Genomic DNA, 72,089 nt, shown 5'->3' with positions numbered 1-72,089 from the left:
GGCATGTGACCCATCAAGAGAGAAAATAATCAATATAACAAGACTCAAAGAGGACTTTTTATGTTAGAATTATTAGAGAAGGACTTTAATATAACTATGATAAAAATATTAAAGGGTGTACCGAAAAAGACAGGCTACATGCTTGAATAGATGGAGAGTTTCAGAAGTGAAATTGAAACTTTTATAGTGTAGATATAATATATATTATATAAGTATATATTTATATACAAGTATATATTATATGTACTATACTATATATAACATATTTTATTACTGTACTATACTCTGCATACATTTACTATACTATATTTTTATACTTTTATACTACATATATACTATATAATATCTATATGAGCCAAACGGAACTGTTAGAAATAAAAAATACATTATCGGATATAAAGAATTTTTACTATGTGTATGTATATCAAAACATCATGTCATACACCTTTAAATATATATCAAAAAGAGAACAACTAACTTTGAAACAGAAAAAAATTTTTTTCAGTGGGCTCCTCAGCAGATCAAACACAGCAGAAGAAAGAACCAACGAATTTGTAGCCATGTCAACAGAAATTATACAGACTGAAACACAAGATGGGGAAAATAATGCATTTGCTGAATGTAGGACAATAGAAAATTGTGTAACATCTAAGATTGAAATTCAAGAATGAGAAAGGAGGGAAAATGTGGCAGAAGGAATATTTGAAAAGATGACGGTTAAGACTTTTCCCAGAGATCCAAAGAGCTCATTGAAATCCAAGGAGAATAAACACAAAGAAAACCATATGTAATGCTCACTACCTGGGTGTAATGCCCATGCAATGAACCTGCACATGTATTCCCTGTATCTAAAATAAAAGTTGAAGTTAAAAAATAATAACTGGCCAGGCACAGTGGCTCATATCTGTAATCCCAGCACTTTGGGAGGCCGAGGCAGGAGGATCATCCCTTGAACTCAGGAGTTCAAGACCAGCCTAGGCAAGATAGGATACCTTGTCGTCACAAAAAAATAAAAATAATAAACAATAATAATAAAACAACAAAAATGAAAACATATGTAGGCATACCAGTAAAATGTAGTATATGTTGGCATACCAGTAAAACAAAAGGCAAGAAGATATTCTTGAAAATAGCCACAGGAAACAAGACATATCCTATGCAAGGGAAAAGGGATGAGAAGATAAAAATAATTTCTGAGTTTTCTTTGTTTGTTTGTTTGTTTGTTTTTAATTTATTTGTTATTATTATACTTTAAGTTGTAGGGTACATGTGCATAACGTGCAGGTTTCTTACATATGTATACTTGTGCCATGTTGGTGTGCTGCACCCATCAACTCGTCATTTACATCAGGTATAACTCCCAATGCAATCCCTCCCCCCTGCCCCCTCCCCATGATAGGCCCCGCTGTGTGATGTTCCCCTTCCTGAATCCAAGTGATCTCATTGTTCAGTTCCCACCTATGAGTAAGAACATGCGGTGTTTGGTTTTCTGTTCTTGTGATAGTTTGCTGAGAATGATGGTTTCCAGCTGCATCCATGTCCCTACAAAGGACACAAACTCATCCTTTTTTATGGCTGCATAGTATTCCATGGTGTATATGTGCCACATTTTCTTAATCCAATCTGTCACTGATGGACATTTGGGTTGATTCCAAGTCTTTGCTATTGTGAATAGTGCTGCAATAAACATACGTGTGCATGTGTATTTATAGCAGCATAACTTATAATCCTTTGGGTATATATCCAGTAATGGGATGGCTAGGTCATATGGTACATCTAGTTCTAGATCCTTGAGGAATCGCCATACTGTTTTCCATAATGGTTGAACTAGTTTACAATCCCACCAACAGTGTAAAAGTGTTCCTATTTCTCCACATCCTCTCCAGCACCTGTTGTTTCCTGACTTTTTAATGATCGCCATTCTAACTGGTGTGAGATGGTATCTCATTGTGGTTTTGATTTGCATTTCTCTGATGGCCAGTGATGATGAGCATTTTTTCATGTATCTGTTGGCTGTATGAATGTCTTCTTTTGAGAAATGTCTGTTCATATCCTTTGCCCACTTTTCGATGGGGTTGTTTGTTTTTTTCTTGTAAACTTGTTTGAGTTCTTTGTAAGTTCTGGATATTAGCCCTTTGTCAGATGAGTAGATTGCAAAAATTTTCTCCCATTCTGTAGGTTGCCTGTTCACTCTGATGGTAGTTTCTTTTGCTGTGCAGAAGCTCTTTCGTTTAATGAGATCCCATTTGTCAATTTTGGCTTTTGCTGCTGTTGCTTTTGGTGTTTTAGACATGAAGTCTTTGCCCATGCCTATGTCCTGAATGGTACTACCTAGGTTTTCCTCTAGGATTTTTATGGTATTAGGTCTAACATTTAAGTCTCTAATCCATCTTGAATTAATTTTCATATAAGGAGTAAGGAAAGGATCCAGTTTCAGCTTTCTACTTATGGCTAGCCAATTTTCCCAGCACCATTTGTTAAATAGGGAATCCTTTCCCCATTTCTTGTTTCTCTCAGGTTTGTCAAAGATCAGATGGCTGTAGATGTGTGGTATTATTTCTGAGGACTCTGTTCTGTTCCATTGGTCTATATCTCTGTTTTGGTACCAGTACCATGCTGTTTTGGTTACTGTAGCCTTGTAGTATAGTTTGAAGTCAGGTAGTGTGATGCCTCCAGCTTTGTTCTTTTGGCTTAGAATTGTCGTGGAGATACGGGCTCTTTTTTGGTTCCATAAGAACTTTAAAGCAGTTTTTTCCAATTCTGTGAAGAAACTCATTGGTAGCTTGATGGGGATGGCATTGAATCTATAAATTACCTTGGGCAGTATGGTCATTTTCACGATATTGATTCTTCCTATCCATGAGCATGGTATGTTCTTCCATTTGTTTGTGTCCTCTTTTATTTCACTGAGCAGTGGTTTGTAGTTCTCCTTGAAGAGGTCCTTTACATCCCTTGTAAGTTGGATTCCTAGGTATTTTATTCTCTGTGAAGCAATTGTGAATGGAAGTTCATTCATGATTTGGCTCTCTGTTTGTCTTTTACTGGTGTATAAGAATGCTTGTGATTTTTGCACATTAATTTTGTATCCTGAGACTTTGCTGAAGTTGCTTATCAACTTAAGGAGATTTTGGGCTGAGACAATGGGGTTTTCTAAATATACAATCATGTCATCTGCAAACAGGGACAATTTGACTGCTTCTTTTCCTAACTGAATACCCTTCATTTCTTTCTATTGTCTAATTTCCCTAGCCAGAACTTCCAACACTATGTTGAATAGGAGTGGTGAGAGAGGGCATCCCTGTCTTGTGCCAGTTTTCAAAGGGAATTTTTCCAGTTTTTGCCCATTCAGTATGATATTGGCTGTGGGTTTGTCATAAATAGCTCTTATTATTTTGAGGTACGTTCCATCAATACCGAATTTATTGAGCGTTTTTAGCATGAAGGGCTGTTGAATTTTGTCAAAAGCCTTTTCTGCATCTATTGAGATAATCATGTGGTTCTTGTCTTTGGTTCTGTTTATATGCTGGATTATGTTTATTGATTTGTGAATGTTGAACCAGCCTGGCATCCGAGGGATGAAGCCCACTTGATCATGGTGGATAAGCTTTTTGATGTGTTGCTGAATCCAGTTTGCCAGTATTTTATTGAGGATTTTTGCATCGATGTTCATCAGGGATATTGGTCTAAAATTCTCTTTTTATGTTGTGTCTCTGCCAGGCTTTGATATCAGGATGATGTTGGCCTCATAAAATGAGTTAGGGAGGATTCCCTCTTTTTCTATTGATTGGAATAGTTTCAGAAGGAATGGTACCAACTCCTCCTTGTACCTCTGGTAGAATTCAGCTGTGAATCCATCTGGTCCTGGACTTTTTTTGGTTGGTAGGCTATTAATTATTGCCTCAATTTCAGAGCCTGCTATTGATCTATTCAGGGATTCAACTTCTTCCTGGTTTAGTCTTGGGAGAGTGTAAGTGTCCAGGAAATTATCCATTTCTTCTAGATTTTCCAGTTTATTTGCGTAGAGGTGTTTATAGTATTCTCTGATGGTAGTTTGTATTTCTGTGGGGTCGGTGGTGATATCCCCTTTATCATTTTTAATTGCGTCAATTTGATTCTTCTCTCTTTTCTTCTTTATTAGTCTTGCTAGCAGTTTGTCAATTTTGCTGATCTTTTCAAAAAACCAACTCCTGGATTCATTGATTTTTTGGAGGGATTTTTGTGTCTCTATCTCCTTCAGTTCTGCTCTGATCTTAGTTATTTCTTGCCTTCTGCTAGCTTTCGAATGTGTTTGCTCTTGCTTCTCTAGTTCTTTTAATTGTGATGTTAGAGTGTCAATTTTAGATCTTTCCAGCTTTCTCTTGTGGGCATTTAGTGCTATAAATTTCCCTCTACACACTGCTTTAAATGTGTCCCAGAGATTCTGGTATGTTGTATCTTTGTTCTCATTGGTTTCAAAGAACATCTTTATTTCTGCCTTCATTTCGTTATGTACCCAGTAGTCATTCAGGAGCAGGTTGTTCAGTTTCCATGTAGTTGAGCGGTTTTGATTGAGTTTCTTAGTCCTGAGTTCTAGTTTGATTGCACTGTGGTCTGAGAGACAGTTTGTTATAATTTCTGTTCTTGTACATTTGCTGAGGAGTGCTTTACTTCCAATTAGGTGGTCAATTTTGGAGTAAGTACGATGTGGTGCTGAGAAGAATGTATATTCTGTTGATTTGGGGTGGAGAGTTCTATAGAGGTCTATTAGGTCTGCTTGCTGCAGAGATGAGTTCAATTCCTGGATATCCTTGTTAACTTTCTGTCTCATTGATCTGTCTAATGTTGACAGTGGAGTGTTGAAGTCTCCCATTATTATTGTATGGGAGTCTAAGTCTCTTTGTAAGTCTCTAAGGACTTGCTTGATGAATCTGGGTGCTCCTGTATTGGGTGCATATATATTTAGGATAGTTAGCTCTTCCTGTTGAATTGATCCCTTTACCATTATGTAATGGCCTTCTTTGTCTCTTTTGATCTTTGATGGTTTAAAGTCTGTTTTATCAGAGACTAGTATTGCAACCCCCGCTTTTTTTTGTTCTCCATTTGCTTGGTAAATCTTCCTCCATCCCTTTATTTTGAGCCTATGTATGTCTCTGCATGTGAGATGGGTCTCCTGAATACAGCAGACTGATGGGTCTTGACTCTTTATCCAGTTTGCCAGTCTGTGTCTTTTAATTGGACCATTTAGTCCATTTACATTTAAGGTTAAGATTGTTATGTGTGAACTTGATCCTGCCATTATGATATTAACTGGTTATTTTGCTCGTTAGTTGATGCAGTTTCTTCCTAGCCTCGATGGTCTTTACATTTTGGCATGTTTTTGCAATGGCTGGTACCGGTTGTTCCTTTCCATGTTTAGTGCTTCCTTCAGGGTCTCTTGTAAGGCAGGCCTAGTGGTGACAAAATCTCTAAGCATTTGCTTATCTGTAAAGGATTTTATTTCTCCTTCACTTATGAAATTTAGTTTGGCTGGATATGAAATTCTGGGTTTAAAATTCTTTTCTTTAAGAATGTTGAATATTGGCCCCCACTCTCTTCTGGCTTGTAGAGTTTCTGCCAAAAGATCTGCTGTTAGTCTGATGGGCTTCCCTTTGTGGGTAACCCGACCTTTCTCTCTGGCTGCCCTTAAGATTTTTTCCTTCATTTCAACTTTGGTGAATCTGGCAATTATGTGTCTTGGAGTTGCTCTTCTTGAGGAGTATCTTTGTGGCATTCTCTGTATTTCCTGTATTTGAATGTTGGCCTGCCCTACTAGGTTGGGGAAGTTCTCCTGGATGATATCCTGAAGAGTGTTTTCCAACTTGGTTCCATTTTCCCCCTCACTTTCAGGCACCCCAATCAGATGTAGATTTGGTCTTTTTACATAATCCCATACTTCTTGCAGGCTTTGTTCATTTCTTTTTCTTCTTTTTTCTTTTGGTTTATCTTCTCACTTCATTTCATTCATTTGATCCTCAATCACTAATACTCTTTCTTCCAGTTGATCGAGTCGGTTACTGAAGCTTGTGCATTTGTCACGTATTTCTCGTGTCATGGTTTTCATCTCTTTCATTTCGTTTATGACCTTCTCTGCATTAATTACTCTAGCCATCAATTCTTCCTCTTTTTTTTCAAGATTTTTAGTTTCTTTGGGCTGGGTACGTAATTCCTCCTTTAGCTCTGAGAAATTTGATGGACTGAAGCCTTCTTCTCTCATCTCATCAAAGTCATTCTCCGTCCAGCTTTGATCCGTTGCTGGCGATGAGCTGCGCTCCTTTGCCAGGGGAGATGCGCTCTTATTTTTTGAATTTCCAGCTTTCCTGCCCTGCTTTTTCCCCATCTTTGTGGTTTTATCCGCCTCTTGTCTTTGATGATGGTGATGTACTGATGGGGTTTTGGTGTAGGTGACCTTCCTGTTTGATAGTTTTCCTTCTAACAGTCAGGACCCTCAGCTGTAGGTCTGTTGGAGATTGCTTGAGGTCCACTCCAGACCCTGTTTGCCTGGATATCAGCAGCAGAGGCTGCAGAAGACAGAATATTTCTGAACAGCGAGTGTACCTGTCTGATTCTTGCTTTGGAAGCTTCCTCTCAGGGGTGTACTCCACCCTGTGAGGTGTGGGGTGTCAGACTGCCCCTAGTGGGGGATGTCTCCCAGTTAGGCTACTCAGGGGTCAGGGACCCACTTGAGCAGGGAGTCTGTCCCTTCTCAGATCTCAACCTCCGTGTTGGGAGATCCACTGCTCTCTTCAAAGCTGTCAGACAGAGTCATTTGCGTCTGCAGAGGTTTCTACTATGTTTGTTATTGTTTACTGTGCCCTGTCCCCAGAGGTGGAGTCTACAGAGACAGGCAGGTTTCCTTGAGCTGCTGTGAGCTCCACCCAGTTCGAGCTTCCTAGCAGCTTTGTTTACCTACTTAAGCCTCAGCAATGGCGGGCGCCCCTCCCCCAGCCTCGCTGCTGCCTTGCCGGTAGATCACAGACTGCTGTGCTAGCAATGAGGGAGGCTCCCTGGGTGTGGGACCCTCCCGGCCAGGTGTGGGATATGATCTCCTGGTGTGCCTGTTTGCTTAAAGCGCAGTATTGGGGTGGGAGTTACCCGATTTTCCAGGTGTTGTGTGTCTCAGTTCCTCTGGCTAGGAAAAGGGATTCCCTTCCCCCTTGCGCTTCCCAGGTGAGACAATGCCTCACCCTACTTCAGCTCTCGCTGGTCGGGCTGCAGCAGCTGACCAGCACCAATCGTCCGGCACTCCCCAGTGAGATGAACCCAGTACCGCAGTTGAAAATGCAGAAATCACCGGTCTTCTGTGTCGCTCGCGCTGGGAGTTGGAGACTGGAGCTGTTCCTATTCGGCCATCTTGCTCCGCCAATTTCTGAGTTTTTATCAGAAATACTGAAAGTCAGAAAACAATGGAGCATCAATTTCAAAGTGCTTAAAAAATAAGCCAAAAAAACCCCTATCAACCTAGAATCTTATAACCAGTAAAAATATCCTTTAAATCTGAAAGCAAATGAAAAGATGTTTAGACAAAAACCAGACCCACACTATAGGAAATGCTAAAAGAAGTGTATTAAGCTAAAGGGAAATGGCAACAGGTAAAAATATCAATCTACAGGAAGGAAAGAAAGGCACTAGAGAAAATAAAATGTAGGTTAATATAAAGGACCTTTTGTTAAAAAAAATTACATGTTTGTAATTATATAGAAATGAATTGTAAATATGTTTATAATAATGTATAACGTCTTTAAATCTCTTTAGACAACTGTTGATTATTTAAAGTAAAAATGATAACAATGGGCCGGGCGCGGTGGCTCAAGCCTGTAATCCCAGCACTTTGGGAGGCTGAGACGAGCGGATCACGAGGTCAGGAGATCGAGACCATCATGGCTAACACGGTGAAACCCCGTCTCTACTAAAAAATACAAAAAGCTAGCCAGGCGCAGTGGCGGGTGCCTGTAGTCCCAGCTACTCAGGAGGCTGAGGCAGGAGAGTGGCGTGAACCTGGGAGGAGGAGCTTGCAGTGAGCTGAGATCCGGCCACTGCACTCCAGCCTGGGTGACAGAGCAAGACTCCGTCTCAAAAAAAAAAAAGATAACAATGGATCATGTGGTTTATGACATTTGTAGAAATAAAACATGATATTAAGAGTACAAAGGCTGGGAAGAGGAATCACAAGTGTCCCATTATGAGGTGCTTACATTATTTGTAATGTAGCAGAACACCTTTTGAATAGACTGTGATAGGTGAAAGTGAAGATTATAATCTCTAGAGTAATCATAAACACAGAGGCATAACTTAAAAGGGATAAATAGAGGAGATAAAAGAGAATACTTTAAAAAATAATAATCAATCCACCTAAAGGGAGGCAAGAAAGGAAAAAAGATGAACAAAAAACATACACAACAAATAGAAAATAAATGCCAAGACTGGGCGCGGTGGCTCATGTCTACAATCCTAGCACTTTGATAGGCCAAGGCAGGCAGATCACTTGAGGTCAGGAGTTTGAGATCAGCCTGGCCAACATTGTGAAAACCTGTCTCTACTAAAAATACAAACATTAGCTGGATGTGGTGGTGCGCATCTTTAATTCCAGCTACTTGGGAGGCTGAGGCAGGAGAATCACTTGAACCCAGGAGACAGAGGCTGCAGTGAGCAGAGATTGCACCACTGCACTCCAGCCTAGGAGACAGAGTGAGAGTCCGTCTGAAAGAAAGAAGAAAGAAAGAAAGAAAGAAAGAAAGAAAGAAAGAAAGAAAGAAAGAAAGAAAGAAAGAAAGAAAGAAAGAAAGAAAGAAAGGAGACCAAAATAAAAAACTAGGTTTAAACGCAAACCTATCACCAATTACATCAAACGTAGATATTCTAACTACCTCCTTCCCAGAGGTTTAGAAAATAAAGATTATCACCATGGCTACAAAAAGTTCCATCTAAATGCTTCCTACAAGAAACAGAAATTAGCCTAAAGATAGAGAAGGGTACTGGGAGCATAACTACTCCTGCATGGTTTTTTTGTTTTTTGTTTTTTTGTTTTAGTTTACGAATGAAAACTTCATCATGGACAAACACTGATCCGCAGACTAACACTTGAAATGCATTGGTGTAGAATACACTGGAATCTGGGAGTTAATTCAAAAGTTATGTTGTCTAAGGTTAAGATTTTATTTGGGTCCTGGAACACGTTTAGTGGATGCTGTCTCAGCTCACCTGGAAGCAGATGTCTGATGGCCTTATTTCTAGGCACAAGTCCTCATTAGTCTCCTCAGCTTTATAAACATAATAATAATATCATTTATTGAGCACTTACTATACACTGGTTATTGTGTTAAATACTTTACTTGTGTAATCATACTTAATCCCAACAACAACCCCACAAGACAGACACTAATGTTATTCACATTTTATGGAAGAGAACCCTGAGACTTGGCAAAATTTTTAACTTGTTTATTACTGCACAGTTAGTTGAGTTATGGAGTTAGAATCCAAAACATCTGTCTGACTGAAAGCCCTGCACTAAATACTAGTGTGTTGTTTGATTGCCAACTCTAAATAGGATTCACCTCTCTACTTGATTGATAATAGACAACAGCCACAGCTTAGGTATCAACAAGGGACTATTGGTTGTCACTGATACTCAGTGTTTACCAGAAGTTTAACTAAAAGAAAATATATTTAGGGAAGATTGCTCAAAGGATATGCAGGTCATCCATACTTACCTGCAAGTCTAAAATCCAATATGTTGTCCACCCAAACCACTGGATATCTGAGCACCTAATAGCATTCTTTCTGCCTCTGAGCTATTGCTCACTGTGAATTTTTGCACCCCAATGTGATTGCCAAAGCCTACATTAAGACTGATTAAAAGAAACCCCATGCAATGTATTTGTTCTTAGAACAGCAGATGGTATAATTTCACCTAACCAAGAGGTTTATTTTTACTTTTGGTCCCTGTGACTGACCAGAAAGCTTGAGCCAAATCTGAGGCCCACCCATAACAACAGTCATCATAATCTGCATTTTCAGAGTCATTCCTGGCTCAATTTTATGTCTCCACCCTTGTTTATTCCCTCTTTTGTTCTTTTCTAACCTCATTTTCAATTTATCTTATCTTGTATTTTCCTTAAATTCTTCAGGAGTAAGACTTGACATAAATATAAATAAATTTGAGGAAATCCACCAAAATGTAGAAACAATGGTTACCTCTGGGTAGCAGAAGTATAGATTTTTTTTAACTCTGCATTTTCATAAAGGGTCTCACGTCCTGACCATAAACGTTCTTTCTAAGTATGAAAATATATTTCTAATTATAGATAAACTGTAAAATTCTAATTTTTGTTAGGAATGTTGTTGGTGCAATTGCTGACCTATTGGTTCAATGAAATCTCAATCAAAATTCTATTGGGCTCTTTTGTAAGTTGAAAATTTTTAAATAAAATTTATATGGAAATGGCAAAGAACCTAGAAGAACCTAAATAACTTTGGCGGCGGGAAGAAGTCTCACACCATGCAATTCAAGACTTACTAAGCTGTAATAATCAAGACAGTATACTTTTGGTTTTATAGCTCAATCAAACAAAAGAGTTCAGAAATAGATCTACAGTTATATGGTCAATTGATTTTTGACAAAAATTCCAATGCAATAGAGAAAGGACCGTGTTTCAACAACTGATACTGGAACAATTGGATATCCATATAAAAACGTTCAATCCTTAACTCACACCGCATATATAAATTAATTCAAAATGGATCATAGTCTTAAATGTACGAGCTAAAACTGTAAAACCTATAGAAGAAAATATGAAACAAAAGCTTTGTAACCTTGGATTAGGCAAATAATTTTCACATAAGAAACAAAAAGCAAAAACCATAATAGAAAAAAACTGCTAAATTCAGCATCATCAAAATGTAAAACTTCTGCTATTTGAGAGATACTGTTAAGAGAATGTAAAGACAAGCCACAGGCTGGAAGAAAATGTTTGCAAAACACATACCTAATAAAAACTTTATCTAGAAAAAAGAACTCTCACAATCAATTATAAGACAAATAGCTCAAGTAGTGGGCAAAGGATCTGAACAGACAGTTAACCAAAGAAGATATACAGATGGCAAATAAGCACACGAAAATATGCTTGACACCACTGATCATTAGGGAAATGCAAATCAAAACCATAATGAAATACCACTACACATCACTAAAACGGCTAATACCAAGCTCTGGTGAGAGAGGCACCTGGAACTTGTATCCATTGCAAAATAGAGCAGCCCTTTTTGAAAACAGTTTAGCAGTTTCTTTAAAAGTTTAACACATACCTACCATACAACCCAGCAATCCTATCCCTAGGTACTTACCCAAGAGAAAAGAAACCATATGTTTACGGAAAGAACGGTATGCCAATGTTTACAGTAGCTTTATTCACAGTAGCCAAACAGTGGAGACAGCCCACCAATGATGAATGGATAACCCAGTTGTGGCACATCCACACGTAGCAATAAAAACGAATGAATTACTTGTGTGTGCAACAACTTGGAAGAATCTCGAAAAAAGTATGCTAAATCAAAGAAACTAAACCAAAAAAAGGCTACATCTTATATCATTCAAACTGTATGACATTCAGGAAAAGGAAGGAGGAAATCAGATCAGTGTTTCCCTGGGGCTAGGAGTGGGAGAAGGATAGTGACTACCAATGGATAGGAGAGAACTTTTGTGGCAATAAGAATATTCTGTATCTTCATTGTAGCTGTTACATAACGGCATACTGTTGTCAAAACTCATCAAATGGAATACTTCTTATGACTAAATGTTATTGTTCATAAATTATGCTTTAGAAAACCTAATTTTAGAAAAAACACTTCATAGAAAATAAAAGTAATCATATTTTAGAACCTGGGCTATGGAAATATTTTCTAAATAAGATCAAAATGTAGCAAAAACAAAATATTGATAAAGTTGGCTCGCATTAAAGCCAAAGTCTTTGCAATAATCTGACTACAAGACTCTATGTGAACTGGTCCTGTGGCCATTCTGACCTGAGCACCTTCCCCTCTTTATTCATTAAGCCCAGTCCAGGCACACTGGTCTGCTACTCCTTAAATACATTAGGTGCACTACTACCTCAGTGCTTTACCAATCCCATTCTATAATGTTATGCCTCCTTCAACACAGAGGATATCTCTAAGGTTGACTATGGCCATGCAAGACCCATCTCCCCCAACTTGGTCCCTCAACTCTAGGTGTCATTGCCAACCAGACCCAGGTAGGCCCTACTTTTTGGACTGGGAAGGGGAGCAGATGAGCCTGAGAGAGAGGTTCCTGTTTCTCCAGTATTCGGAGTTGGTGACAGCCAAATGCTGTGTTTCCAATGAAGATACTGATCCATGGAGAGACTACGCTTAATTTTTAATTATTGTTCCCTTAGGAGAAGACAAACTTTTAACCACAGATGCCACTTAATTAAACCACAGAGACCTTCTCTGCGTGGCTAATTAGTATCAAAGCAGATGAGCCAGGAGATTCTCAAATGAAGTTTCTCTGGGGCCTAATTAACAAGAATGGAGCAGACCCCACAGAGGCAGCTACATGCGCACTGAAACTTTTCTGATATTTTACACTCAAAGCCTCCTAGTTTCCTCAAGAGGTTCTGATCACCAACTAACACCATTATCAAAATCATCTTCCCAGCCGGACCCTGCCTAACTCTCTAGCCTCATTTCTCTTCATGATCTATCATTCTCTCTATTGCCAGAAATAACAAATAGGTTCCATCTCTTACCCTGCCACTATTTAACTAAGAGTAGCTCCCTGGAGTGCTAAGTTGAGGATGATTCAAAGGTTCAAATCAATCCCCATGAGAAATAATGCTCTGTGATAGATTAGCAATGTCCGTCATGGACATGGAAGATTGTAGGATGAAAGCTATATATTCTCCATCTCTGCCCTATACCAAATCCTGAACCATGCTGCATTCCTAGAACACTTAACACTTCTTCACACCTCCATGTTTTTGTAGGTTATTGTGATATCACTCCTTCTCTTCACTCAGTCAATGCCTAGTTGCTATCCTTCAAGGCCTGACTTCCCTATAGCTGTCTCTGAGCATCCTTCCTTATCCTTGGGTTCAAGTGGGATAAATAATTTTCCCCATTGTACTTTTAACATCAGATTGCTGTTGCAATTACTGCACTGATCTAAGTATTTGGGGTACTGCACAAGAATAACTCCTAGAGAGAAGTTCTTGGTGAATGATATGAGAAGACAAAAGAGACTGGTAACGACTCTCTAGTGGGAAAAGGAAAACAAAAAGAATAGAGGTATTTATAGCAAGGAATAGAAAGACAAAAGATTAGAACCTCTAAGAATAGAGAAAGAATGAGAGACACGCCTCCTTAAAGTTACTGTGAGGGTTAGCTACATAATAGTCCATGATATTGAAAGCAGAGTGGGGAATTGATGAAGCAAGCATAAACCGGGTGAATCATATATCATCAGAAGTCCTGTACTAAAAAAACACTAAAGGAAGAAAGAAAATGATCGCAGGTGAAAGCACAAAATGCAAGGAGTGCAGTGCAATGGAAAGAAAAATAATGTGAATACTCTGAAAGAATATTGCTTACTAAAAGCAATAGTAAGAATGTCTTGTGAGGTTTAAAATGTGTGTTGAATTAAAATACATCAAAACTCTAACTCAAAAGGCAGGACAGGAGCAAATGGAGTTAAAGTGTTCTACAGTTCTTGCATTTACTATGAAATGGTAAAAATATAAAAATATATTGAGCTTTAATAAGTAAATGATATACATTATAATGTTTAAGGCAAGAACTTAGAGAATAAAATGTATAACTAACAAACTAATAGAAGAGCAAAATTTTAACAGTAATTTAAAAGAAAAGAAGAAAACAGAGAAAAAGGAACAAAAACAGGCAGGATAAATAGAAAATATACAGCAAGATACTAGAATTTCTATTGCAGTAATGGCAAAGCATCTTGTCTCAGTCTGAGCCTTTCATTTTAATAATTTTAAATTATTGGTAGGGAAACTCTGGGGAAAAAATTTTGTTTGAAGGCTTTTGAGCATAACCAAAAGCAGGTACAAAATGGAAGGAATTAACCTTGCAAGAAGGAAATCACCTGGGTGAGATTCATATTTACTTGGCTTTTCTTCTGAGGGCATTCTCCAGGTTATACAATGCAAGGTGGTTAACACTCAAGCAAAAAGCCAATATATCAACATCTGGATTGATGGAGGGGACATTACTACTACATGCCTTACATACATTAAAAACATAATAAAGGGGAGACTGATTTGAGTAATAATAAAACTCTGGTCTCCCACACAGGGGCTCTGTGTGAATTACTCTTTCTCTTGCAGTTCTCCTGTCTCAATAAACCAGCTCTGTCTAGGCAGCAGGCAAGGTGAACCCATTGGGTGGTTACAAATTTGGGGGCTTGCCCAGGATTGCCCTTGTGGCTACCTGCCCATAGTCCAGTAGCCCCCCTCCAGTGATGGGTCCAGAGGCCAGCCCAAGCAGCCACCTAGTTCTCTTGGACTGGAACTGATTCTGGTACTCTCTCTACTGTCAGGGTGCTGCCAGCCCAATGTGCATGGATTTAATTGCAGTGGAGGAAAAGTCCTGGGGAGATGTCCCATAACTGCAGCCCTATCACAGGGTGTCTGCCGTAGCCCTACTGCAGGGTGTCTGCATTGGTGAGTATCCAAATGCTGCCAATGCCTCCTTCCTTCTCCTGACTGGTTCTGTGGACCTATGGTAGGGTGTCTGTCTGTAGCCCCATTGTGAGGTGTCTGTTTGTAGCTCCACCACAGGGTGTCTGTCTTGGTTCAGCTCCTTCAGGGGTCACAGTTTGTCTGTAGTCCCACTGAGGGTGTCTGTCTCAGTTCGGTTCCTGAGGGGTCTCGGTTGGCTCTCCCTAACTAGTAGGAAGAGTCCTGGTTTGGGAGACTTCTCAATCAGGAAGACTTTGGAGAGATTTCTCAGATGGAGAATGGGAGGATAGTTAGAAGGGATACTCTTGGAGTTCTTGGCTAGGGATCTGATTTGGAAGGCCTTTGTCTATCTCATCTTTGTGTGTGTTTGTATATGTGGAGCAGATCTCAGAAGGAATTGCTGACAGAAGTCCAGCAGGCCTAACTCAGAGAACATCCCCCATCCTTATTTGACTGGTCACATTCAGTGAGCCCTGCAGAAAGCTCAACAGGCCTGACTTGGTGAGATTGTCCACTCTTTGTCTTGCCCAGAGACCACCCACTGAATTACTGTTCAAAGATCATGCCTCCCCACCTGGAGTAGACCAAGGACAACAGGGACCAATGGGAGAAAGTTTGAGCCTTGCCATGTTGATACAGGGTCCTGAACGAGGTGACTAGTGTCTGTTTTGTTACATGTATTTTGCTTCAGCTGGGATGGAAAATGTTAATTCAGTTTTCTATGCAGCCCATTGTGCAACATCTTGCAAAATTGAGAATCTTTTGTCTCTGGTTCCATAAAACAAAAAAGGGTGATTTTCTGTTGTAAAGGGGCTTAACCCCTACAGCTATAGTACAGCAAACAGGGTCATCAAAAGTCATTTCATTCTTCTGGCATTTCTTGGTGTGTAATTAACTAGGTAGGAAATACACTTTATGGTATAGCTATGGAGGGATACTTGGCTCTTTGTACTCCTCGAACACAGAAGCATGCTCTTGGCCACCCGGAAGATATGGCAACATCCCCACTGAGACATAAGACTCCCATGCAGGATGGGCTGATTACAAAATGGGCTGATTGGCTTCGGGTTGCCTTGCAATGAAATGCATGGTAGAAGCAGTGCACTATCTTCTCCCATAGGATTTCCCTCCTTTTTGGGGATCCAGGATCCAGTATAAAATAACACCCTATCCCAGCACTTTGGGAGGCCATGGTGGGCAGATCACTTGAAGTCAGGAGTTCAAGACCAGCCTGACCAACATGGTGAAACCATGTCTCTACCAAAAATACAAAAATTAGCTGGGCGTGGTGGCAGGTGCCTGTAATCCCATCTACTCAGGAGGCTAAGGCACGAGAATCACTTGAAGTTGTAGAAGTTGCAGTGAGCCAAGATTGTGCCACTACACTCCAACCTGGGCGACAGAGCAAGACTCTGTCTCAAAATAGAATACAATACAATACAAAACAATACAATACAATACAATACAATACAATACAATACAATACAATACAATACAATACAATACAATACAAATGGCACCCTTAATTTTGGGGAACTGTCTTTGCCTTCCAGCTGTGCCTCCTTATTAGGCCCTAGAAACTGCATGCTTTCCTGACCCTGTTCTCCCAAAGTACTCCACCCAGAAGCCAGTAATCCAATTTTAAAACCTAGCAAGTGAAAAGTCTTACAACTGTTGGATCTTCTGTCCGTCTGTCTGTCCGTCTGTGTATTTATGTCTTGTTTGTATGATGTTTATATTTTAAAAGCCCTGATTAATTGATTTAGAAAAATAAGTGCTTAAATCATATTTTGTCAGAAAAATAGACACTTTAATGCCTTTTTGTTCACACGACTTTATTAATATTTTGGGGGAAAAAGACAGTTTTAAAGTTTATTGGTAAAATAAAAATGTCTTCAAAACATAGGCATTTGTTCTAAATTTAAGGTTAGACAACAGATTTGCTAACTGCTTTAAGATCATAGACTGCTTCTTTGACTTTTGATAATTGTTCAATTTACCTACTTTGTAGCATGAGATTCTAGATAAGGCCCGAAGACATGGAGTTAGCCATGCCCCCCATCCCCACTCAACCCTCTGGCTATGCTGGGAAGAGTCAGACCTTATCTGCACTTCTGTCTGATGTCCTAGGTTCCATCCCTAGTACATAATTAAAATTGCTTATCAAGTTTTTCCACCAAAAGTAAACATTGCTAATAGTTAACGTTGTAACATGTAATTGAGACTACTTGAGAAGCAGTTTTATGTACAAGGTGTGTAGGAAAGTAGAATGTGTTTTTGGTAAAAGATTATACTTTTATAATGAGAATATGGCATGAGAATATGGCTTTTGTTAAAGGGAATGTAATTTTATCTACTTCAGAGGGTTTTAAAGATCATCTTAACCTAAAAGACTAATGGAACAAAACTTAAAGTTTAAGCAAAGTGAAAAGGGTTTGTGAAGGCTTGGTCTTGTAAAGAAAGTTCTGTGGGTATGAGCAAGTAGGCTAAGATTTGAAGGGGATTATTTAACTTTCTTCCATAGGTTGAACATTAAAATAAAATCACACTAATGCAGGGCCAGAATGTGGGCCCATGTGTCCAAATAACAGGATTTTCTTAGAAAATTGATCTACTGTTTAACAGAAAATTGTAAAGAGTTCTAAAAAGTTTATGAAAATCTTACATTAGGGTCAAACTAATTAAAACCAGATAGATTTATAAAATTTTACTTAAAAACTAGCTTTAGCATTAAAGATGCAGTAAAGCAAACATGAAATATGGTTTTCTCTTTTGAAAAATATCTTTATGTAATATTAAGAGATAATGAAAGGTTTTTGTTTGCCCCTTTGGGTAAATTACAGTGAAAAAAAAAAAAGAGAAGAGAAAAGAGAAAAATTCAGATGGCCTCTTGCTAACTTCATTGGGTCTCGTTTGGAAAGCTGTGTCTTTTCTATCAAAGTAAAGGTTTTTGCCTTTTAAAAAGCTTTTTCGAGTTACCACTTTGGATAAATGAACAACCCATGATCCTATTTTGTGATATCCAGTGTTTTAAACCTTTGATATTTGACAACCTTTCCAAAATCAAATTATAAAGTATGTCATTTTCTGATCTAACTAATCCTTTAGACTTTAGGTCCCCTGAAGTCCAAAAATAATGTGTTTGGCTTATTTGGTATAAAAATCATATAGGAAGTATTGTTGAATATAAAATGGTGTTTGGCTTTCTTTGGGCTATATTTGTGTAAATGTTTATTGGTATATGTTCCAAAATTATGTGAAACTTCTATAATTCTGATATGACTCAGTATATGTTATCAGTAATAATGATAATTTTTCTGTTAAATTAGTGTGTGCCACAGAGGCAACCAAAATTCCTAGTTAACTGTGGCTATAGTAATGGCTGTCCTAAGACTTTCTGTCATCTACAGACAATTGTTGTCTTATTACAATCCTCTTCAAAAGGTGTTTTATAATAGGCTATAGGACTTTGAGAGGTGTTCTTGAATGCAGGTTTCGAATAACTTTGGAGATTGTGACATTAGAATAGAGGAAAAACTTTTGGGACTCTCATGGAAAGCTGAAATGTTCATGAATATCAAGCAGAACAGGAGTTAACTGAATGGATCGAACTAATAAGAAACTAATCATTTTTTTGACTTTTTTGCTAAAAACATTGCTGATCCTTTTCTTTCCAGAGCCAAGAAAACTTATCTTTTGAGCTATGTATAGCTTTTAACAATTGAGTATAATATACTCCTGTGATCAAAATTTGGAGCATATTTGTTTCTCTCTACCTGATTTCTCCAGAAAATTTGGAAACTACTTGAGCATTCTCAACTTATCACAGTATAGGCATAAGTGCAATAAGAATCTGCTTTCTTTTGTAACGGGACACAATTGGAGAAACTGGTTACTTTTCCAAGACTGGAATGGCATGTTTTCCTTTAAGGAATCTAACTTGACTTACAGAGCCAATAAAAGCCCCTTGGTAAAACTAGCCTCATACCTTGTCTATACAGTCCCTGTATAGGGTTCCTGACCTTTGGTAAGTAAAGCATGTCACTTTTTAACAGGCCCAAGAGCCCCAAGTTATCCTGGGACCTCAAGAGGAGAGGAATATACCTCACTCATAGTAATTTGAGGGTACAAACCCATGGATGGGCTCAGCTTTTAAAAAATCTTATCTGAGATTCCTTATGGAATAGAGTTCCATCAAAGCCAATTTAAAAAGCCAATGTGGGAATAATTATTCTTGCTGCACTTTATGCAAATAGTCAGGCCAAATATAATAAAACTAAAGTTTATTTTGCAAACAAATCAGTTATATCATGATCTGTTTTTAATAAAAATGGGAACTGGTGAGAGAAAAATTATGCTTAAAACAAACTATAGTATACCTGTTGTTAGCTGTTCTTGACTTTTTTCTGCAGTTTGCACTAGATCCTAAAGTCTTTGTGGGCTACAAGTCTCCAAACTAATGCTTTCAAATATTTACTTTTAAAACTGGGAACTGCACTCCTTACCCTAGTACTCATGATTTACCTTATAATATGGTGTTCCCTTAAACGCAGTACAAAAGTATAGATAACAATACCTTGCCTTTTTCATGCAAGCCTTGGAACCCCAGCCAGGCCTGCATGAGTATGCTCAGACAGTTGCAAAGTGGTTCCACTCCTCTCACTTTCGGATCAACACCAACCTCCACTACATCCTGATCAGCAGAAAGAAGTTAGAGCGATCTTCACCCGTTTTCCATCTTCTTTAGCCAACACCTTAAGATTAAGGTGTTATAAAACCCAAAGGGAGAGATTGAAACCACCATTGCAAAATTGTAACTGAGACAGTGAAAGAGATCTGACCTAACCAACTCCATCTTGCTTTTAACTTCCAAGCTGTCCTTGTTCATTTCCTGGGCATAGGCACAGCTAACTTTGGGAAGAACTTAGTTTATAGTTTAAAACAAAGAATGAGAACAGGCCTTTCCCAAGGCAAATTCCTTCCTTGCCTGGGGACTAGACTGCCTTTTTAGGACTAACAAATTAGCCACAAGATTAGAAATTATGGGCCGGACACAGTGGCTCATGTCTGTAATCCCAGCACGTTAGGAGGCCAAGGTGGGTGGATCACATGAGTTCAGGAGTTGAAGACTAGCCATGGCTAAACCTCATCTCTACCAAAAATATAAAATTAGCCAGGTGTGGTGGTGAATGCCTGTAATCCCAGCTACTCAAGAGGCTGAAGCAGGAGAATTGCTTCAACCCAGGAGGCAGAGGTTGCCGTGAGCAAAGATTGTGTGATTGCAATCTAGCCTGGGTGACAGAGCGAGACTCTATCAAAAAAAAAAAAAGATTAGAAATTATGGTTTAGGAGCCATGTAGTTAAAGGCTACAATATTCTGACTCTCCCTAAACTGCTCATAAGATCAGTGCTTCAGATATTTTACAGATCCTGCACTTGATGCATCAGCTAGCACCACACAGATCGAGAAACTAGCTCATCTGATCTTGTGCCACCCTACCCAGGAACTGACTCAGAATAAGAAGACAGCTTCTACTTCCTGTGATTTCTTCTCTGACCTAACCGATCAGCACTCCTGGCTCACTGGCTTCCCCCTACCCACCAAGATGTCCTTAAAAACTTTGATCCTTGAATGCTTGGGGAGACTGATTGGAGTAATAATAAAACTCCAGTCTTCCCCTCACCAAAAAAAAAGTATAATAAAGGAGCTAGGCATGGTGGCTAAAGTCTGTAATCCCAACAGTTTGGGAGGCCAAGGTGAGAGGATTGCTTGAGCCCAGGAGTTCAAGACCAGCTTAGGTAACATGGCAAAGCTCCATCTCTACAGAAAAAACAAAAATAAGCTGGACATGGTGGTGCGCACCTGCAATCCCAGCTACTCAGGAGGCTGAGGTGAGAGTATAACCTGAGCCTGGGCAGTCGAGACTGCAGGGAGTCGTGATTGTACCACTGCACCCCAGCCTAGGTGGCAGAGCAAGATCCTGTCTCAAAGAAACAAAAATTAAAAAGTATAATAAAGGTATATTGTGAACAACTCTCTACCAATAAACTCAACGACCTAAGGACAAATTCTTTGAAAGACACAATTATGAAAAAGACTCAAGAAACACAGAAAATCTAAATAACTCTGTATCTCCTTTTAAAATCAAATTAATGACCTAAAACCTTCCCAAAACAGATTCTCCATCCTCAGATGGCCTTATTAATAATTCTTGCTTTTTGTTCAGCTTTCTGATCTACTCATTAATAAGTTCTATTAATTATTTAAAGAAGAAATAATACCAACCTTATGTAAACTCTTTCAGAAAGTAGAGGTGTGGCATTTCCCACTCCATTTCATGAGACCAGCATTACCCTGATAACATAAGCATAAATATAAAACATAAAAATAAACATAAAAACATAAATATAAACCAAAAAATCTACTTAAAATATTATCAAATTGAATCCAACAATACATAGAAAGACTAAGACCTTATGTCCAAGGATGGTTTATCCCAGATATACAAAATTGTTTCCACATTTGAAAATCAATTCATGGCCGGGCGTGTTGGCTCAAGCCTGTAATCCCAGCACTTTGGGAGGCTGAGATGGGCGGATCACGAGGTCAGGAGATCAAGATCATCCTGGCTAACACGGTGAAACTCCGTCTCTACTAAAAAATACAAAAAAACTACATGGGCGAGGTGGCGGGCGCCTGTAGTCCCAGCTACTCGAGAGGCTGAGGCAGGAGAATGGCGTGAACCTGGGAGGCGGAGCTTGCAGTGAGCTGAGATCCGGCCACCGCACTCCAGCCTGGGCGACAGAGCGAGACTCCATCTCAAAAAAAAAAAAAAAAATCAATCCATGTAATTTACCATATCAATAGAGTAAAAAAGAAAAACAACTTTAATATCTCAATAGATGCAGAAAAAGCATATAGCAAAAAAAAAAAATCAACAATAAATAGAACTCTCAGTAAGCTCAGAATAAAAAAGAACTCTCTCAAACTGATGAAAGGTCTTTCCACAAAACACAGCTAACATTACACTTAACGGCAAAAGACTAAATGCTGTCACCCTAAGATAGGGACAAGGGAAGGATGTCTTCTCTCACTGATTCTACTAAATATTGTACTAAAGATCCTAGCTATACAGCATGGCAAGAAAAAGAAGTAAAAAGGCATGCATGTTAAAAAGAAAGAAGTAAAATTGTTCTTATTCAAAGATAACACTATCATATACATAGGAAGGCCATAAAGGTTATGAAAGGAAAATATATCTACTAAAGTCAATATGTAAATTTAGCAAGTTTCCAGGATCCAAAAAGTCAAACGTATTTCTATATACTAGGCAAAAAAAAAAAAAAAAAAAAAAAAAAAGCCAAAGTTAATTAAAAAAAAAAAAAACAGTTCAGCAATTTATCCACATAACAAATCTGCACATGTACCCCTTGATCCTAAAATGAAAGTAGGAAAAAAAAAGAATTTCATCTACAATATCATCAAAAACTTTAAAATACTTCTGGCTAAATTTAACAAAATCATACAAAATCTGTACACTGAAAACTACAAAACAATGCTGAGATTAAAAACCTAAGTAAAGGAAAAAATACACCATGCTCCTAAATTGGAAGTCTCAATATTAAGATGTTAATTCTTCCCTACTTGATCTATAGATTCAACACTGTCCCTATCAAAATCCCAGCAGCTGTTTTTATAGAAATTGACAAGGTGATTATAAGATTTTTATGGAAATTCAAGGACTTAGAAAAGCTAAAATCATCTTCAAAAAAATTTTTTAAACCACAGTGGAAAACTTATACTGAACATTTTCAAGACTTACTAAATAGCTACTTATCTGCTCACTATAAAGCTACAAACCTGTGTGATGTTGTCATAAGCATAAATAAATTAGTGAAACATAATGGAGAGTCCAGAAATAGACACACATATATCCAGTCACTTAGCTGTTTATAAAGGTGCTAGTGCAATTAAAGGGGGAAGGAGTAGTCTATTCAACAAACGATGCCAGAGCAACTAAATGTCTAAATGGAAAGAAATAAACCTTGGCGCTATCTGTATCATGGCCTTATCATATGTTATGCAAAAAATAAGTTAAAATGGAGTGGAGACCTAAGCGTAAAACTACAAACTTTCTAGAGAAAAAAACAGGAGAATATCTTTGTGACATTGCAGTAAATATAATTTTTTATACAGGATAAAAAACAAAAACACTAACCATAAGGGAAAAATGGGTAAGTTGGGCTTTATTAAAATGTTTTAAATTATATTCTTCAAAGTTATGTTAAGAAAATAAAAGGGCAAACCACAGACTAGGAGAAACTAATTGTAATTCCTATAACTTATAATAGTGATAAAACAAACAACCCAATAAAAGGGCAAAAGGTTCAAACAGACACATCATAAAAGAAGATATGCAAATGACCAATGATATATGAAAAGATACTCAATGTCATCAGTTGTCAGGGAAATGAAAATTAAAATTACAGTGAGATACCACTTAATAGCCACTAGGAAAATGGTTCAATTAAAAACATATGAGAGCCGCCGGGCGCGGTGGCTCAAGCCTGTAATCCCAGCACTTTGGGAGGCTGAGACGGGCGGATCACGAGGTCGGGAGATCGAGACCATCCTGGCTAACACGGTGAAACCCCGTCTCTACTAAAAAAAATACAAAAAACTAGCCGGGCGAGGTGGTGGGCGCCTGTAGTCCCAGCTACTCGGGAGGCTGAGGCAGGAGAATGGCGTAAACCCGGGAGGCGGAGCTTGCAGTGAGCTGAGATCCGGCCACTGCACTCCAGCCTGGGCGACAGAGCGAGACTCCGTCTCAAAAAAAAAAAAAAAAAAAAAAAACATATGAGAACCAAGTGTTGCCAAAGATGTGGCACCACTAGGACTCTCATACGTTGTTGAGGGAGTGCAGCACATTACAACCCCTTTGGAAAACTATTTGGCAGTTTCTTAAAAGTAAATACCTATCTACCATATGATCTAGAAATTCTACTCCAAATATTTATTTAGAGAAAACTATTACATTATTTGTTTGCATATCTTCTTTTATGATGTGTCTGCTGAAATCTTTTGCCTTCTTGTTGGGTTGTTTGTCTTATCCTTATTAGAAGTTATAAGTATTACAAATATTTGTGATATTTAGTTAAGAGAAAGGAAGACTTACATTCACAAATGACTTGTATCAAATACTCACAATAGTTGTTTTCACAGTAGCCCAAACTGTGAATCTAAATGTCCATCAGCAAGGATAAGCAAGGATAAACAAGCAAATTGCTGTATGTTTACACAACAGAATGCCACCCAGGACTGAAAAAGAACAAAATAACAAACTGCTGATAAACACAGCAACATGGATAATTTCACAAGACATTACATTCAGCACAAGAAGTAAGAAACAAAAGAATATATATAGGCCAGGTGTGGTGGTTCATGCCTGTAGTCTCAGCACTTTGGGAGACTGAGTCAGTAGGATCACTTGAGCCTAAGGGTTCAAGACCAGCGAGACTCCATCCATATCAAAAAATAATAATAATAATTAAAAATTAGCCAGGCGTGGTGTGTGTCTGTAGTCCCAGCTACTCAGGAGGCTGAGGCAGGAGGATCCCTTGAGCTCAGGAGTTCAAGGCTGCAGCAAGTTATGATGGCACCACTGCACTCCAGTCTGGGCATCAAAATGAGACCCTGTTTCTTTAAAAAATTAATTAAATTAAAAATAAAGAATATATATAGTATGATGCCATTCGTATGAAGTTCAAGAACAGGCTAAACTATCTACAGTGCTGGAAGTCAGGCTAGTAGTTACCTCTTTAGGTTAAAAAAAAAAGCTCAGGTAGGCCAGGTGCTGTGGCTCACACCTGTAATTGTGGCACTTTGGGAAACTGAGGCAGGAGGATTTCTTGAGCTCAGGAGTTCAAGACCAGCCTAGGCAACATAGGGAGGCCCCATCTCTACAAAAAATTAAAAATAAAAATAGGCCAGGTACAGTAACTCACGCCTGTAATCCCAGCACTTTGGGAGGCCAAGGCGGGCGGATCATAAGGTCAGGAGATCAAGACCACCCTGGCCAACATGGTGAAACCCCATCTCTACTAAAAATACCAAAAATTAGCCGGACATGGTGACGGGTGCCTGTAGTCCCAGCTACTTGGGAGCCTGAGGCAGGAGAATCGCTTGAACCTGGGAGGCAGAGGTTGCAGTGAGCCAAGATTGTGCCACTGCACTCCAGCCTGGCGACAGAGCAAGACACGTCTCAAAAAAATAAATTAGTTAAATTAATAAAAAATAAATTAGCCAGGTGTGGTTTTGCATACCTGTGGTCCCAGCTACTTGGGAGGCTGAGGAGAAGGATTACTTGAGGCTCAGAGATCAAGGCTGTAGAGAGTTGTGATCACGCACCTCTGCACTCCATCCTGAATGACAAAGCAAGACCCTGTCTCAAAAAAAAAAAAAAAAAAAAACAAGTTTAAGCTGTACACTTGAGATGTGTGCATTTTAATGTAAGTAAAATATGCCTCAATTTGCATTGTAAATTTATTTTTAAGACACCTCACTATTAAGACTTTGATGATTTTTCGGTCACTACTCTTCTGCTAGCAAGCTTATGCCCACAGGTACCCCTATACTTTACCAAGTTTTACATTGCTCAAAGTCCATTCAATGGTGAGATTCCCTGCTCCCTCCCTAAATTGCTAACAATTAGGGTCCAGACCAGCTGTCATTTTGAATGGCAGCTACAAGTTCAGCTATATTTATGAAGCACTATATGTAAAAATAATCTACTGGAACACTTAGTTGGGGAACTTATGTTCCCTATTTTTCCAAATCAGCAGAGACTCCACCTCTGAGCTCTTGTCTAGCTGAATGATAAAGGCAATCAGATTCAGACCAATGACCAGAATGCTACTTAACCACAGCGATCATGCAGAGAGGCTCACAAAGCAAGGCTGTTCAAGAAACCCACACAATGCACAATGCCTGATGGTCACTGACCTTTTCAAAGGCTTATGGAATTATTTGAGACTTGGAAGAAATAATATAGTGTCCCAAAAACTTACAAAATGAAAATTATAAATATTTAATTAAATGTCTACAAAATGTATTATGTTAGTCAACTAAAACTTACCTCAACATATATATGTAAATTATACTAAATGTGCTATAAGGCTACATTTTAACATGTTTGGTATGAGGTAGGAAGAGGCATCCAATACAGATTTGTCTTAACTGCATGAAGGTCAGGAAAATGCGGCCTTGCTTACATGTCATATGGTAGCTTCTCTGTCAAGTCTAATAAGCTCCTCCTTTTTTTGTGGACATGGAGATTGCAATTGCTTCCTTCATTTCTGGAACCATAATGGAAGTCAGCCTACATGGTCCTAGCAACCAAAAGCCCAAGCTCTTGAAGAAAGAATCCTAGACGACAAGGCATGAGAAACAGCCATCTGGTAGATGTTAGAACCTTTCCTTTTGTGAGACCCCCTCAGCCTGTGATGCATTTGGAGTAACTTTATTTCTTACTCTGCTTGCCCTGTGTGCCATCCCAAGATCTGAGAAGTCAACTGACAGTTTCTGGGGTCACAGATCCCAGAAAACTCCTGGAGCGTAAGTCATTTGAATGTGTGTTCACTGCGTTGTTGTTTTTTTTTTTGGTTTTTTTTTGTTTTTTTTTTTTTTTTTTGGTTTTTGTTACCACTGACCTTCAGGATGGAATGGAAAGAATATTCTTTTGGAATGGAAAATATATGTGCTTAGGAGTTACCCACACCTGCATCACTCATGTTTATCACAGGAAAGACTCTTAGGTTTTGGTCATCATTTAGCAGTCATTGGAAACAGCGCTGGGCTGGAGTGGGGGGGTGGTTTCATCCAGGATCTACCACTTACAGGCTTTATGACCTCACATAAATGTTTTCTCTCTGAGCCTCAAATATCTCATCTGTGAAATGGAAGGAAGAACCCCTATTTCACAGAGCTGCTTGCATGAGAATTAATAAGGTGTGTGTATCATGATATTAGCACAATGCCTGGCATGTAGTGAGTGCTCTCAACATTGTCAGACAGAAAGAAGGTTAATAGTTGCCAGGGGCTGGAAATGGAGAGTTACTGCTGAAAATGGTTAGGGGATTTCCTTTGGAATGATGAAAATGTTCTAGAACTAGGTATTGGTGATGGTTGCACCACATTGTGAATATACTAAATGTCATTCAATTGCACACTGTAAGGTGTTTAAAATGATCAACTTTACATTACATGTATTTTACCACAATGAAAGCAAAATAACTGCTAGACCATCTTTTCCATCCCATAGGGTGAGTGGGGAGGAGGAGGAAATTAGATCTGTCCTGAATCCCTCCCGTAAGGGCAGGAACTGAGAATCAAGACAAGAGCAGGTCCTTGAGCATCAGCCTGGTGAAGGAGGCAGAGCTTGGGTTGGGGCCTCACTGAGTGTGGCTCACTTGGTGAGGGAAGGGGTAAGATCAAGTGGGCAGCAGGCGGAAGAGAGACGGCACTGCTTTGAGATTTCAGATAACCAGTTATGTGCAGTGAACGTCACTGAGGAGGCAGAGTGTGAGTCATAAATCAGAAAGGAGACAGCAAGCCTGGAAAAAGTGAGTCATGGGGAGAGGAAAGAAAACGTCATTCATCTAAAGAGAAAAAGAATGATCAAAGGCAGTATGATACAGTGCAGAGGGCTCTCTCTGAGGCCTATGGATAGAATCATCTGGAAGTGCATCAATATCAACAATGCCCACCACCCTCCACTCCCCCATCCCTACTGTGGTTCTGGTTCTAGATGATTTGGACAGGGCGCATGGTGGAAAAAGGGCATGCTTTGGAATTTCATGTGACCTTCTACCACTTTGTAGCTGTATGACTCCAGAAAAGTCACCTAATTTTTCTGTGTCTCAATTTCATCCTTTGTGAAACAGGAAAACCTACCTACAAAGTTGTTAGGAAGAGTTAATAAAATAGGCAGGTAAAATACATGCCCCAGAGTAGATGTCTAGTAAATATATGCTCCCTTTCTCCTGTAATGGTACATGTACACTCATGAATCTATTTTCTTTCCATCAGTCCATGAAGCAAGATAAGACACAAAAAGAAATTTTGAATAAAGAAGTGGAAACATTTCCCGTAATAAGTGTGTTTAAAGATGATGTTTTAATTACAGCCCTCATTATAAGAGTTAAAACCGGCCCGGCACAGTGACTCACGCCTGTAATCCCAGCACTCTGGGAGGCCGAGGCGGGCGGATCAGAAGGTCAGGAGATCGAGACCATCCTGGCTAACACAGGGAAACCCCGTCTCTACTAAAAATACAAAAAATTAGCCGGGCGCGGTGGCCGGCGCCTGTAGTCCCAGCAACTTGGGAGGCTGAGGCAGGAGAATGGCGTGAACTCGGAAGGCGGAGCTTGCAGTGAGCCAAGATCACGCCACTGCACTCCAGCCTGGGCGACAGAGCGAGACTCCGTTTCAAAAGAAAAAAAAAAGAGTTAAAATCTACCATAGAGGGCATGATATTTATTCATAATAGTCAAAAAATGGGAACAACCCAAATGTCCATCAACAGAAGACTAGATAAATCAACTGTGATATACACGAGTTACACAGCAATAAAAAGATCAAGCTGCTGATATACACAGCAACATGGATGTCAACAAATGTTATGTTGAGCAAAAGAAGTCAAACACACAAAAAAAGTACATACTTTATGACGCTATTCAAACGAAGTTCGTGAGTAGACAAAACTAATCAAAAGCGATAAAAGCGAAAATAGTGGTTACCTTTCGGTGGTTTTTGACTGGGAAGGAGCACAAAAGAGCCTTCTAGAGTGCTGGGAATGTTCTATATCTTGATTTCTTTGGCGGTTTATACTTGTGTAAAAATGTGTCGAATTATGCACATAAGATTAGTGCTCTTTGCTGTATGTTATACTCCAGTTGAAGGCAGGAGGGAGACTGAACTGCCACAGAAATCTGCAAGGGTGTACTGCCGCATTGTTCTGAAACCCTAGCTACAGTTGTACAAATGGCCCAAAATCCCTTTTGGCTAAAGGATAAAGATTGAAAGCAAGACCATCCTGGCTAACACGGTGAAACCCCATCTCTACCAAAAAATACAAAAAACTAGCCGGGCGAGGTGGTAGCACCTGTAGTCCCAGCTACTCGGGAGGCTGAGGCAGGAGAATGGCGTAAACCCGGCAGGCGGAGCTTGCAGTGGGCTGAGATCCAGCCACTGCACTCCAGCCTGGGCGACAGAGCGAGACTCCGCCTCAAAAAAAAAAAAAAAGATTGAAAGCAAAAGACGTATCTTGACCAAATGTGGAGGGAAACCAACTTTGAATGAAACACGAATAACAGGTAAGATAGTGAAGAAAGTGCTTCATTGTGATTACTCTTAATAGTACTCAATAAAAGTATCTTTTAAGTTTTAGTATTTCTTTTTGTCATTCACGCATAGCTGTTTTAAGTTAGAGTTCATTTTTATAGGAAAAGTACGATAAAGTTGAAAAGTGGGTTGTAGGCATGTCTAACGTATTTTTGTGTGTGACGTATTTTGTGTGTGGATACATAGTAGGTGTGTATATTTATGAGTTACATGAGATGTTTTGATTCCGACATGCAATGCATAATGATCACATCACAGTAAATGGGGCATCCATCACCTCAAGCATTTATACTTTATGTTACAAACAATCCAATTCTACTCTTTCACTTATTTTTAATATACAATTAATTTATTATTGACTATAATAATCCTGTTGTGCTATCAAATATAAGATCTTATTCATTCTTTCTATTTTTTGTACCCCTTAAACATCCCTCTTTCCCCCAAATCCCCTACTACCCATCCCAGCCTCTGGTAACCATCCTTCTACTCTCTACCTCCATGAGTTCAATTGTTTTAATTTTTAGCTTTCCAAATAAGTGAGAACATGCAAAGCTTGTCTTTCCGCACCTGGCTTGTTTCACTTAACATAATGACCTCTCGTTCTATCCAAGTTGCTGCAAATGAGAGGACCTCATTCTTTTTTATGGCTGAATAGTACTCCATTGTGTATATGTCCCACATTTTCTTTAACTATTCATCTGTTGATGGACACTTAGGTTGCTTCCAAATGTTGGCTATTGTGAATAGTACTGCAATAAACATGAGAGTGCAGGTATTTCTTCAATATACTGATTCCCTCTCTGTAAGTACATACCCACCAGTGAAACTGCTGTATTGTACAGTAGCTCTTACTTTTTATTCTTATTTTTGAGGAAACTGCAAACTGTTCTCCAAAGTGGTTGTACTGATTTACATTCCCACTAAGAGTATACAAGGGTTCCCTTTTCTCTACATCCTCTCCAGCATTTGTTATTGTCCTTCTTTCGTCTCTCTCCATTTTAACTGGAGTGAGATGATATCTCATTGTAGTTTTGATATGCATTTTTCTGATGATCGATGATGTTCAACACCTTTTCATATACCTGTTTGCCATTTGTACCTTTTTTTTTTTTTTTAAGATTGATTTCCACTCTCATTGCCCAGGCCGGTGTGCAATGGCACGATCTCGGCTCACTGCAACCTCTGCCTCTGGGGTTCAAGCGATCCTCCTACCCCAGCCTCCTGAGTAACTGGGATTACAGGTGCCCGGCTAATTTTTGGTATTTTTAGTAGAAACGGGGTTTCACCATGTTGGCCAGGCTGGTCTCGAACTCCTAACCTCAGATGACTCACCTGCCTTGGCCTCCCAAAGTGCTGGGATTATAGGTGTGAGCCACTGCGCCCAACCTTGTATGTCTTCTTTTGAGAGAAGTCTATTCAGATCTTTTGCCCAATTTAAACTGGATTAGTAGGTTTTTTTCCTGTAGAGTTGTTTAAGCTTCTTATATATTCTCATTATTAATCCCTTGTCAGATGGATAGTTAGCAAATATTTTCTCCCATTCTGTGGGTTCTCTCTTTGTTGATCATTTCCTTTGCTGTGCAGAAGATTTTTAACTTGATGTGATCCCATTTATCCATTTTTGCTTTGGTTGCCTGTGCTTGTGAGGTATTACTCAAGAAATCTTTGCCTACTTCAATGTCCTGGAGAGCTTCCACAGAGCTTTTGCATAGTAGTTTTATAGTTTGACGTCTTAGATTTAAGTTTTAATTCACTTTGATTTGATTTTTGTATATGGCAAGAGATAGGGGTCTAGTTTCATTCTTCTGCACATGGATTTGCAGTTTTCCCAGTATCATTTATTGAAGATTAACTGTCCTTTTCCCAATGTATGTTCTTAACAACTTTATCAAAAATGAGTTCCTGTAGATGTATAGATCTATTTCTGGGTTCTCTAGTCTGTTTCATTGGTCTACGTGTCTGTTTTTATGCCAGTATAATGCTATTTTGGTTACTGTAGCTCTGTAGTATAATTTGAAGTCAGGTAATGCGATTCCTCCAGTTTTGTTCTTTTTGCTTAGGACAGCTTTGGCTATTCTGGGTCTTTTGTGGTTCTGTATAAATTCTAGGATTGTTTTTTCTGTTTATATGAAGAATGTCATTGGTATTTTGATAAGGATTGTCTTGAATCTATAGACTGCTTTGGGTAGTATGGACATTTTAACAATATTGATTCTTCCAATCTATGAATATGGAATATTTTTCTGTTTTTCGTGTGTCCTCTCCAATTTCTTTCATAGTGTTTTATTTTCCATTGTCAAGATCTTTCACTTCTTTGATTAATTTCTAGGTACTTAATTTTATTCGTAGCTATTGTAAATGGGATTACTATTTTCAGAATGTTCACTGTTTTCATATAGATATGTTACTAATTTTTGTATGTTGATTTTGTGTCTTGCAACTTTACTGAATTTGTCCACCAGTTCTAACAGTTTTCTGGGCTTTTCTTTGCTAGGAGACTTTTTATTATGGCTTTGATCTCATTACTTGTTATTGGTCTGTTCAGTTTTGGATTTCCTCATGATTCAGTGTTAGCAGGTTGTATGTGCCTAGGAATTTATCCATTTCTTCTGGGTTTTTCAATTTATTGGCATATAATTGCTCATAGGAGCCTCTAATGACCCTTTGAATCTCTGTGGTATCAGTTGTAATGCCTCCTTTTTCATCTCTGATTTTATTTATTTGGGCCTTCTACTTTTTTTTCATAGTCTGGCTAAAAGTTTCTCAATTGTATTTATTTATCTTTTCAAAAAACAACTTTTCATTTTGTTGATCTTTTGTATTGTTTTCTTCATTTCAATTCCATTTATTTCTACTCTGATCTTTTTTTAAAAAATTTTGGGTTTGCTCTTGATTTTCTAGTTCTTTAGGATGTATCCTTGGATACATTTGAAGTCTTTATGTCAGCACTTACAGCCATAAAATTCCCTCTAAGTACTACTTTTGCTGTATCTCATACATTTTGGTATGTTGTGTTTCCGTTTTCATTTGTTTCAAGAAAAATTTAAATTTTCTTCTTAATTTATTCATTGACCCACAGGCCATTCAGGAATGTATTGTTTAACTTCCATGTGTTTGTACAGCTTACAAAATTCGTCTTGTTATTGATTTCTAATTTTATTCCACGGTGGTCAGAGAAGATATTTGACATTATTTCCATTTTTTTTTAATGTTTTAAGACTTGTTTTGTGGCCTATCATATGGTCTGTCCTTAAGAATGATTTATGTGCTGAGAAAAACAATGTGTATTCTGCAGCCACTGGATGAAATGTTCTGTAAATATCTCTTAGGTCCACTTGGTCTATAGTACAGACTAAGCCCAATGTTTCTTTGTTGATTTTCTGTCTGGAAGATGTGTCCAATGCTGAAAGTGGGGTATTGAAGTCCCCATCTGTCCAATGCTAAGAGTGGGGTGTGTTGAAAGCAGGATGTTGAAGTGGGGTGTTGAAGAATCCAGTAGGATTGAATACCCCAATTTTTGTATTGTGGTCTCTCTCTTTAGCTCTAATAATATCTGCTTTATGTATATGGGTGCTCCAGTGTTGGGTGCATGCATATTTACAATTGTTACATCTGCTTGTTTATTGGAATCTTTTATCATTATATAATAATCTTCTTTTTCTCTCCTTATAGTTTTTGTCTTGACATCTATTTTGTCTCATTTAAGTATAGATATTCCTGCTCTTTTTTGGTTTCCATTTCCTGGAATACCTTTTCATCCCGTTGTTTTCAGTCTATGTGTCTTTATAGGTAAAGTGTATTTCCTGTAGACAACAGATCTTTGGATCTTGTCTTTTTATTCATTCAGCCACTCTATGTCTTTTGATTGTAGAGTTTAATCCATGTGTATTCAACGTCGTTATTGATAAGGACTTATCCTGCCATTTTCTTATTTGTTTTCTGATTGTTTTGTTGTCTTCTCCTCCTTCTTTCCTTCCTTCTTGTCTTCCTGTTAGTGAAGGTGATTTTCTTTGGTGGTATGTTTTAATTTCTTGCTTTTTATTTTTTATGTATCCATTGTATTTTTTTATTTGAGGTTACCATGAGGCTTGTAAATAATATTTATAACCCATTGTTTTAAATTTATGACAATTTAACACTGATTACTTTAAAAAACTAACAAATAAGCAAAGAGAAAGCTAATAAAAACTCTACACTTCAGCTTGTTCCCCTCACTTTTCAACTTTTTGTTGTTTCTATTTCTATCTTATTGTACTGTCTAGGTCTTAAAAAGTTGTTGTAGGTATTATTTTTAACAGTTCATCTTTTAGTCTTTCTACCTAAGATACAAGTAGTATATTTTAAGTATACTTAACATATATCTTAGTTGTACACCACTTATATATATCTTAAGTATAACAAAATTACAGTGTTCTGTGTTTTTCTGTGTACCCACTATTACTAATGAGTTTTGTACTTTCAGTTGATTTCTTCTTGCTCATTAACATTCTTTTCTTTCAGGTTGAACTCCATTTAGCATTTCTTGTAGGACAGGTCTGGTGTTGATGAAATCCCTCAGTTTTTGTCTGTGAAAGTCTTTACTTCTCCTTAATGCTGGAAGGATAATTTTTCTGGATATATTATTCTAGGGTAAAAGTTTTTTTCCATCAGCACCTTAAATATGTCATGCCACTCTCCTCTGGCCTGTAAGATTTCCACCAAAAAGTCTGCTGCCAGACATATTGGAGTTCTGTTGTACATTATTTGTTTCCTTTCTCTTGCTGCTTTTAGGTTCCTTTCTTATCCTTGCTCTTTGGGAGTTTGATTGTTAAATGCCTTGAGGTAGTCTTTGGGTTCAATCTGCTTGATGTCCTATAACCTTCTTCTACTTGAATATTGACATCTTTCTCTAGGTTTGAGAAGCTCTCTGCTATTATCCTTTTGAATAAACTTTCTACCCCTCTCTCTCTCTCTCTACCACTTCTTGAAGCCAATGACTCTTATATTTGCCCTTTTGAGGCTGTTTTCTAGATCTTGTTTGTGTGCTTCATTGTTTTCTATTCTTTTTGTCCCCTCTGGCCATGTATTTTCAAATAGCTTATATTCAAGCTCACTAATTCTTTCTTCTCCTTGATCAATTCTGCTATTAAGAGACTCTGATGCATTCCTTAGTAGTCAGTTGCATTTTCAACTTCAGAATTTCAGCTTGATTCTTTTTAATTATTTCAGTCTCTTGGATAAGTTGATCTGATAGGATTCTGAATTCCTTCTCTGTATTATCTTGAACTTCATTGAGTTTCCTCAAAATAACTATATCGAATTCTCTATCTGAAAGGTCTAGAGGTGTAGGTATATGACGTTTCTCTGAGAGATAGAGAAAGATCACATATTTTATCTCTCTAGAATCAATCCCTGGTGACTTACTTTGTTTCATGAAGTCATATTTTCTTGAATGATGTTGATGCTTGTGGATGTTCATTGGTGTCTGGGCATTGAAAAGGTAGATATTTATGGTAGTCTTTGCATTCTGGGCTTGTTTGTACCCATCCTTCTTGGGAAGGCTTTCCAGGTATTCGAAGAGACCTGGGTGTTGTGATCTAAGTTTTTGGTCACTGTAGTCATATCTACATTAGGAGGCACCCCAAGCCCAGAAATGCTGTGGCTCTTGCAGACTTACAGAGGTACCACTTGGTGGTCTTGGATAAGATCTTGGATAAGGTCTGGATTACCAGGCAGATATTCTTTTTCTCTTCCCTTACTTTCTCCCAACAGACAGAGTCCCAACAGACAGAGTCTCTGTCTCTGTGCTGAGCCGCCTGCAGCTGGGGGAGGGGTGGCACAAGCACCCCTGTGGCCACCACCATTGGGACTGCACTAGGTCAGACCTGAAGCCAGCACAGCACTGTGTCTTACCCAAGGCCCATTATAACCACTACCTGGCTACCACCTTTGTTCACTCAAGGCTTTAGGGCTTTACAGTTAGCAGGTGGTGAAGTCAGCCAAAGCTTGTGTCCTTTCCTTCAGGGCAGCAAGTTCCCCCAAGCAGGTCCATAGATGCTGTTTGGGAACCAGGGCCTTGAGTTGAAAATCTTAAGAATCTGCCTTTTGTTCTATTCTACTGCAGCTGAGCTGCAGACAAAGCCATAAGACAAGTCTTTCCCACTCATCCCTCCCCTTCCCACAGGCAGAGGAGTCTCTCCCCATGGCCACCACCACCACAGGCCCATGGGGAGTACTGCCTGGGCTGCCACCAATGTTCACGCAAGGCCAAGGGTTCTTCAATAAGCTTGTGGTGAATGCTGCCAGGCCTGGGACTCACCTCTCAGGGCAGTGGTCTCCCCTCTGGCCCAGGTCAGATCCAGAAATACTGTGCAAGAGCCAAGGCCTAGAATCAGGGACCCTGAGAGCCCACTTGGTGCTCTGCCCCACTGTGGCCGAGCTAGTACCTAAGCTGCAAGACGAAATCCCCTTTACTTTTCCTCCTGCTTTTCTTAAGTAGAAGGAGTCTCTCCCCATAGCCACCACAGCTGGGAAAGTGCTAGGTCACATCTGAAGTCAGCACATCTCAGAATCTCACTCAAGGGCCATAGTGTGTACTACCTGGCTACGGGTGCTGATTATTCAGGGCCCAATGGCACTTTAGTCAGCAGGTGGTGAATACTATCAGGACTAGATCCTTTCATTCAAAACAGCAGGTTCCCTTCTGCCTTATATGGCCCATATAAGCCCAGGGTATGTCTAGAAATGTCATCTGGAAGTTAGGTCCTGGAATGGGTGCCTCAGGACTCTGCCCAGTGCCCTAGTCTGCTGTGGCTGAGCTGGTATCCAAGTTGCAAGACAAGTCCTCTTTACTCTTCTCTCCTCAAGCTGAAGGAAGGAGTCTCTTTCAGAGCTGTGAGTTGCACTGCCGAGGGTTGGGAGAGGGGTGGCGCAAGCACTCTCTTGGCTATCTCAACAGGTCACATGCCCCTCAAGTCCACTGGCTCCAAGCGCAGATCAGACTTTCCTAGGAGTTGTAATCCTTGTGGCCTATACTGCCTTTCAAGTTTATTTAGAACCCCAGAGCCCTTTAGCCCATTCAGCAACTGGGATGGATGGTTCCCCTCTGGCTAGGGCTGGTCTAAATTCTCCCTCATGGGTACTAGCTGAGTGTGACCTCATGTTGCTTTCCGCTGTAACAAGGCAACACTGAGTTCTAACACAAAATCCCACAACCACTACACTCTCCCTACACAGATTCTCTGTGCCATATGGCTCCTGCCGGGGATCGGGGGAGGGATGGCTCTGGCAATTCAAGACCATCTTTCCTACCCTCTTCAGTGCCTCTTTCAGTAATACAAAGTTAAAACCAGGTACTGCAATAATTTACCTGAACTTTGGTTCTAATGAAGGTGTGCATTTGTGTAGATAGTTGTTAAATTTGGTGTTCCTGTGGAGAAGACAATTGGTAGAAGCTTCTATTCTGCCTTCTTGCTCTGCCTCCTGCGTTTTTTTAACTCAAAAATTACTAAAAGAGTGGACTGTGTGTACTCAACAGTCTTTGTGTCTCTGTTGTTCTGTAATTACATAACTTCACTTCTTAAGCTCTTTGCTTGCAACCATATTGAGCTGCTACTAGGTCAACAGTAAGGCCATTGTGATGGTCTTTGTAGCATTCTAGGGATAGGGACTACAGAGGCAGAACAGAAGTAAGAAAATTCAGATTCACTGAAGTAGACTTTCCATGTTTCCCAGCCCCTTTGAATACCTTTCCTATGTATGAGGAATTTTCCTCATTATGGGTTCCTCCTTTTCAAAGCACAAACCAGAAAACTCACTTTCCCATTCTTTCTTGTAGCTGCAGTACAGACACATGAGCTGGGCTCCACTGATCAGACACAACATAAAGATAATTTTAATTCTAAGTAGAAAAAAGAGAGGAAGCAAGTATTGCACAGAATCCATTTTCCAGCAAGACTGGCTGTAGAAGCAGCCTGTTTTGGGGGGCAGCAGTAGTAGGGTTTGGGCAGCAAAGGTGTCATTTGAGATGGCTGTGTCCATGGCAGTAGCAGAGGCATCTCCACTGGACAGTGGCCACCATTCCTAGGTGCAAAGCCTCCAAGCCTAATTCCCTGGTCCTCCCAGTGGCTCCATGAGCTATGTATAAATTCCTTCCTGTTTATACAGTCTAGAGAAGGCTCTGTTGTTTGCATTGAGAGTCCTGAATGAATCACCCATTGTATTAGTCAGGGTTCTCCAGAGAAGTAGAACCAATAGAATATATGTATATTATTATTATAATTTAATTTCCAATAATCATATAATACAGGGGTTTGTGTATTATTTGATTATTGGAACTCAAATAATAATATACATCTATTGGTTACATGTGTAGGATGTGCAGGTTTGTTACACAGGTAAATGTGTGTCATGGTAGTTTGCTACACCGATCATCCCATCACCTAGGTATTAAGCTCAGCATCCTTTAGCTATTATTCCTGATGGCCCGCCTCCCACCCTCCAACAAGCCCCAGTGTGCGTTATTCCCCACCACGTATTCATGTATTCTCATCATTCAGCTCCCACGATTAAGTAAGAACATGCAGTATTTGGTTTTCTGTTCTTGCATCATTACTGAGAGAGGTAGAAATATATATATATATATATATTTCTATATATATATATATATTCTCTCTCTCTCTCTATATATATATATTCTCTATATATATATATATATATATATAGAGAGAGAGAGAGAGAGAGAATATATATATAAATATAAACATATATATATATATATATATATCTTGAATATCCATGGGTTCCATATTTGTGAATTCAACCAAATGCAGATCAAAATATTCAAAATAATAATACAATAAAATAATACAAAGAAAAAATATAGTATAAGAACTAGCATTTACACTGTATTAGGTATTGTAAGTAATCTAGAGATGATTGAAGTTATATGGAGACTGCACATAGGTTATATGCAAATACTGTAGCACTTTATATAAAGGACTTGAGGAACCACAGATTTTGGTATCTACAGCGATCCCTGAAACAAATCCCCCACAAATACCAAAGAATGGCTGTATATAGCTTTATTTTTAGAAATTAATTCACACAATTGTTGGGGCTGGCAAACCTGAAATCCATAGGGCAGACTAGCAGGCTGGAAACTCAGGCAGGAGTTGATGGCTATAGCCTTGAGGCAAAGTTTCTTCTTTTCCACAAAACTGCAGTTTTTGTTCTTAAGGTCTTTCAACTAATTAGGTATGGCTCACCCAAATTATTTAAGTACTCTTTTACTTAAAGTCAACTGATTGTAGATGTTAATCACATCTACAAAATACCTTCACAGCCACACCAAGATTAATGTTTGATTAAATAACTGGGTGCTATAGCCCAGCCAAACTGACAAATAAAACCAACCATCACATCCACCAAATCAAAACTCCAGGAACAAATGTTCAAATTACAAGCATTAAGATTATTTACTCTGAAGAAGCCTTTTTGGTGCATTTAGCCTGTTTCCCTTTGCAAAACTTTCATGTGCAGTTGCCCGTGCTAAGCAAAGTCTATCTAATCTAGGCACCTGCATTCAAGAGAGGAATACCTCTGGAACCCATCCCATTCTTCCATCCCCAAAGCCCGTCCTCTGGCTGCCATCAGCTCCTGGTTGGACCACAACTGTAGCCTCCTCAGTTCTGCCAGCTTCCTGTCCATCCTGCTCTGCTCTGTCGTCCACCCTTCCCCAGGGTGCTTTTTCCAAAACACTCATCTAATTGCATCTTCACTGATTAAAAGTCCCTCCAGGCCATTAAAGTGCTTGTGTCACTCAGCCCAGCAGCCATAAAGGCTTGATTACAAGCAACAGACACAAACTCCAACTGATTTAAGCAAAAGAGGAATTCCTGGAATAGGTCACCGGATGGAAGGAAAAGCTAAAGTCTTGAGAAGGGCAGGGATCCAGGCTGCCCCGGGGATCTCAGAAGCAGAAACAAATTGACCATCTTGTCATAGCCAGCTGTGGGGATGAATCAGAGTCAGTGACCTCAGTCTCCATGTGCCAGTTTTTAAGGAGAGGGTGTCTGATTGCCCAGGATTGATTCACAGGCCCACCCCTTGGCCAGAATGCACCCCTGATAGAACCACCAAGACTGAAATTAGTAAGAGAGGAGATGATTCTCAAGCAAAGTAAGAGGTATTAGCAGAAGAGGGGAAAGAGAACCTGCAAGAAAGGACAGGACACAAGCTCTTCATGGACACTTCCGGCATCCAAAGGATCTTTCCACATCAGAGCCACTGCTAGAGCAGGGAAGGATTGCATTCCCTAAATTCAGCAGGGGCCAGAAGGAATGATGGGAGCAGTTTCCAGGCAACTAAGGAGAAACAGGATTTTCTGGACTGTAAGACAGGAGACTTAACGCCAAGGACTGTCAGACTGAACTCTAGTTTCCCCTGTTGTTTCTGGGCCATAGTTCTTCCTGAGAAATGCTAAGCCCAAAGTATGGATCATGAAGAACCTTCCCTCAACCCCTCATCTTACCGCTCTGTCCTCTCTCTCGGCTGCCTACAGAGGTCCTGAGAAAAGGGTCTCGGGACTGGGGTGGAGGGCTGTCTGCCCTGAGATCACTGCTGTTGGGTCTCTGGTCTTGAAGAGCGCAGTAGGGGAGGACAGAGCAGAGGGGGTTAGAGGGGAAGTCACACTTACCTTGTATATATCTATCTTATTTCATTGTTTCCTTATTTATGGTCTGTTTCTCCGCCACTGGAGTGTGAGCTCCATAAGGGCAGAGCCTTGTCTGTATTGATTACTCACTGCTGTGTCCCCACACCTGTTACAGGAACTGGCACATAGTAAGCACTTAGGAAAATACATATTTGGAACTGAATGAGTAGCCTGAATATCAGGTGGAGGCTACACTCCACCATTCTGTCTTTGACCCTGAGCCAGACAGGCAAGATCAGGCCTGGAACTGACTCAAACCAGGAATCAAGAGGAGCACAAGCTCTGGACTCAGCCTGCGTTTGGCGTGTCACACGACGACTCTGAGGCTGCTTCCTTGGTTTTGAAATGCAGATTATACCACGCACTTCACACTGTTGGTGTGAGAACAAATGAGAATTGAAAGTGTGAAATTGGCACACAGGATGTGCTCTCCTCCCCGGGTGCCCCTCTGTTGTTTGCTCTGTAAGGGAGGAAGTTGTTTTAATCAGATGATGAGAACTGAAAGTTATATCTCCCGGGGCTGGGGCAATGGGTATTTTAGGAGAGCATCCTGAAAAGGGCAGTGCCTGGCCCGCAGGGAAAAAGAAAGCACCAGTGGTAACATGTCTACACAGTGATGGGCCCAAGGATCCCAGCAGAAAATCTCATGCTGCAACCTCTAGCACGCCCAGCTGCGGCTAGGAGAAAGGCTAGCCACATTCGGTTGCCTCTGCTTTGGGTGATGGGACCAAAAGAGATATATAACAGGCAACTTTAGAAAGCGAATTTTATTAGCTTCATGAGAAACAGCTGCCATGAGTCAAGACCTGGATGGGGATAGAGCCCTGGTAGCTTCCAACCAAAGGCATGAATAAAGCCCACCTGTTCTCTCTACATCCTCAGACCAGGGTCTTAGTGGGGGTCCCAAGAAGAACACCCCACCTCCTTGCCCCCTCAGTGCAGGCACAGATTCAGGGAATGCATTCTTGTTGGACCTTAGGATCTCCCGCTCTATGATATCTCACTGAACAGGAAAATGAATCAAATCCACATTCTAGAAACTCAGATGCTGACAGATTTGGGATACGAGCCACTGTTCTGGATCATCAGCCAGGAACACAACACTTTGAATCACCAATCAGAAAGTCAAGATTCTGGAATGCCAAATAAGAACCCCTTAACTTTCTAGCAGATTTCATCAGTAGCTCCACATTCTAGAATGCCTGTGTTACAAATCAACCAGAAATCTGACATTCTAGGTTGTCAACTAAGAACCCAGTATTCTGGCAGACCAAATGAGAACTACTCCTAACAATCTGATGGGCTAACAAGGAATTCAGCATTCTGGAAGAACAAATAGAATCACAATATTCCAGATAATGAGTGAGACTTGAAGTTCTAAATGTCAGCCCCAACACTCACCATGCCAAACCAGAAAACGAGCATTTAAGACCATCAGCCCTGGCCTCAACACTCTGGAATGACAAGCACAAAGCTCTCCCCTCCAGAATGCTGCTTTCCTGCCCCTCAGAGCTCTGTGGATGGTCGCTCCACAGCAGGCCCATCATCCTGACTGGCATCCGGCACACGGAAGGAAACATAGGGACAGGTCTTGGTGTTGAGGCAGACCAGCTTCTTCAGTGTGGCCGTCTTGACGATGTTAAAGCCCATCTCGCCACCAAAAGTGCTTGGCTTCCAGTACTCCGGAGAACAGATGGGATTCCCTAGGAGACCCTTGAGGGAAAAGGGAGCCCCAATCTCTATCATACTCTCCCCAAAGATAGAGTTTGGATGGCACTTTTCAAGAAGCAGCCCAGGGTAGAACTCCAACGCGTCAATGTCTCCATACAGCTCCTCCAACTCCGCTGCCATCTCCTTCTCTCCTACAAGGAGATAAGGGGAAACGCTAGCCTCAGATCCATGATGCCATTAAGGTCAACCTGGGGTGTGACCCTTCTCTGTCCACCTTTTTCTGGGGATAATAGGGACTCCAGGAGAATAACTTGAGCAACTGAGCATGTGCCCTAGAATTTGGCCTGGTTGGCACTGGGGAAAAGGGTCAAGAAGAAAATCACAAATTGCTCCTCCTCAGGGACTGGGTCTAGGGAAGGAAAATGCTACTAAAGAGAAAGTCAGAGGCCTAGATCTGCCCCCAAACAGCCTGTAAGCTTGAGCAACTCTGGGCCCTAATTACCTGATGATTACAGAAAGGAGAATGCTCCCCATCTTGCTTCCTTCACAGACAGATTTCAAGACCTTAGCCTGGGCCAAGCCCTTTTATTACTAGAGCTCAAAGATGTAACATGTCCGAGCTCACACAGAAATTCAGTGGCAGTGTTCCTTCTGCCCCGGGGACCATTTGCCATGGGAGACTAAAGAATAACAAAGATTGCTGTTTCAGGATCTCAGGGAGCTCAGGTACAGAATCTGCTCCACTCTGCAATACCCACATGTTCACGGATAGTGGCCAATGGGAGATAGATGTGGAGCTTCCCTGCTTCCCTGCCCAGTTCCTCAAATCCATCTCCATTGGGAACTCTCATGGGCCATGTCACACCCTGCTTCAGTGGCTCCCCACTGTATGTGACAAGGGTTGGCAACTTGGCTGCCCAATATCTGAGGATCTTGGGGGATATATATATATATATACTCGCATATATTTATATATATACATATATATTTATACACACATATTTATATAGATGTGTGTATATGTATATATGTATACATATGTATATGTATATATGTATACATATGTATATATACTCTTCATATATATTTATATATGTATATATACTCTATTCATATATATTCATATATATGTATATATACTCTATTCATATGAATATGCAGATTCTTGGGCACCACCCAGGATGGTTGAATCAGAATCTGTAGGACAGGCATCTGAGATTTGGTATTTTAATCAGCTTTCTAAGTGATTTTTATGCAGCTGGCCCATAAGTGGGTACTTAGAAAGCACTAGACAGAATAAAACCCAAAATATTTAGTATGAAAGCCAAGATTCTACACGGTTTGGCCCCAACCTTCCATCACTAATCACCCTCACAGCATAAGCCCCTTGCCCCAGCCACATCTACGACTGTTTCCCCAGATACCTGCTGTCTGACCTCTATGCCTTTGTACTTTCTATGGCTCTGCCTAAAATGCTCCTCCTTCTCTTCTCCCACTGGAAACTGCCATTTGTTCTCCAAACCCAGCCGAAAAGTCACCTTCTCTCCCCAAGCAGGATTATTTACCACCCCGGCACAGCACTTCCACGGCCGTTATAAGTCTGGTTGTTACACATTGCCACATGTATGGTCCCGTTCTATTTCCTTGATGTCTCCCTGACTTTGCTGCCAGTCCCTCAAGGGCAGGGACTGCATCCAGGAAACAACTGCTCACCTACGAGCTCCTGGAAGGAGGTGTAGGGCTTCATGCCAAACCTCTTGCGGTACTCATTGAAGGGTTGCAGCCGCATCTCCCGAGACTCCCTGATGACATCCACAGCCACGTGCAGGACGTGGTGGTCCATGTTCCTGCCCCCACCGATCTGCCGAGAGAGAAGTACAGCAGTGGTCTGGGAGCCAGGCCAGGCTGTCCTGGAGCCTGGGTAAGTTCCTGGGACAACAGCTTCCAATGGGAGTCCCTTCTGAGCTAGGATGGAGAGTGCTGGACAGCCTAGCAGCTGTGATGCTGTAGACCTGCCCCTGGGCCTGCTGCTGTCATGCTGTCTCAGGAAGCCCCTCTGAGTCTCAGCTTCTTCATTTTTTTGTGTGAGTTTTTTTTTTAGACAGTGTCTCACTCCATTGCCCTGGCTGGAGTGCAATAGCGCGATCTTGACTCAGTGTAGCCTCAACTTCCTCAGGCTCAAGCAATCCTCCCACCTCAGCTTCTCAAGTAGCTAGGACTACAGGCACGTGCCACCATGCCTGGCTAATTTTGTTTTATTTTATTTTTGTAGAGGTGAGGTCTCACTATATTGCCCAGGCTGGTCTCAAACTCCTGGCCTCAAATGATCCTCCCACCATGGCCTCCCAAACTGCCAGGATTACAGGATGAGCCATCACACCCGGCAGCTTCCTCATCTTTGAAGTGTGGAATGGACCAAGAGGACCTCTCTTGTGGTTCACACTGCTCCCCAGTCCGTTGAATTACACCAACAGGTAGTGTAACCCCCTGTGAAGGGAGGGAAAATAGGACTCAAAGCTCAGGTAACCTGGTGAGATAAAAGAGGCTGCAGAAAAAGCTTCTGATTACTAACAATTAAGACGCATTAGTCTAAAGAAAGCTCTGGTGCTGGCCAGGCATGGTGGCTCGCACCTGTAATCCCAGCACCTTAGGAGGCCAAGGCGGGCAGATCACTTGAGGCCAGGAGTTTGAGACCAGCCTGGCCAACATAGCAAAGACCTGTCTCTACTAAAAATACAAAAATTAGCTGGGCATGGTGGCAGGTGCCTGTAATCCCAGCTATTTGGGAGGCTGAGGCAGGTGAATCGCTTGAACCCAGGAGACAGAGGTTATAGTGAGTCGAAATCATACCACTGCACTCCAGCCCACGCAACAGAGCAAGACTCCATCTCAAAAAGAAAGAAAGAAAGAAAGAAAGAAAGAAAGAAAGAAAGAAAGAAAGAAAGAAAGAAAGAAAGAAAGAAAGAAAGAAAGAAAGAAAGAAAGAGAGAGAAAAGAAGGCTCTGGTGCTTAGGATGAAACAATAATGTTCATGCTTAAGAGATAGTCATTTTAATAGAACAACTGTAATTGGGCAAAAAAGAAAGGCATGGTTGGATGAAATCATATGAGCAAAGCAAGCAGAGGATGGTGCCAATTACAGCTTCACAAGCTGTGGGGCTGTTGAGGGTTGAACTGTGTTCCCCAAAATATTAAATATCTGTTGAAGTCCTAACTCTCTGCATCTGTGAATGTATCCTTATTTGGAAATGAAGTCTTTGCAAAAGTAATCAATTTAAGATGAGATCCTACTGGATTACGGTGGGCTCCAATCCAATAACTGGTGTCTTTATAAAATGAGGAAAGACAAGCTCAGGGAGTGCACCACAGGATGATAGAGGCAGAGACTGGAGCTCAATGCCTCTGCAAGCCGAGGAATGCCAGGGACTGTTGGCCACCATCAGAAGCCAAGGAGGCATAGAGCCTTGAAAGGGAGCATGGCACTGCTGACACCTTGAATTCAGACTTCTAGCCTCCATCTGTTGCTCTGAGCTTCCCAGTTTGTGGTACTTTGTTGCAGCAGCCTAAGGAAACTAATATAGGGACCTTGGGCAGCTATTCGAGCTAAGTTTGAGTTCCCACATATGTAAAAATGGGGAAGGGAAAAGCATCTACCTGATATGGCTGTGGTCTATTTAAATGAGATAAACTATGCAAAGCTGTTATCTCAGTATTGGTCACATGGGAACCCCTGAGAGGGTAGCCATGCACAATGGTTACCAGGGAAAGCCTGTCTTAACATCACTCACTCTTCTTAATATCCTGAGAGTCGCCTGTAATCCCAGCACTTTGAGAGGCCTAGGCGGGCAGATCGCTTGAGCCTAGGAGTTCAAGACCAGCCTGGGCAACATGGTAAAACCCCATCTCTATTTTAAAAAAAAAAAAAAATCTTGAGAGTCAATACATCTCTGTGGTCTTTCTGCCTTGTGCCAGGTACGAACAGGGCTCTTCACACACATCATCATGGTCATTCCTTGAAAATGCTTTGAAAACTGTCCAGCCTCACGCAAAGGTTACTGTCTCTGATCATGTCTTGTGTCCCCACAAAGAACCATAAAGAAACCCATAAAGAGGCCATAAAACAGCCAGCAGCTGCCCACCTGTGGCAGCAAAAGCTAATTTCAGTCAAATTATCAGAAGGAAATGGAAATCCATGTATGCCACAACTTCATGACAGGGTTTAGGGACGAGGATTAGAGAGAAGCAGAGGACTGGGAGGCAACAAGGGAGCCAGAGACTGCGATGAAGCAGATAGGAGCTTCCGAATGTGGAGAAGGGGAGATTGAGGAAGGAGTTGGCTGGGAATTGCAGGGAAAGAGAATGCGTTTGTTTGCTAGGGCTGCCATGACAATGTACCACAGACTGAGTGGCTCAAACAATAGAAATTATTTCCTCCGGCCGGGCGCAGTGGCTCAAGCCTGTAATCCCAGGACTTTGGGAGGCCAAGACGGGTGGATCACGAGGTCAGGAGATGAGACCATCCTGGCTAACACGGTGAAACCCCGTCTCTGCTAAAAAAAATACAAAAAAAAAAAACCAAACAAACAAAAACTAGCCGGGCAAGGTGGTGGCGCCTGTAGTCCCAGCTACTCTGGAGGCTGAGGCAGGAGAATGGCGTAAACCCAGGAGGCGGAACTTGCAGTGAGCCGAGACCCGGCCACTGCACTCCAGCCTGGGCGACAGAGCGAGACTCCGTCTCAAAAAAAAAAAAAAGAAATTATTTCCTCTGTCTGGAGACTGGAGGTTCAAGATCAAGGTGTTGGCAGGCTTGGTATCTTCCGAGGCCTCTTTCCTTGCCTTGTAGATGGCTGTCTTCTCCCTACATCTTCATGTGGCCTTCCCTCTGTGTGTGTGACCTAATCTCTTCTTCTTATAAGGACACCAGTCACACTGGATTAGGGCCCACCCTAATGACCTCAATTAAACTTAATTACCTCTTTAAAGACTTTGTCTCCAAATGCAGTCACATACTAGGTTCTGGCGGTTAGGATTTCAACATATGAACTTTAGGGGAACTTCAATTCAGCCCATAGTGGAGGTTTATGATTTAATAAACACCATAGGCAGGCACCATTACATATATTACCATACCCTGAATGTCCTTATGTTCCTCAAATTGCCATGTCCTCTGACTTCCATGCCTTTCACCCATGCCGTAATCTCTACCTGGAACACAGCCATCCCCTGCCACTAACACCACCTCTTACCCTGGGAAATCTCTATCCCTCCTTCCAATTTCTGCTCAGACATCACTTCTTTTCCCATAACCCACAACTCTGGGTCAGATGTCCCTCCCTGACTCCCAGAGCATGGTGGGTTTTTGTACTGTGGTTTATAGCACACTCTTAGAATTCTGATAACATAGGAGAAGCTCTTAGAACAGTGCCTGACACACAGTAAGGGCCCTAATGCTGTTAGCTGTCATATGACTGCCATCACTTTCTAGGGTGTGAGCACTAAAAGATGAGCCAAGAACCACATAGGTCTTGTTCCCACTACATCTCCAGTACCTGGCGTAATGTCTGGTATTGTGGAATGAACAAATGAACCAAAGAATTCATGCAGGAATGCTTACAACTGCCCTGTAGAAGTGACATTAGCCCCATTTTACAGAAGAGGAACTGGAATTTGGACCCAGGTCTGCTGGATCCCTCAGCCCACCTGCCCTCACCAGCACTCCTCTGGGGCTTACCCGGCCAGCGCTCTGGCGAGAGAAGGCATCCACCAGGGCCTCGACCCCATAGTCCACCAACATGGAGGTGTTGAACAAGAACTGCTCGTAGCTGTACTCCTGGGAGCCCACCTTGAAGGAGTCAGGCATGAGGGGGTGCCAGTGGTAGAGATGGTTGAACTCTATGGCAATGCGGTTGCGGTACTGGAACTGGACACCAAACAGCAGCTCTGGGTCAAACTTTAGCTGCAGGAAGTAGCCACTCAGCTGCTGCACGTACTCCTCGATGACAATCCTGATGGTCTCCCCTGGGCAGGGAAGGATTGGAAATAAAGTCAGCCAAGCACAGTGATTTAGATGCCCAGCTTGGAAAGCAGGCCAGTTCATGAGAGGTGCTTGCTTTTGGTCTGTTTATTGTTGTTGTTGATGCTTATTTTTATTTTTAGAGACAAGGTCTTGGTCTGTCACCCAAGCTGGAGCACAGTGGTATAATTACAGCTCACTCCAGCCAGGACCACCCGGGCTCAAGCAATCCTCCCACCTCAGACACCCAAGTAGCTGGGACCACAGGCATGCACCACCACACTCAGCTTTTTTTTTTTTTTTTTAAGAGATGGGGTCTCGCTATGTTATCCAGGCTGGTCTTGAACTGCAGGCCTCAAGCCCTCCTCTCACCTCAGCCTCTCAAAAGCCCTGGAATTACAAGTGTGAGCCATCATACCTGGCTTTGCTGTTGATGTTTAATTTTGTTTGGCCTCTTCCATTTTGTCTCTTTGTAACAGGATGTGAAAATAGAACTTTTGGTCTATTTTGACTGAGGTCTCAAGACAAGAGCACCAGCTACTCCCACATTTCAGAGGGAGGTTCTAGGCCCAGCTAAGCAGGACATGCAAAGGAGGTGTCCAAGAATTGGTCTCGTGACCTCCCTCCTGAAGCCCATTAAAAGAAGGTGGAGAAACTACAAAAGATGGAAAAGTGGAGGATTTACTGGTGAGAGCTATCATCATGCTAACACCCTTGGTGATAGAGGGGGACTTCAAGGAGATCACTCAGAGCTGCTGCAGTGGCAAAAGGGAATACTGAGGACAGAAGGGGAGCCCAGCCCTAAATATATTTCAAAAAACGTATTTCCTATATGTTCTTACATAACAGGAGACTTATAAATAAATTTTTACTCTGCCCCCTTTGTAGCTATAACCAGCTAGAAAGCAAAAAGCCAGAGAAGATGCAAATTGAATATTCTGTAACAAAATTAAAACTGGGCAACTAGATACTGAAAGAAACTGATATTTAGGCCAATTAGCCATTAGACAAATTGGCTTTTAGAAGTTGATCTGGAGCTACAGACTGTGGGATCAGTAGACCTGGATTCAAATCTTGGCTTTATCACTTCGAGCCACCTGAGCTTGGGCTGAGTTACTTAATCTCTCAAAACCTCACTTTCCTTAACTGTCAAATGTGTGTTATAATAATATCAGTGTGGCCGGGTGCTGTGGCTCATGCCTATAAACCCAGAACTTTGGGATGCCGAGGCGGTAGATCACCTGAGGTCAGGAGTTCAAGATCAGCCTGACCAACATGGCAAAACCCTGTCTCTACTAAAAGTACAAAAATTAGCCAGGCGTGGTGGTGGGCACCTGTAATCCCAGCTACTCGGGAGGCTGAGACAGGAGAATGGCTTGAACCCGGGAGGCAGAGGTTGCAGTGAGCCAAGATGACGCCATTGCACTACTGTCTGGGCAACAGAACAAGACTCCACCTCAAAAATAATAATAATAATAATAATAATAATAATAATAACATCAATGCAATACTATATTACGGTTGTTGAGAAAAGTAGATAATGAATACAGCGAAATTGCTGACACAGTGCCTGGCATAAGAGGGTGTGTCCATATATGTCGGCCAAAAGTAGGAATACTAAGTGTAGACGTGAGGGGGAATCCCTTTCCAATACTCGCATGTCACAGAAGATCAGACTGAGGCTTGCAACCCCTTCCCATTCAAGAAGATACCCCTTCGTGATGGAGTGGAAGTAGCATAAATTTTGGTGGCAACCAGACCTCAAGTCTCCATGTGCTGAGTGTCCCTGGAGAATTCACTTAACCTCCCTGAATCTTGATTTTCATAGGGTAATCATACCTGGCTCATGAGGTTGTAGGGGAGTTAAATGAAGCACTGGATGTGTGGTGCCCTAGGGTCCTGCCTTTGGTCACAGCTTCATCTCCAGCCAGTGTGCTGGGCAGCCTCCAGTTTTCTCTGGTCAAGGTCTCTGCGATGCTGAAACTTCAGAACCAGCCCCTCTTCCCTCTAGTGACTGTTCCTATTCCCAGTGCCTGGCTCTTTGTGGCTCCAGTGAATTAGGCTCTATAATTGGGACCAGCCAGGCCCAGTGGTGCCCAGAGGTGGGGGAAAGGAGTTACTGGTGACTCAGAGTGAACATGGTCTGGACAGGGATGTCAGGGGCCAAGCTCCCAGGCAGGAAACCATCTGACATTTTAGGTTGCAGACTCGCCCCCATAGGGAACACAAAAATATCCTGTCCCTGAGTCATCTAGAAGCTACCAAACTGCAGGAAGGTAGATACATGCAGGGAAGGGAACATGAAGATTCCTGAAGGCAAGGCAAGCTAGAGTTTGACCCTGCACATGCTGGGGACCACAAGTGTGCATCTGGGTGCAGCACATGGGGGAACTGAGACTCAGGGTGGCTAATCAAATGTGCTGAGTCACCCAGCTAATAATCAACCATCACAGTCATCCATTTTTCTGAAGGCCTGCTATGTGCTAGGTGCCTTCCCATCCATGATCTCAATAAATCCTTACAATCATCATTCACCCCAATGTACAGATTTGGAGACCGAGGTTTACAGAGGTTGAGGGGCCTGCTCAAGGTCTTCTGGCCACTAAGCAGAAAAGCAAGGATTCTAATCCCAGCCTCCACCTCTAAATACCCCCCAGCCCTCCGCTTCTCAGGATGGAGGGCATGACCTTCCAGGGCAGGGCAGGTCTGGAGTCCTCACCTATAAGGATGAGGCGGGTCGTCTGGAAAAGCTGCTCATCACCCCAGGTTGGGTGCTCAGCCTTCAGCAGGTCACACACACGATTGTGCTCGCGTAGCCAGAGCGTGGCATACAGCATGAGCCCGGGAAGCAGCCCAAACACCTCCTGGCCCACGGCCATCTGGCTCTGGGGCGGGATGCCTCGGGGGTAGTGCATCAACACAGGCGCCTCTTCTACCGAGGGCGGGTACACTTCTCCGTCCAGCACCTGTGGGATGGGGCCACCTGGCAACCTAAGGTTGGGGGTCACCCCCAGCTGCCCACAACCAACTCCCTCCCACTCCTGCTGGAGCTGCCAGTTCCCCTCAGCCAAGGCTGTTGATTCCACCTCCAAAATGTCTCTTAAAATCAGTCCCCTGCTCTCTATCTCTACCACCACTACCTCAAGCAACCCACCCTCATCTTCCACTCTGACTCCTTTCCCTAAGCGGGTTCCCTATGTCCACTCCTATCCCCACACAGGCCAGTCTCTACACTGCACACAAGCAAAAAAGAAAAAAAGAGAGAAAAAAAAAAACCATTAAAAAGAAAAAATATTGCATCATGAGCTGACTTAAAACCTTTCCAAATACTCTCTCTGCTCTTGGCAGAAAGTAGAATTCCTTAACACGGTCCCCACAGACATCTCCACCTTCCCATAAAGTCATTGTTACCCTCGATCGCTAGGCTCAACAAATGCTCCCATTTTTATACTCCCTCCAAGTCGCCAAGCTGCTCTCCACCTCTAAGCCTTTGTACTTGTTAAACCCTCTACCTGGAAAGTCCTCTCCCATTCCTAGCATCCCTAACTCCTCCTTATCCTTCATGCAACTCTGGGTTTATTTGTAACTTCCTAGGGAAGTTTTACCCACCATCCAAACACTCTAGTGGCACTCACAGCTTCTCCTTGGTGGCAGCTACAAGTGTACCTAATTATTTGGCAACTTCTCCATTCATTCAGTAAATACATGCCAAGAGACTACTACATGCCAAGTCCTGTTCTTAGTCCTAAAGATTCAGCATCGAACTTTGCTTTGGTGCTTGCCTAAGATTTACATGATCCAATATGGTAGCCACTAGCCACGTGTGGCTACTGAGCACTAGAAACTTGGCTAGTGTGAATGGAGAACTGAATGTTACTTAGTTTATTTTATTTAGGTTTTTCTTAATTTCTATTTGAATTTTAAAACTGATACTTCAGCTGTTGGAAAATCTTTAAGGATGCATGGAACAAGTCGGACGTGTCACAAGTTGGACATATCACTCTACTTATTCAGCTGTACATTTTATGAAATCTTAATACAGATTAGATCACTCCAGTGAAAACTGAGCATCCAAATTGAGAAGTCCTGTGAGTGTGAAATATATACCAGATTTTGAAGCTTCAGCATGAAAAAAGAATGTGACATATTTTATTAACAATGTATTGATTACATGTTAAAATGCTAATCACCTGGACATATTGCATTAAGTAAAATGTATTATTAAAATCCATTTCACCCGTTTCTTTTTCCCTCTTAATATGGACATTAGAAAATTTTAACTATGTATGTGGTTCACATTATATTTCTGTTGGACAGTTCTGATTTAGACAAAAGCCCTCATAGAATGAGCATCCTAGAGTTTGTCTGTGGTTTTTTGAGGGCAGGGCCCATAACTATAATGGTCACTACTCAATCACCTGTGCCAGGTATACTCTCGTGTCCAATTAATATTGTGGAATAATTAAATAAATACATGCAGACTACAAATGTTCATCTCCTATTGAGCTCCAAAATCCACCTCCCTGGCTGACATGGGAGGCCACGTCTGCTCCTCACTGGCTTCTCACACCTGCTGCCTCCTCCCAGGGTATACTGTCACTCCTGGCACACGCCTCCCACTCCCGTGGTTGGCCCTCTCTGGACATGACCCAGAGCCCTCCCGCCCCCAAGCAGTCTTTGCCAGGGAAGACCATGGGAGACCCTTCCCTCTGCCCTACCCCCGGTCCAGCACTACCTGGTATTTGAGTTTCCCATCCTTAAAGAGCCGCAGTTGATACTGACGTTCCAGATTATCTCCATAAATGTGACCGAGGTCTACCTGTGGATAGAGAGGAGGTCCCTCAGGTCACCAGGGTTCCGGCCCACTGTCGATGACATGTGTGTGCCAAATTAGGTCCAGAGCAGTTCTGAGCCCTTCCTAGGTACTCACCCCATGGCCCAAGGCCTTGGTGAAGCCAGGACCCATCTTGCCAGAAGTTTTGAAGAACTGGTGGGTGAAGTGTTGTGCAAAGAAGGCAAACATGAGGTTCGTGCCTTGGGGGTCAGGTATGAACTTCCTCCTGAGCAGGAAGCGGCGGGCCAGGAGCTGGGCATCTGGCAACTGCTTCTTCCCTGGTTGCAGGATAGGAAACAGCAGTACCTTCTCCTATCTGGATCTTGCTGCCCTAGGGACATCTGGGCTCACCAGGCAAACTGGCCCAAGCAGGAAGCCCAGAGTGGCCTCCTCAGTACCACCTCCCCACCACCACCAAGTAACTCACTCTACCAAAAGACTCTCAAAGTATTTATGGGTGAAGTGGCATGATTCTTAGAATTTTAAGTGGCATGATTTTTAGAATTTGATTTAAAATACTTTACAAAAGTATGAGAGGTGAGAAATGAAATAAGATGAAGAAAATGTGGGTAAATGTTGAAACTGAAAGATGGGTACCTAGTTCATTCTACTTTTCTCTCCACTTTTGTGCATCTTTGCAATTTTGCCATAATGAAACTTTTCACCAAAAAGAAATAAAGAAACAGAAAAAAACAAACATGCACTCTCTTCCCCTGAGTCAAGGTTGCCTGTGTCTGCAACTGACTATGCCATTTGCTAGCTGTGTGAACACAGACAAGTCATCTCATCTCTCTGAGTGTCAATTTTTCCATCTTTAAAAAGGGGCAGATGATGCCCATTTGATACAGTGAATCTGAGGATTGCAAGAGATAATGTAAGCATGGCAGAGAACCAGTGGGTATAATTTTTTTAAATCAAAGGTCAGAAAGCTTTTTCTGGAGAAAGCCAGATAGTAAACATTTTAGTCTTTGTAGACCATACAGACATGTCACATCTATTCAGTTTTTGCTATTGTAGCAGGAAAGCGGTCACAGATGACACATAAACAAATGCATGTGGCTGTGTTCCAATAAAACTACTTGCAGAAATGGGGGGGTGGGCTGAATTTGGCCTGCAGGCTGTAGTTTGCCAATCTATTTTATTTATTTATTTATTTATTTATTTATTTATTTATTTTTGAGACAGGGTCTCACTCTATTGCATAGGCCAGAGTGCAGTGCCACTCTGCACTCTGGCTCACTGCAGCCTTGACCTCCTGGGCTCAATTGATCCACCCACCTCAGCCTCCTGAGTAGCTGGGACTACAAGCACACACAACTACACCCAGCTAACTTTTGTATTCTTTTGTAGAGAAGGTGTCTCACCATGTCATCCAGGTTGGTCTTGAACTTCTGAGCTCAAGCAATCCACCCACCTCAGCCTCCCAAAGTGCTGGGATTACAGGCGTTTGTCACCACACCTGGCCCTGTCAACCTATTTTAAATGATGCCGTTCTTTCTATGTCTGGCATAAAGACAAGTCATCCTTAGAATAAGTATTGAGAGGCCTTCCTTAATTATGTCAGTGTTAAATGAGTTGTCACCCAATGCCCTCACAGAAAGGAACAGAATATTTTGAGTTCTGGTAAAGGCACCTCTTCACAATGCATCAAGATGTGAGCCCTGCTGTTGAAGGTTCAAGATCAATGGAAATTATTTGGATTAAGATGACTGACTGGGTTCCTCTGGCAGCAAAAAATATCAAGTACCCCTAAAGAAAATCCACCAAAAGGGAAGTCAGAGGGAGTGATCCATCAACCGTAATTTGGAATCATCACTCACTGACACTGGGCAAGCATTGATTTCAGCAAAGTTGGCAAGACCTAGCTATCCTGGTAGAACAGTCATGCTTTGGGAATAGCAGCTAACCATGTGATTGAAAATCATCAGAGTAGTGCCCCAAGCAGGGACAGGGTGCGAGGTCTTGAACCCAAAAAAGGACACAACCATGAGGCTGCACAGGACTGGCATTCAACAGTGCCACCATGTGGCAGGAACTGAAGTATAGCAGCAGTGGACTAATGAACCTCTCTTGTCCTCTCTGTACTTGACAATGAACAGATGGGTCTGAAATGAATAATATCCCAGGTTTTTGGATAATTGCAGGTGGCATGGGAAGGTCTTACAAGGAAGAACCCTGCCAGTGTGGCTGAGTGGAGTTTTGAGCAATGAAAGAAAAAAATGTGACTTATTTGTACCTTACACTGGTGAAGCAAGTAAAACTACTTACATTTGTAAAGAACCAAACACAGAGACAGCACCCAATAAATAGCTCACTATTCATTCTTTCCTACATCATAACTTCCAAGTCACATCCACCTCAGCGGGACCTAACTCATCATTAGAAAAGGATCAAGCAAAGAGGCACCCTGGAACTATGGAAACATCGGTCTGACTCTACGTGACCTCAGGCAAGACCCTCTGCTGCCCTTTCCTGTTCTCAGCCCAGGCTCTGGACATGTCATATGTCTTGCTTTGGTCTAGCCATCTGCAGAATTGGGTCAATAATTGTTCTTCTGCCTGACTTTTTCCAAAGAGGAGAACTGAGCACCTCCTGTGATCCCCAGGTCCAGCTCCTCACCCCATTTTACCTTTGGTTCCCATGGGCGTGGGGCAGTCTTTAGGCACAGAGGGCAGAATACGAGTGTAATAGCTCACGTTGGAGAAAGACTCCCAGCTGATGTAGTCATGTGCTGAGTTGTAGGTGGGGGGACTGGGGATAAGGTTGGAGCGCACTGCAGAGAGCAAAAATAATGGTGACAAGGGTGTTTCCACCCCCAGCTCCACCCCAGTTCCTGCCTCCTCCTGGATTGGGGCTTATTTTATCTGGCATCATAGACTCTCCCCACCCACTACCCTTATCAGATGTAAAGAATTCAAAAGGACTGGCAGGATTGCTTGCTCCCCCAGGTCAGGGGGCCCTGCCCCACACCCACCTGTGAGTACCAGGCGCATGAGCAGCTCTCGGATGAAGGTGGCATTGACAAACTCCCAGAACCAGCGCCCGTGTGTGAGCAGGAAGTGGGTGAAAGAGGGGCTGGGCCGCAATGAATTCCGGAGCCAGGTCCATAGGCCAGCTGCAGGAGCAATGGGAGTCACTCAGTTCGTCCCTCCTAGCAGGACCAGAAGTAGCCAGGGTGGAAGATAAGGCACTGAGGACAAGGGCCAGGATGGAACAGAGTAGCACCTATGGGGAAGTGGGTAAGGATGGAACCTTGGGAGCAATGACACATGACAGAGCCAGAACCAGGCATGAGGACAGGGGCCAGGGCATGTGGTGAAGACTCACCATGGAACCCTGAAGCAGGGAGTAAGGGTGGACCAAGCGTGAGAGCTCATGCTGAAGCCAGGTCAGGGAGAGGGGCAGAGCCAGGCAAGGAAGGAGAACAGGGCCATGGCCAGAGAGGAGGGTAGGAAGTTAGGGTCTAGGAGAAGGGGCCCAGGGAGCAGGAGGGTGCAAGAGGGCAGGAGTGAGGGCTGAAGGCCCAGCTCACGGATGGTGCAGTTGGGGCCGGAATAGCCCGTGCGGGTGCAGTCACACTGGTAGCGGTCAAGGCCGAAGCGGACACAGATGCCCTGGTGCTGGCATGGATAGTAACAACAGGGATTCACTGTGGGTGAGAAATGGAGGTCAGAGACCATGCTAGGGTGGCCTCCTAACCCCCATCTAGCCCCTGATGGGGGAATGAGGGGCCAGAGGCGTGGACTTAAGTTGCAGCTCCGTCCTGAATCACGGGGTACCAGAGTTCCAGGGTTCCCCCAAGAGCCCCCCACCGTTCCCACCTCTGTGAACATAAAGCCCGAATCCTGACATTTCCACGCCCTGCTCTGGAACTCCAGCCTAGCCCACATCAGGCCCCCAGGGGAAGTGCCCCCTCCCTCCCTATTGCCACCAAATGGCAGCAAGAGAAGAGTCCAGAGCCCTGGCTGTGACACTGAAGGTTAAGAAAGAGCTGATAAAACTCCACAGCCACGAGCTTCTAGAGCGTTCACTTCCTGCCTAGTCAGAGTCCAGCAGCAAGGGCAGGCCGGGGCGGGGGGCGGTCAGAAAAGGGACAAGGATGAGGAGGGGGACTTCTCCCAGACCACCACCCCAGGCTCTGAGCACCTGAACACTAGGAAAACGAGATCCCTCACCACCCCTCCATTTCTGCAGAAGGTAGAGAAGAGCAGGTATCATTATGCCCACATTGCAGATAGGGAAATTGAAGCCAGAAAAAGGGAGAGCCAGACCTATCGTCCCACAAGTCTCACCAGACCAAATGCCCATCCCTTCACTTCCACTCCACCCCCACAGCCTCAGCAGCCAAGTCTAAGGAAAGAAGTTTTCCAGAACCCTGGGGACAGAGGATGGGTGTGCAGAAGGAGGGGGACTCCAAGGCCTCAGCTGCCTCAGCCCCCATTCCTGATGGAATCAGACTTGGCCGGCATCAGGGTGGGGTCTGGGCTCTAGGATCCGGAGGAAGGTCACAGACCAAGGGAATAGGAGAGATAGGACTGGAAAGATCTCCTGGGAGGGTGCGTGGAGCTCTGGCGTCCACCCTGCTGCCTCCTGGAGAAACTCTATGAGGAAGTCCCTCTCAGCATCTAACCCAGATCCCTCAGACCACCACACCCTTGCTAAATCTGCCTCCGTGATTCTTTAGCAGCAAAGTTACAGACTCCTCAGGTTCAGTAGGATCCACTATCACCCCCACCACCACCACTGCTCGGTAAAGGAAGCTGAGGTTCAGGGAGAGGTAACAACTTGGCCAACGAAACAGAACAGAGCTGGGTAGACCAAAAACTCCTAGCTCCTGGCAGAAGGCTCCATCTCCCAGAAAACGCCGGGCTCCTTTCTGCAAACATACTTCCTTATCTGGGCTCAGAGCCAACGTTATAGGGAACATGCATTCTTTGTGCAACTGGTTATTGCAGGTCAAAAGGGTAGTGAAAGGCGGGAGCAGCTGAGGATGAAATACTGTCATCTCGGGGTGCTAGGATCAGAGAGCATGACCCTGGGCAAGACCTGTCCCCATCCCCTGCCCTGGTCTCAGTCTCCTCACTTCACAGCACAGGGCTTGACCCGGGCAGCAGAGTCCTCTTAGTCCCCACGTCGAAGACAGAAACACCACCACACACACACACACACACACACACACACACACACACACACACACACAAGCAAGGACCACAAGAATCATGAAAATAGTTTTGCTTAAGCCCTGGCAACTCCCTACAGCCCCACAATGGCCCCAGCAGGGGTGTAGGAGGGAGGGGTCGGGGGAAGAAGGCTGGACAAAAAGGCTTTATCAGGCAGCCACAGGCGAACCTGGCAGGCAGGATCCAGGGAAAGGGCCTGGCAGTACCCCAGCCCCGCCTCCCCCAGCCACAGGCCCAGAAAGGCCAAGAGTCCTCTGGATCAGCCCCCATGCTGGCTCAGAGGTCTGCTCCCCCGAGAAAGGACTTGTCACTCTTGCTGGAACTCTCCTTCTTGCCCCTCCTGCTGGCCTCTCTCAACTGCCCAGGAGCTCCTGTAGCACCCACTGCCCAGCTCCCAACCCTGGCACATAAGGCCCTCTAGGACTCAGGGTCCAGTTCTACCACTCTAAGGGCACAGGGGTTAGGCCTCCCCTAGGCTCAATTTCCCCATCCCTGCCACAGCAGGGATCTCAAAATGAACTCCAGAGGTCCCCGCAGTTCAAACACTGTGCGCCAGCCCCTCCCTTAGCCCCAAACCCTCAGCGTCTCCATCCTTTATCCAGGCTGTTAGCCTCCTTAATACATTTCCTCCAAATCAGCTGAGCCCATGCCTTGCCTCCCCAAGAAGGCTTCCCCGAATGTCCACACTCCCTTCCTCCCACTCTCCCTTGTCCTGGCTCCGGGTTCCAATTCAACCTGCTCTTCTCCACCATAAGCTTCCAGGAGAAGGGACTCCCACCCCTTCCCTTCCCCGGCTTTCTCTTCCCCCAGTACAGGCTATGCACACAACTGGGGCTTAACCCAGGTCTGAGATCCAGATGTGGTAGCCAGAGCTTAACGAATGTTCGTGGAATAAATAAAATGAAGTGAGGAGACTGGCCACCTCCACCCTGACTAAAGGGAGTCCCTCATCTTCCAGACCCTCAACAGCTGTCTGAGGTGGAGCCAGAAGGCCTCCCGCTGTGGCCCTAGAGCTCTGCCTCCGCAGGCAGAAAAGCCACAAGCTCCAGACGCTGAAGCTGGAATGGCTGCCCACACCCTCCCTGCCAAGAGAAGCTGTGCAGAGCTGAGGCTCCTCCCTCCCAGGCCGGCCTGTCCAGCTTCCCCCCTCCTCCCCCGCGCTCCCCATGTTCTTTCCATAAACACCAGCTGCTCCGGGACAGGAAAAGTTCTCCCAGGAAGGACAACAGTGGGTCTGCTGCTGGTGCCCCAGGGCACCAGGTTGGGCAGAGAGGAGACTGGGTGCCACTAGACTACAGCCGGACCATCACAGTCCAGCCAGAAAGCCAGGGCTCTAGCTGACCAAGTCCACAACCTTCCACACCAACACTCATTTATCTCCCCAGTACTCCCTAGGAGAGGTAGATGAGACTCCCCATTGCACAGTGAGGAATGTGAGGCCCAGAGAAAGCAGGAGGCTTGCCCAGATCCCTCTGCTTTGAAGTTGCAGAGTCAAGACTTAAATTTCCTCCTCCTCCTACTCCTGGAGGTGCCCAGGACTGGATTTGGGGAAGGGATGGAAAGGGAGAGTCGCTTTGATGCACAGACTGGGGATGACCCAGGTGAGGTGGATTTGTCACATTCCTTCAAAGTGAACCTTGAAAATCCAGAATGAATGAAACCAGGACCCAGGGGGATCACCATCTCCAGCCATAACCAGACCTTTAGGAAGTATTCATGCAGGAAGGCCTTCCTTCGGTCTAACTTCAATCCTACATGTTTTCATACCAACTCAGTTCTGCGCTCAGTGGAGGATATTCCTGTTCATCAAGAAAGAGAACCAGGGAGATGCAGGCACCGAGTCTAATTCAATTTGAGTCCCCCACACTCAGCACAGGGCCAGGCACCAAGTAGTTGCTCGGGAGAGCTGTATTAGAGAGCGGATGCTCTTACTGGCTGTGCATTCTTGCACAAGTCCCTCCCACCTCTGGACCCTCATTTTTCTGTATATCCCATGAAGGGGGTGCAGCAGGTGGGCTAAAGGAGGCCTTCCATTCGACGTCCAGGCCTTCTACTCTGGGTAGAACCAATCTGTCCCTCTCCATTATTTGTATCAGTACAACCTTCCCACAACTGTCCCATCAGCAGAGAACTGTCCCATTTGCTCTCACTGAGTCCCCAAGACACGTAGAGGCAGACGTGACCAGCACACCACACTGCATGCCAGACACACGTGGTGGAAAGGCCAAGCTGCTAGTCCCCACCCCCACAGATGAGGACTGTCCAGGACTGCCTGGTTCCAGAACCTTTCCAAGGGTTTGGGCAAGGAAACATCCCCCAGCCCAAAAGTCAGGGCTCCAGGTCCAGGACTGAGCGTGACTAGGGGATAGGCACAGCGAGGGAACACCAGGTCCTCCAGGATGCGGAGGCGTCAGGCTGCAAGACTGCCCAGTGAAGAGGCAGGACCCAAATCCCCTAAAGAATAATATTTAGAGAGGCTCTGGGGACCTGGCAGCCAGAGAGAAAAAAAAGGGTGAAGGACCCTGACTGGTCTGGCCTGGGTCCCAGTTCCCACACCTAAGCACCACCGCACCAGACCTAGACAACTGGGCCCAGCAGCTGGAAGATCCTGCTGGAGAGGAAGCCCCCTCCTGGTCCACAGACCCAGCTGGTGCTGGCAGAGCAGGTGCAGGCACCTGGGCAGCCTTGGCACGGCTGGGATCTTGCCCCATGTGCCCGGGTCAGTTGGCCTGGGGCTCCTCTGCCTGGCACACAGCTCTGGTTGCCAGGTCGTGCCCTATCCCCATCTAGAAGATGGGCACTGAGTCAGGTCCAGAGACTAGAGGGGAAGTACTTGAGGATTCAGGGTTCACCGGTACAGCCTTGCCTCCGGGCTGGCCTCCATCTCCTCCCCTAACAGAGAGGGAAAGCAGCATTCTCTCCCTCCGCCTGCCCTCTCAGGTGAGTGCAGCCCTCATCTCTTCATCTCCTTTGCCTCTAGAGGCAAAACACAGGCTTTGGCTTCCTGGGGCAGATGCCCAAGTAGCTTGACCCTCAGTTTACTTGCAGACTTGGAAATACGAGGGCAACCCAGACCTTCTGCCCCTGCACTCCACCTGTCATTCGTTCTTTCCTAAATCCTTGCAGGAGCCTCAGTACCGGTTTTCCGGCCTCCAGTCTCATCCCCACATTATGCATCCATTCTCAGCCTCCTGCTCCCAATTACCCTTATGGTGTTTCATGGTCGAGTCTCTTACTGTTTCCCCCACCCGCCACCTCCTTCAAGGTCCAGTCCAAAAGTCATCAGATCCAAGAAGCCTCCCACAATTCTTCGCACTGAGAGGCAGCTGCTCCCTCCCCTGAGTTCCGCACATCCCTGCTCCCTCCCCTGGGCTCCTCACACCCCTGCTCCCTCCCTTGAGCTCTCCACACCCCTGCTCCCTCCCATGGGCTCCCCACACCCCTGCTCCCTCCCCTGGGCTCCCCACACCCCTGCTCCCTCCCCTGGGCTCCGCACACCCCTGCTTCCTCCCATGAGCTCCGCACAGCCCTGGTCCCCTTGGATGACAGTCTGTTGGCATTTCTGGCTCCACCATCAGCCTGTGACCTCCTCCCAGCTCTGTGTCTCCAGGCCCCAGCCAAAGACTGGTATAAATAAGCCCTTGGGAATGAAAAAAAAAAAAAAAACTCCATGTAAACATTTATTATATAAAAGGAAACAGAAAAGGCAAAGAACAAAAGAGCATAGACCGTGGCTCATTGTGCATTAGTGAATGGACTAAAAAAGAACACAGGCGAGTAGCCCTGTATACCAAGAGTGCCTGGATGGAGCCAGCTGGGGGCTCAGAGGAAGTGCTGGGCTGATCCAGGGACTGACAAGATGGTTCAGCGAGGCAGCCTGATGAGCCCCTTCCACTCCCCACCACCAGCTCACTGTGAGGACTCAGACAAGTGGCCTCACCCCCTCTGGGCCTCAGAGTCCCCTTCTGTAGACTGGGTCTAACGCACGTCTCTGGCAGGGCTGTTGAGAGCACCAAAGAAGTGGATGTCCACAACCAACCTTTGTAAACTTTAAAGTGCTGGCCACATGAGTCTTCCTCCTCTTCTTCCCATAAACCAGACTTTCATTCAACCCAAACCCTTTCCTAAAGCACCCTCCATCCTCTCTTTGGGTTCCCTAAATGCCACCCACCCAAAGCCTCTGTTTCAGGAAACTTGGTCAGATCCAAAGTCCACGTACATATCTTTCCTCTCTCCCCTAAGCACCAGATCCTTAGAGCATCACAGCAGAAAGTGCAGACCCTTCTGCCCCCTCCTGCCCTCTCTGGGTCTCATTTTAGAGATTTGACACAGCTAGGTGGTGGAGGAAACGATGTCCAGCTGGGACACACGCTCACACACACGCACACACACAGAAACAGTAAGCTGGGGGAGGAAGGTTGGCTGAGGGAGGAGCTGAATTCCTTCACCTGGAACCTGGCACATGCATGGGGGAGGGAGGGGCGGAATTTCCCCATCAACCTCCCCCATGAAACCCAGAGTGGCTCAGGGTCCATTGTGGGTAGAAGCAGCTTTCTGTAGAAAGACCTTGTGAAGTGTGTGGAGGCAGACAGACCTGAGTTCAGATCCTGGGCCCACCATGTGTTGTGTGAGCTTGGGGGATCATGGCACCTACTGAGCCTCAGTTTCCTCATCTGCTCAATGGGGATCTCTTAAACCCCAGAGGAAACATCGCGGCTCCTAAATGTATTTCTATCTCCCGTGTTCTCCCAAAGTCTTCACCAGGGGAGACCTTCTCCACTGGCAATGGGAATCAGGATGGGTTCCCAGACGGTTAGTGGCTGGAGAAAGGGAACTCATTTCCCTTGGTGCCTGCGGCTTCCTCCCAAAGAGGCCCCTATAGGAAACAGTGGGGTTGTTGGGTGCAGAAGCTGCTTAGACATCTCGGGCCCAGAACAGGTGAGGGGGGTGGATAGGGACAGTCCCTTCTCCCCAAGTCGGCACCAGATCCCACTCTGCTGTTTCCCCTGAAGGGCCCATTAGCCAAGGCCACACTCCCGGGGGGCTTCAGAGAGCCCCCATCCGTCCAAAAGACTCAGCCTCAGTCCCCTTTCTCAGCACCGCGAGCAGAAAGGGAAAGCTGAGCCCGCTGGAGGGGAAGGGGGGGTTGAAACCAGACCAGGGGCGCAAGACCGGGGGTTCCCGTGGGGAGGGATGGGCCGCCTACCTGGCGTGGGCGCCCCTGGGTCCGCTAGCAGGACCGGGAGCTGCGGCAGCAGGAGCAGGAGCAGCAAGAACTGGAGCAAGAGACTTCCTGCAGAGGAGAGAGACGAGGGGCTGAGCCTGGCATTCAAGGCTCCGCCAGGAGGCCAAGAAACTTCCTGGCCGCGCAGGGCACCGGGGTCGCACTCACGGCTCATGGCCCGGCTGCTGGGGTGCGGGACGCAGAGTGCAGGCTCCTGTGCGTGCGCCTCGCACACTGCCCGGAGCTCCGGCCCCTCCCCTCCCCACCCTTCTCCCGGCTCCACCCCGCCCCTCCCTCCAGCTGTCACCTCAGCCGCCCGCTTACTTCCTCTGCCCAGCCCCGGCCAAGGCATTTTATTAATTAGTGTATGATCGCCGCTAAGGCGGCTTTTCACCCGAGATCCTTGAAGCACTTACGCTTCTAATGCCTGGTGGCACTAGATATAGACAGGAAACTGAGGCTCAGAGACGATGCTCAATGCTGAGGTCACTCAGGGCTTAGGGACAGAACTGAGGATGGAAGAGGCTGGTCTGAACCACACACCCTGCCCCGCAGAGAAGAAAGGGTCTCAGAGTCCCCTTCTGTAAAATGGGTCTAACGCACTCTACAGAAAAGGGTAGAAAAGGACCTAGAAACGGGGCAGTCCGCAGAGAAGAAAGGGGGCTAGAAATGGAGCAGTCCAGCCTGGCCTGCATGTGGTTTCCTAAATGAAAAACTCACTACTCTTTAGACAGATCTAACAGGAAGGACTTACTTCCCCCATGGGTTGGTCTCGGCCCCCTAAAGCCACAGGTCTCTGCCAGAAATGAAGAGATCGGGCTCCAGTCCAAGAGAGCCTAGTTCAAAACCAGACTCTACAGCTTACTGGCCGTGTCACTTTGGACAAGGTACTTATCTTTTCCAGCCCTCAGTATTCTCATCTACAAATTTGGCTTAATAGCAAAAACCATCCCAGAGGGTGGTTGTAAGATTCAATGAGAGAATGCACACAGATCTCCCAGTGCAGTGCCCAGCATGTAGTAGGTGCTCAGTTATCAGAAGGCATTTTTTTTCAAAGATCTCTGAATTCAGATTCCAGGGCTGGCCAGGGTCCATGCTCTAGCTAGTCTCACATCCACCACCGAATTTGCAGAATCCCAGCATCCAGCTTTCCTTTTCTCCAGCTCAGGAAACACCTAGAAGGAGGAAGGAATAGGCCCCAAATCACCCAAAGTCCCCTGGTCCTGGCACCCACAAGTCATCTCCCTCAGTTACCCCAGCACACCCAGCCATCCTGTGGGCCCCACAGTGGGGAAGGCCGGCAGGAGGGCTCAGAGGTTCTTGCGCTGGCTCTTGGGCATCGCTGGGTGCAGGGTAGAAATTATGCCAGGTGGGAGAGGTGAGATCTGCTGGGAAGCCCCTCCCCCATTCTCACCCAAGCTGTTCCCATGCTCCCCTGGGACAAAAGCCAGCTGCCCTAGGGAGACAGAGCAAGCCAGGGCAGACCTGGAGAAGAAGTGGAGCAGGCGGAGGGCCTGGGGCTCTCAGGGTGCCAGGACTGGCTTCAGCCTTCCCTACCTCCCCAGACCAAGTGCCCCCTGGCATTTACAGGGCAAGGAGATGGGATTATCAGCAAAAGGGATGGGGACAGGGTAGAGGTGTGGGGGTCCAGTTGTCCAAAGAAAGGGGGAGTTTCTGGTGAGAAGAAAGGAGAGATAGGCTTGAATGAGGTTCCATCTTCCACTCCCAGGCCCTCCCTCCCTTTGGGCCCTGAGCCCATCAAGTCACCACACCTGTGCCTCCTGCTGACTTCCAAGCCACCCATCTGCACTCAAAACAAGAAACACTTGTGTGGCCCTGGCACTGATGGGAAGAGCCTTCACCTCAGAATCAGAAGTGAGTTCAAGTCACTTCTTCCATGGTGTGACCTCAGACAAGCCTCTAGGCCTCACTGGGCCTCTGTTTCCCCATTTGAACAACAGAATGAGTAGGTCTCTGAGGACTGGTCCAGTTCCAGCATGGAGCAATTGAGCCCTCACTGCAGCCAGGCTCTGTGACCGGCACCACAGATCTCAACACAGCTGCAATACAGGAGAGGATGGAGTCTGAGAGAGCAGGCAGGGTGCCGGGGCAGCCCTCCAGGGATGGGGCAGGACCAAGAGCATGGAGTGGGGAGAAGGCAGATGACAGAAATGGTGGCAAAGGTGCCAGGGCTTGGTGACTGATTAGCACTAGAGCTTAGGGGAAGAAAGGTACTGAAGACACCTAGCTTTCTGGCTCAACGCTGGTGGTAATACCCAGGGAGGGGAGCTGGCATGAGTAGGTGGGATTTGGATTTGGGTTTGGGTTTCTTGTGTTTGAGATCAAACCTTCTCCAGCTTGGCCCATGGGCCAGCACCCGCAACTGCCCCAGCATACAGCTGGATACATAGGGGAGAGGTCTGGGGCAGCCCTTGCACCAGACCTGGGAAAGACAGAACAGCACAGGGCCACCTTTTCCTGCTCCCTACTGCACAGCCTATAGTCTAAATGTCTGGGACTGGTGTCACCATGCTAGTCCTCAAGATGGTGAGCTTCCACTCATAAGGCAAGTCCACCTCCCATGTCTCCTGGGAGGCCTCCTCTAACATGCCTCTTCCTCCCCTTTCTCTCCTCTAGGAAGCCCCTGTGCCTTCCCTGGCCACAGCAGTGCCACTCTTGATCACATTGTCCCTCTGCTCCCCCAACCTTATGAGGCTATGAGAGTCTTAGTCACTCTTGTAGCCCCAAGGCCAAGCTTAGGATCTGGCAGATAAAAGACATCCAGGGAATGTTGGTTGCTTGAACAAAGAAGTGAATGAGTATCTAAAGGAGTAGTGAATGCATTAAAAAAACAGGTCCAGCACCAGCCTCATCAAAGTGACTGCCAACCACCCATCTGCTGTGACGACCACCAAAAGTATCACTGCCTGCCTTAGTTTCCCTGCCTTCTCCAGCTTGTCCCATGGGCCAGCGCCCCCAACTTTCCCACAGCTTCACCCGAGGCCCTGAGCCCTTTCCAGCTAAGGCAGCAAGGACCTCCTTCCCTATACCCCACTGGTGAGAAGGGGTAAGATTTCTCTCTACATAGCCCCCTCCCCATTATCCACACCAATCGTGTGCCCTCCTGCTCACCCTAGCTACAGCCTGGATTGTAATGCTCCTGGAGAGGCCTCACTCCCGCTGGGCCCCACCCACTATTTGGAAAACCAGAGCTGACTCTTACCTGAATCACTCATGGACCCAGCCCCACCCGGCCCCACCTCTGCAGGCAGCTTCGCAGTCAGGCAGGAAGGCTCTGGACTCAATTCAACATCTCTTCAAATCCCAGTCCTCCACCCCACCTGACCTCTCAGTGTGACCTTAAGCAGTGAACTGTCCTTTGTGGGCCTCAGTTTCCCCATCTGTAAAAACGTGGTTAATAATGCCACTCTTGCGAGAGTTGTTGTGAGGATGAAGTAAGATAGTCCCTGTGGGCATCCCCAGCATTCAGTAGGAGCTCAATGCTAGTTCTTTACTGGCCCTTGCTTCTACTCCCTACCCGAGCAAGAGGGTTCCTCCTCTTTACCTGTTCAGAAACAGGTTAGGGTTGACCATTGGAGGTAATAATAATAATGGCTAATATTTCTTGAATATCTACTATGTGCAGGGCAGAATGCTCTGTATTTTAAATGCACTGTTACATGTGATTTTTCTCAACAACCTTATAAAGTCAGTATTATCACTTCCATTTACAGAGAAAGAAACTGAGGCTCAGTGCTGAAGCAGCTTGTCCAAGATGCACAACTAGTAAGGGTCAGATTTCAAGGCCCAACCCCTTTGTTCTGGAATATCAGGTACCCGTACCCAAGGCCCAGCATAACCAACCAGCATTTGAAGTTAAAAGGGAACAGAAATGCTCTGTTAGGATGGTAGTTGGCTTGTGGGGCGATGTGGGGGATCTAATTTAGGGAATATAGTTCAGCTGAGAAGCTGAGAATTGAGAGTCACAAAATAATGTTTTGGTTTTGTTGTTGTTTATTTTTTGTCAGGGTCTCACTCTGTTGCCCAGGCTGGAGTGCAGTGGTGCGACCTTGGTTCACTTCAGCCTTGATCTCCTGGGCTCAGGTGATCCTCCTACCATAGCCTCCTGAGTAGCTGGAACTACAGGTGCACATCACTATGCCCAGCTAATTTTTTTTATTTGTTTTTTGTTTGTTTGTTTGTTTCTATAGAGACAGGGGTCTCACTATGTTGCCCAGGTTGATCTTGAACTCCTGGGCTCAAGTGATCCTCCCACATTGGCTTCCCAAAGTGTTGGGATTACAGGCATGAGCCACCACACCCGGCCCACCAAATGTGTTTACATCCCTTTCTCAATGAAACCCTCACAATAGCTGGAAGAAGAAGGTATCATGATCCCCATTTTGCGAAACAGGAAAATGAGGCTCAAAGATTTCCCTAGATTACGCAGAGAGGAAGAAAAGTGGGAGGAGTTTTAACCACTTCTGGAGCACTTACCATGTGGCAGACATTATGCGAAAGGTTTTTGGTGCATCATCTCCTAACAGCCCCATGAGGTAGATTTTCCTCTTGTCCCCATTTTTATAAACAGGAAAATTAACTGACTTGCTATAGCCTATACCACAGGCTACATATAGGTGGTAGAGTTGGGATTTGAGCCCTGGCCTGTATGATTTCAACATTTACAAGCATAACTCCCTATGACACTCATCGCTGGTTATCTTGGATCCCAAACCCTGAATCCTTAAACAAACACCCAGATCCTGCCAGGGATGGGCCAAGAAGATAAACAAGTGGGAGACTCTAAGTGGAGAGTCCCCAAGTTCATCTGGGGAGTTTCCACTGCAGGGCCCTCTGCCCCACAGACCTCTCCACTAGACAGCCAGCACCATCTGATTGGCACAGGATGGCTGAGTGGTCATGCCATGGCATCCTCCCCAGCCAGCCCCCCCACCATCAGTGTAATCTGCAGAGCATCAGATATCAGCTCCTGGGATCAGGGGACTCAGCCACCTGTGACGGACAAACCGGGGGAAAGAGCTATTATCTGGCCAGGGGACATTGCTCAGGAAGTTTATGGGGCTGTAAAACATCAGTCCTCTCACCCCACTTCCTTCTCCACCATAGTGGAAGGGAGAGGAAGTGTTTCCACAGCCCTCCTCTGGCATGTGGGACACTCTTCTAATTCTGTTTAGAACCTTCAATAGCTCCCACCATCCCCAGACCTCAGCCTGGACTTCAGGCCCTGGCATTTGCTAAGCAGCAGGATATCATAGAAAGAGCCCTGGAATAGGGACCCAGTCGATCTGATTTCTTGTAAAATGACCCCCTGAAATTACTGTGTGACCTTGGGCTAGTAACTCTTCCTCTTGGACCTCAGTTTCCCTACATGTTAACTAAGCATGGTGAACTAGGCATGCTGAGGATGAAGAGCAGGAGTTTTGGTGTAAGGCAGACCTGGGTTCAGAGGCCAGCTTCAATTCTAGCTGTGTGAATTTGAACCAGTCATTTGTCATCTCTGAGCCTCAGTTTCCTCATCTGAAAATGAGAAAAATAACAGTATTTGTTTCCTGGGACTGTTGTGAGGATAAAATCACTTAGCTCAATTCCTGGCACTCAGGAGGCACTCAGTAAATAATGATTGCTGGTAGAATTATTATAATTAATAAGTATAAAATTACTCCAATTCTGTCATTATGGCCCCAGATGCAAGGAAAAAAAAAAAAAAGTTGGACTACATGCCTAGAAAGAATTTAGGAGAGAATAGTGGCCAGGCGCAGTGGCTTATGCCTGTAATCCCAGCACTTTGGGAGGCCAAGGTGGGAGGATTGCTTGAGTTCAGGAGTTCAAGACCAACCTGGGCAACTTAGCAAGACTCCATCTCTCTAAAAAAACAAAAGAGAGAGACAGAATGGTTGCAGGCAAGTGCTAGCTTAGTGTGTCAGGAATGCATGTGGTTACATATATCAAGAACTCCAAATATGGAGGCTTAAGCCCAAAAAGGAGGGAGAATTATTTCTCTCAGATGACAAGAAGTCCAGAGGTAAGCAACCCAGCCCTGTTGTGGCTTCTCGGCATCTCAGCAGTGCCATCAGGAGTTCAGATTCTTTCCATCTTTCAGCTCCGTCATCCTCAAAATAGTTTGTGTCCTTGCACTTAGCACTTCATGCCCATGTTCCAAACAGGAAAAGGTTGGAAAGGGAAGAGACGGCCCCAGGAGATTTCCACTTTACATTTCTTTCACCAGAACCATGTCACGTGGCCTCACTTGGCTGCAAAGCAGGTTGAGAAATCGAATTTTCTGGAACAGACAGGGAAGAGAGAGTGAGTTGAAAATGTCTGCCAGACTCCAGAAAGAGCCTCTTTCTGGCATGGGCTATGGTTTCGGACGGGTGGCTTCTCTGGAGAATTCAGTAACCAGTGCATGCTGCAGACAACAGAGGTGAGCAGACTTCTCTTGTCCCAGGATAAGGTCTGGGAATAGCAGGATCACAGTGGGTCAGAGGCAGCTGCTCCCTAGAAGAAGGCCCAATCCAGCCCCACTCAGGTGACAAAATCAGAGACTAAGAGCCAGGCAGGGACTTGCCCCAACAGGCCAGGTATCTCTCCTCACTGTACTATGGCCTCTTGTAAAGTAAGCGACCTTGGAACAAGTCACATAAGAAACAGTGCGACCCAATGCAAGGACACCTCATCCTTAGAAAACTTGCACCCAATGAACTGAAAATTTAGGGCACAAGACTTCGCACTTCCAAAAATTCCTTCTGTTCTCAGGCAAGAACCGTAAAAGTCCATTTTCTCAAGCCTTTCAAACAGAACTGGACAGACTGACTCGTCATTTGCATGGAATGTGTGTTCCTGCTTTAACACTTCACTAATAACTTATCGTCATTCAGCCATATACAGTATAGAGAAACATTTTTGCTTACATTATCTTCCCTTTTGATCTACACAGCAATCTTTTGATGTAGATGTTTTGTGTTTGTTTTGTTTTGTTTTTTTGAGACAGGGTCTCACTCTGTTGCCCAGGCTGGAGTGCAGTGGCATGATCACGGCTTACTGCAGCCTTGACCTCCTGGACTGAAGCAATCCTCCCACCTCAGCCCCCTAAGTAGCTGGGAATACAGGCACTCACCACCATGCCTGGCTGATTTTGGTTTGTTTGTTGTTGTTGTTGTTGTTGTTTGTTTGTTTGTTTTTATAGAGACAGAGTTTCACCATGTTGCCCAAACTGATCTTGAACTCCTGAGCTCTAGCGATCTGCCTGCCCTGGCCTACCAAAGTGCTGGAATTATAGGTGTGAGCCACCGTGCCTGGCCAACATAAGTGTTTTTAGCCCCTGAATAAGTGAAGATTATTTCTATTACAAGCAACAGACACAATTCTAACTAATTTTTGCAAAAGAAGGGGAGGTATTTTCTCTCAAGCTGAAAATCCAAGGACAGGCAAGGCTATATCCAGAAATCATATCAGGTTCTCTCTCCTACCCACCCCTGCCCCTCTCTCTCTCCACCCCACCTCTCTTCTCCTCCCTCTCATCTCCTTCTCCTTTTCCTCTCTCTTTTCCTCTTGTTGGCTTCATCCTCAGGCAGGTTCTCCCCAAGGGACGTTACAGAGGTCTCAGGCAGCTCCAGGTTTATGCTGTTCTCATGCCCCAATCCCATATGGGAAGAGAATGCCTCTTTCTTGGCCTCTGGTACCAGGAGTTCTTGGGACACTTGTGATTGCTCCAAGGATAGCTCACACACCTGTACCTGAACCAATGACTGTGAACAGGAAGATGGAATGTCCACATGCTGACTGGCCAGTCCCAGACCACATGCCCAGGCAACTGAGAATGGGAGCAGGATGTTCCTCAATAGAAAACTGGTTGCAGTCACCCAAAGAAGAGGGAAGGGATGCCGGATGGGCAGGAACAACTGACGGCCATCAGCACTGCGTCTCTCCATTTCATAGACAAAGAATCCAGGGCTCCAAGAGGGGAAGTGGCTTTTGCCTGGAGCCTCAGAGCTGGTAGGTTAGGAGCCTTACTGGCCTTGGGCCCTGGGCCTGGATGGAGAGAAGGGGGAGGGCCATGTGGTGAGAGCGCTTTTGCGTGTCCAGAACCCAGATTGCTTCAGACCTCCTCACGAGAGAGGGAGAGAGGTTTGCAAGGATGCCAGAAGCCAAAACTGCTTCTTCTCCATACTTCTTGGTATTTGCTTGAGCAGGAAAAGACCTTCATGTTTATTGAGCAACCAAGGCATGCTAGATACTTCTGGTACTTCACATATATAATGTCTTCAATCACGTTTTTCAGAGGTGGGAACTGAAGCTAAGAGACATAAAGCGATTTATCCAAGCCAAGTCACACAATCTTGGAATGGTAAGGCCCAGGTCTGGAATGACTCCAAAGCCTGTGCTCTTTTCTTGAATGTTTTCTCAATGGGGTTCTGTTGACAATGTGTGTAGGACTGTCCTGCACAGGGCAGAAATCTTAGCTGGCTAACAACCAAAATTTGCAATCCTTCCTGCACCCCGCATATCCAACCTCCACCCTCAGGAGGCTACCTCTGCCCCTGGGTGATGACCTCAACCACCTCACCAACTCTGGTTCCTTTCCATGGACCCAGGGACTCACATAGAGAAAGCATTTGGCTGGGTGTGTTGGCTCACACCTGTAATCCCAGCACTTTGGGAAGCCAAGGAGGGAGGATCACTTGAGCCCAGGAGTTCAAGACCAGCCCGGCCAACATGGTGAAGCCCCATCTCTACTAAAAATACAAATACGAACCAGGTGTGGTGGTATGTGCCTGTAGTCCCAGCTACTCAGGAGGCTGAGGCAGGAGAATTGCTTGAACCCGGGAGGTGGAGGTTGCAGTGAGCCAAGATCGTGCCACCGCACTCCAGCCTAGGTGACAGAGCAAGACTCTGTCTCAAAAAAAAAAAAAAAAAAAAAAAAAGAGAAAGTATTTCATAAATGTTCCCTAAATGAATGAATGGAATACTCTTGAGTTGATCAAAAAGGACTAGGTGTGAATCCCAGCTGTACCATTTGCTAGCCAGATGGCATTGAGCAAGCTACTTAAATCCTCTGTGTCTCAGTTTCCTTGTCTATAAAGTGGGGGCAATCCTAGCATATCCTCATAGGGTTTTTAGGAGGATCAAATGAGTTAATGCTTGTAAAAGGCTTAGGACACTGCCTGGAGGCTTAGGACACTGCCTGGTGCTCAAGGGTTTCATCAGCCTTTGTTCAATGGGGTGAATGAATGAATGACTATTTATATGTTTGTAAACTATAAACTCTGATTATAGTTCACACACACTTTGGCTTTTGTTATCTTGTTTGATCCCCTCCGTCA

General features: G+C 44.0%; 1 protein-coding gene across 3 annotated transcripts; it reads right to left on the bottom strand.

Moving 5' to 3' along the window:
- Positions 1-38,180: 38,180 nt before the first annotated feature.
- On the bottom strand, positions 38,181-62,999 carry LOC105487172 (prostaglandin-endoperoxide synthase 1). 3 transcript variants are annotated; one of them, XM_011750521.2, is made up of 11 exons: positions 62,917-62,999; positions 62,731-62,817; positions 55,877-55,993; positions 55,319-55,459; positions 54,974-55,117; positions 52,441-52,622; positions 52,246-52,329; positions 50,230-50,476; positions 47,229-47,515; positions 43,211-43,358; positions 38,181-41,688 (listed from the first exon to the last, which is right to left on the bottom strand). In XM_011750521.2, exons 1-11 carry the CDS (start codon positions 62,921-62,923, stop codon positions 41,333-41,335), a joined length of 1,800 nt encoding a protein of 599 aa, XP_011748823.1. In that variant the 5' UTR covers positions 62,924-62,999; the 3' UTR covers positions 38,181-41,332. The 3 variants fall into 3 exon arrangements, with proteins under 3 accessions (XP_011748823.1, XP_011748824.1, XP_011748825.1); XM_011750522.3 differs by lacking the exons at positions 62,731-62,817; positions 62,917-62,999 and adding an exon at positions 61,023-61,164; XM_011750523.3 differs by lacking the exons at positions 62,731-62,817; positions 62,917-62,999 and adding an exon at positions 59,226-59,982.
- Between the last annotated feature and the right edge of the window lie 9,090 nt (positions 63,000-72,089).

Source organism: Macaca nemestrina, chromosome 14 (assembly GCF_043159975.1).
Source record: "Macaca nemestrina isolate mMacNem1 chromosome 14, mMacNem.hap1, whole genome shotgun sequence".
In the NCBI taxonomy this organism is placed as follows: domain Eukaryota; kingdom Metazoa; phylum Chordata; class Mammalia; order Primates; family Cercopithecidae; genus Macaca; species Macaca nemestrina.
This window is presented reverse-complemented; position numbering and strand designations above follow the sequence as displayed.

Excerpts from the sequence above, each read along its gene's own strand:
- LOC105487172 (XM_011750521.2), bottom strand. Across the intron at positions 55,994-62,730 it reads CCCAGGGGCGCCCACGCCAG|TGAATCCCTGTTGTTACTAT; the intron begins GTAGGCGGCCCA and ends TCTCACCCACAG. Across the intron at positions 50,477-52,245 it reads ATGGGAAACTCAAATACCAG|GTGCTGGACGGAGAAGTGTA; the intron begins GTAGTGCTGGAC and ends CCCATCCCACAG.